At 36.4% G+C, this 72,089-nt stretch overlaps 5 protein-coding genes across 6 annotated transcripts; 2 read left to right on the top strand and 3 right to left on the bottom strand.

The window, feature by feature from the left end:
• The first annotated feature begins 461 nt into the window (after positions 1 to 461).
• On the top strand, positions 462 to 17,837 carry LOC757331. 2 transcript variants are annotated; one of them, XM_030997185.1, is made up of 17 exons: positions 462 to 998; positions 3,513 to 3,805; positions 4,494 to 4,750; positions 5,443 to 5,589; positions 5,873 to 5,935; positions 6,376 to 6,485; positions 6,818 to 6,925; positions 7,792 to 7,885; positions 8,630 to 8,760; positions 9,308 to 9,394; positions 9,630 to 9,745; positions 10,605 to 10,683; positions 11,237 to 11,326; positions 11,805 to 11,909; positions 12,822 to 12,980; positions 15,206 to 15,267; positions 15,789 to 17,837. In XM_030997185.1, the coding sequence occupies exons 1-17, from the start codon at positions 819 to 821 to the stop codon at positions 15,871 to 15,873; spliced, it is 2,166 nt and encodes a 721-aa protein (XP_030853045.1). In that variant the 5' UTR covers positions 462 to 818; the 3' UTR covers positions 15,874 to 17,837. The 2 variants fall into 2 exon arrangements, with proteins under 2 accessions (XP_030853045.1, XP_030853039.1); XM_030997179.1 differs by having other exon boundaries at positions 4,485 to 4,750.
• Positions 17,838 to 19,843: 2,006 nt separating this feature from the next.
• LOC100888059 (kelch-like protein 2) lies at positions 19,844 to 25,211 on the bottom strand. The gene is made up of 5 exons (XM_003731020.3): positions 23,041 to 25,211; positions 22,548 to 22,737; positions 21,311 to 21,601; positions 20,469 to 20,689; positions 19,844 to 20,110 (listed from the first exon to the last, which is right to left on the bottom strand). The coding sequence occupies exons 1-5, from the start codon at positions 25,163 to 25,165 to the stop codon at positions 19,926 to 19,928; spliced, it is 3,012 nt and encodes a 1,003-aa protein (XP_003731068.2). The 5' UTR covers positions 25,166 to 25,211; the 3' UTR covers positions 19,844 to 19,925.
• A 105-nt stretch (positions 25,212 to 25,316) lies between these two features.
• Positions 25,317 to 28,407, bottom strand: LOC115929322 (serine-rich adhesin for platelets-like). The gene is made up of 3 exons (XM_030998067.1): positions 28,355 to 28,407; positions 25,546 to 27,667; positions 25,317 to 25,321 (listed from the first exon to the last, which is right to left on the bottom strand). Exons 2-3 carry the CDS (start codon positions 27,263 to 27,265, stop codon positions 25,317 to 25,319), a joined length of 1,725 nt encoding a protein of 574 aa, XP_030853927.1. The 5' UTR covers positions 27,266 to 27,667; positions 28,355 to 28,407.
• A 3,051-nt stretch (positions 28,408 to 31,458) lies between these two features.
• Positions 31,459 to 51,476, bottom strand: LOC115919021. The gene is made up of 11 exons (XM_030997172.1): positions 51,185 to 51,476; positions 49,627 to 49,746; positions 43,254 to 43,532; positions 40,654 to 40,792; positions 38,572 to 38,714; positions 38,177 to 38,346; positions 36,280 to 36,433; positions 35,161 to 35,385; positions 34,541 to 34,723; positions 33,709 to 33,881; positions 31,459 to 33,104 (listed from the first exon to the last, which is right to left on the bottom strand). The coding sequence occupies exons 2-11, from the start codon at positions 49,703 to 49,705 to the stop codon at positions 31,473 to 31,475; spliced, it is 3,177 nt and encodes a 1,058-aa protein (XP_030853032.1). The 5' UTR covers positions 49,706 to 49,746; positions 51,185 to 51,476; the 3' UTR covers positions 31,459 to 31,472.
• Positions 51,477 to 57,934: 6,458 nt separating this feature from the next.
• Positions 57,935 to 71,735, top strand: LOC575908 (UDP-xylose and UDP-N-acetylglucosamine transporter). Its single transcript, XM_030997163.1, has 11 exons — positions 57,935 to 57,984; positions 61,505 to 61,657; positions 63,102 to 63,215; positions 63,740 to 63,842; positions 64,207 to 64,256; positions 64,695 to 64,776; positions 65,839 to 65,905; positions 66,678 to 66,787; positions 69,505 to 69,580; positions 70,290 to 70,362; positions 71,040 to 71,735. Exons 2-11 carry the CDS (start codon positions 61,569 to 61,571, stop codon positions 71,296 to 71,298), a joined length of 1,023 nt encoding a protein of 340 aa, XP_030853023.1. The 5' UTR covers positions 57,935 to 57,984; positions 61,505 to 61,568; the 3' UTR covers positions 71,299 to 71,735.
• Positions 71,736 to 72,089: the final 354 nt, after the last annotated feature.

The following is a 72,089-nucleotide window of genomic DNA, read 5'->3' as shown; positions in this document are numbered from 1 at the left end:
TAAATCGGGCCGAAAATTTCGCAACGACTCAGCCAGCCGCTGAATAAGCGCGGGGGGGGGGGGGGGGGTAAGAGGACACATTTTTTTTTGGGGGGGGGGGTCTCGAAATTTGAAAATTTGACATTTGACAAAAAAAAAAAAAAATCCAAAAGGGGGGGGGGGGTTTAGAGAAATTTAGGGGGGGTTTACACACAAAAAATTAACAAAGGGGGGGGGGGGTTTAACCCCCAACCCCCCCCCCCCCCCATGTACACGCGCATGATCACTTCTATCATCAGTTTAATGATGTTTTTTTTCCATATCATCATTATGATCTTTAATAAGTTTTTTTTTCTGGCTGTAAATATTACTATTTTAATTTATTTATTTTGTACATTTATGTCTGGTACCCCACTGGAAATAAGCTCTCGAGCTTTCGTGGATTATCCTGTTCAACTGATATGTTATTCTTGCATTTTGTTGTATGTTGGAAGCTTGGCGAATAAAAATCAATTAATCAATTAATCGGGGACATTTATTTGCGCCGATTCGACGTGGATAAGAGTTGGCGCTATTCACAAAAGTAGAAAGTTCGGAAAAGTTTTCCTAAACAGCTGATTGAGCGTTCCCAGCAACCGCGACGGTCATAGCTGCGCTGGCGACCACCACCAGGAATGCCGATCATGTATGCTGAGCTGTGAAGTTTGTCAAATTTAGAACAGTTTACCCTCAGTTCAGAGAGTTTGGAATACTTTCGAACGCTCAACAATGTTTAAGGGAAATCGGCCCATGATTTATGGTTAGATGGACGTGCTACCGCATTTCAAAACCAATCAATAATGTCCGATTCAAAACCAGCCAGACGTCACGCCTGTAGGCATAACCACGGAGAGTCCACCCGCTCTACCGGGGCGGTCGTGAGGCCTAGGTGGCTTACGGCTTCTGCCTCCACGACCACGGGCGTGGGCACCGCTGGTATACGACGAAGCAATAATGAATATGATATTATTAACAAAGTGGTAAGTTTTAAATCTTGGTACCAATATGATGACACCTTTGAATAACCCTGTATGTTGGAGGGTTGGGTGTCTGGACACTTACCATGCTTACAAACGTAAACTTAATTCTTCTCTTTTGGCTTTTCACTAAGTTTTAGTTGCCTTTGCTTTGGATTTCATGAAAAAAATATTCATCAAAATACTGAAATAGCACCAATTCACCAATCATTATCATGAATCGTTTGTAATTGATATTGCCCAATATAAATCTTAACAAATTTATGAAAATTGCTATTTAAGATAAATTGTTTGGATATACAAACTCTCCGGACATTGGGTTTATTCAGAGATTTTTTATTTTAAAAAGATAAATAATTAATGAACAAGTTTGTGCCCTAGCCCATGACAAGTGTTGACAGTTGATGATGGCATTTTTTCTGAGGAGGGGGGGGGGGGGGGGGTACTTTTAAAATGTCTTTAATACTTTCAACCAACAAAAGGTCAAAAATCACTTCTCTGAATTATATCAACTACAGGAAAGATGTATTGGTTATGATGACTTATGGATGGTCTTATTAAATGACTTTCCACATAATATGCATTTGCTCTACATTGTAACACCATTATTAATGTTACTGTCAGTCTGTACGTCGGCCCATATAAACATTATATGGCAGTTCTTTGACTTGAGGTCGAGACTACTCAATTTATACAATTCGTTCACAATTAATGGAACTTATAACATCATATGTAATGATATCCAACCTTTTCTTCAATTCTTGTAGTGTGTCTGTGATGTCTCGATATATCTACTGCAATTAAATTACATTTTGAAACATGCAAAGATATTTTAAATAGATCTGACTGCAGGATAACATTTTCAATAAATGTAGTCAATTCTTGAATATTTTGTTTGGGAGGAAATCCTTCTTTGAATGTTCAAAAAATATAATTGGTCATGTTCCCGACCCCCCACCAACAAAAAGAAAAAGAAAGAAAGAAAGAAATAATAAAATATGGTCACTCTTTGTATAACATGATGAGGTTTTTTTTAAAGTTGGGCCTCTGTACTGTCAATACAAACTATACAAAGCAACAGAGATTTAGTGTTTGCACTGTCCACACGCTATGCAAATATTGACTGGCCATTCAAAGTGCCCATCTTTTCTCTCAAGTGTTTAATGAGTGTACAGTTAAGAAAAGGGACTACTTTACCTCTCTTTACACGTCAGTGAAATCTGGGGATATGATACGTTTCTGTGTTGGTGGATACTATTACTAGGAGATTATTTGATATAGTAATTATGTATTTTTAAATGGTTGCTGCCTATAATTATAGCAGTATATTACTTGGGAACAGCATTCAACTACATGTAAAAATTATTAAGAAATTTAAGACAAAATACTTGGTTGATTATATGAATATGTTTGTAGTACTTAGTTACTGTTGGTATTGATATTTATATCTAAATCGGCCTAATCTAATAACAACAAAAAACAAAAAAAACTCCCGAAGTTCATCTGATTCATCATCTATAAGGGGAAACAAATATAATCATTTATATATACATTAATTACTGTATGTTTACTTGAAGACAAATCAACATTTCTTTTAAAATTTTTATGTGTGCTAATATTTTAGCCCATAATGTGACTTAGATTTATTTAAAAACATTACTCAATTTCTGTTGATATCCTTGTTATCGCTACACATGCAATTCAAACTGCTATTTTATACTTTTATCCCCAAACCAATTAAGGAATGTGAAGAATGCTGTTCATATAATAATGTTATGTAATACTTGTTTTACTCCATCTACCTTCAGTCATTCATTTCCATGATCTAAAACAGTACCCCATTAACCCGCCTAGACAGTACCCCATTATTCCTAGACACGTACTGGCCCCATTATCTTTTTATTATACACATTTGACCATAAATGACCACCCCAGAGTTAACTTCAAGGAACCACATTCCAAGAACTATGACTCATAGGCCCAACCCAAATCACTGACACTCTCCATTACCACTCCCCATAATACATGTACCATACCCTGACCATAGACCAATCAAAAGCATGTTAAAGTCACCCATCCAACATTGTTTAATTCCCCCAAACTTTCATGATTGTAAAGTTTTCCAATCACGAGGACTTGGATTTCAACCATCAACCGGCGAGCATATACTACTTGTAATCTCGATTCTACACAATGTAATTGTATTGAGAGTTGCTGAGCTCTGTCAAATAAATTTATCTTTATTTTGAACTGTAAATAGAAGTCTCAGTCTCTTCATTTCAAGACTACTCATCTTAATTCCGATCCCAACACGACAATAAATCATTACTCATTTATTTTAAAAAAGAAGAAGATATATTGGAGAGTGGATACATAAGTTAAACATAGAGTGAAAAACAAATGACAATGCATGTCACTTCTTACAAACTGTATAAAGAAAGGTTGTTTCAAAATGTGCTATTTGGAAATTCATTTAATTTAAAAACCCTTGTATGAATTTATATTTCCTACAATCAGAAAAGCAAAAAACACAAAAAGTCTACCACCAGTCGGAAACGTGGAGCATCCCCGGAGAGAAGTAGCCCTCATGGATTCCTTCAGCATCTCGTTACCACGGAAACAGCACCGGCGTCACGCAGCGATACTCTCTCTCCATCTCAGCTCAACATTGGAGGTATCAGTCTGGTAGATGAAAGGGGTGATCATGCTGCTGACGCTCTCTTTGTGAGGAGGAAGTCTCCCAGACACGATGTTACTCAGGCAACACTTCGTAGGTCAAGTGGGAGACCAAAGACTGCTTCCCCAAGCAGGTGCGTGTAGAGATAGATAGAATCATATTCAGTCAAAACAGAGCAGACTTTTGAAATAGTTATTAGTTCAGGGCCCCGTCTTATAAAGAGTTACGATCATTCCAAATCAATCGTAAGTCCTTCAATCAATCGCAAACTTGCAGTCTCATATCTCTTATGTACATCGTTGCGATTGATATCAACTCTTTATAAGACAGGGCCAAGTTCAGTTCAGTTCAACTCCAGTCTTGTAAACAAAAAAAGTGTTTTATTTTGTTTAATTTTATTTGTCATACAATATTATGTATATATTTGTCATGCAGAACAGTGTATGTTTTCTCTAGAATTCATTAATTTGTCTTATCCAGAGCTGTATGAATAGTTGCCCACCTCATCTAATGTATGTTAAATATGCATTCAATGTATTTGTTTAATTTTGTATATATTATCTTTATAAAATTATGTACACTTGAAATATTGTATCAAACCATATTACATTTATGAAAATGTATGATGAAAAAGAAAGAAAAAAAAGATGCAGAAACCAATAAATCAAATCAAATGAAATTTTTTATAAATATTCTTATATTTATCTACATATATCTTTGTTATATCAAATTTATGTTTTAATTAAAAGTTTATACTTGGAAAATGTCAAAACTACAGTTAAATCATAAACATATAATTTTCATCTTTAAAGGTCCTCAAGCAAAAGTCCAAGCAGACGTGGAAAGAGGTCACCCAGTCCGAAGAGGTCGTCATCCAGTTCAAAGAGCCGCTCCCCTCTGAGAGCATCGAGCGCTCCTGGCCATCACATATTACCACACAACAGGAGATCCAGCTTGGGTGATTCCATTCTAGATGAGAGGAGGCAGAGCACCCCATGGTCTATCACTGAACTGCAAGATGACGAAAGGAGTTTACCTGCTACCCCAGATACCAGGGATGAGGATTTGACGACTCCAGGTCAGAATGACAAAAATTGCATTAACCCATTGCCTGCTGGAACCAGGTGGTTCCTGTATTAAGACTGTAGAGAATGAGAGAATTCAGAAGTCAACGTGTTAAGGTTCAAAATGATAATAGATATACCTATTTGTTTCTATGATCTGCATTTAGCAAAAGGTGGTAATATATACATTGATGTAATTTTCTATCCTTGCATCAATTGCATTATGATAATACCAATTGATACATGGGTTATGTAGGCCTGTACGTTTGCTGATTTAATATTTCATAGACCATTGAATCATCTCATTCAAGTGATGTCTTTTTGCGAAATTCATCTAATTCATTTACATTCTTATAGTCCATATCTATATTTCAAACTTTTATAGCCGTACAAAAGGGCTACCGGTATTGTATTTGGCTTGATCATCCATTTCATGACCCACTATTCAAAACTTCTGTGTCAATGGAGCTTTCTATCCTGTAGTCTGCCACAGTTGTAAAAGTAAAACAAATTACATACTCTTTATGATGCATATATGACATTACCCTGTCTTACCCTCCTCTTGGTAAAGAATCTAAAGATTATTCTACAAAATAATCCATAGAACTAGTTTATGTCATACACATTTATGTTAATTAACACTTGATATCATATTCTATCAGATCATTAGTGGTAATGATTTTTTATTTCACTTATCTTATGCCAGAGGATGTAACCACAGCAACAACTGAAGATGAAGAAACAGCAGCCGAGATAGAGGAGCGTGTTTTAAAGGATCCTACTAAAGAGATGATGAGTGTTGATGACAATGAGGATGACTATGATACCGATCTGGAAGAATATTTCCCTCCGAGTAAGTCAACTTCATTATTCAATATTTGGGATAACTTCACAAATGTGTTTTTGTGGTAAGGTTTTAATGAATTGAAAGAGAAGAGGGCATCTATGTACTCAAAGATAGAAGGATGATTTAGATTCTATGTGAAGTGAACTTTGTATTTAAAAAAAAAATGTAAATGCAGAGATTAAATTACAAGCAATCATATCATCATTCTATTCATTGTTGTTACCATTCGTGTGTTTAATTCCAAAGTTTAACATCCTTGTATATTGTATGTTATGTTTACATATACCAGAACCTCGAGTTATACGTGATGCATCAGGCAGGCAAGTGTACATGCAGAAGTGCAAAGAAGAAGGTAATTAGCAATTATATTGTTTTATACAAGTATAAGAAATATAGCACTGCACGATTTATTATCTCATCAAGTTTACAGGTTTTGAATCATCTGCAACTTTGTGAATTTGTATATAGAAAACATCAAATATATTATATAGATCTTGATGATTATTTAATAGATTTTTAATTTTTTTCCTCACTATTTCATTGATGTAACAGCAAAATCACAAAGATGAATGTAGTGCTCACCTGATGAAAGAAAGATTAAAAAATACAAAAGTATAGGAATAAGCATGTTTCTATGAAAACATGTATTGCATACTGAACATATTAATTGGACCATGATTGGACTGAGCAATTATTCTTGTGACAAAACTGGTCAATATATATCTCGCCTTTCTCACCTCAGATCGACGATCTAAGATGACCATATTTACTTACTTGATGACTTTAATACAGGTGTTGACCCGGCATCGTATGTTCTGAGACATTTGACAGACCCAGCCTTCCAGCTGAGGCATAGATACCTCGATGCACAGAACATTGTCCCCCTCACCAAAGCTATGAAGGTATGATGGAATGGATTATAAACATTGAAATATGATGTTAAGGATATTTTGGTGTAAACTTGTAGTCTACTGCTCACTATACAATCCAGCAGTGATCCAATAATGTAGTTTATTTAGGCTTAAAATGTGAATATATATAGTTTTTATGTGTTGATATGATGTGTGTGCAAATAAAGTAAGAGGTTGTCATCATTTGTAATAAATTTCAAGATAAAAAATATCAAAGGGGTCCAAATTATGAATGATATCATTAAGGTTATATCCAATGTTTCTGTTCATGAATATTTCTATGAACTTCTTTCTTATTTTGTAAATGTTGGTTTCTTTCACAGAATAATTCCATGATAGAGACTCTAGATCTGTGTGATAACCATTTACTGGATGACAGTGGAATTGCTATTGCCACTATGCTGGAAAATAATGTCAATATCACCAAAGTTGTGAGTATATAGCTAATTCACTGGATATCACTTTGTTTTTATACATTATGAAAGACGTGATCGATGCATACAGTGCAAACAAATACCATTCAAAACAATATTTACAGTATACAATTTCATTTTGTCCTTGTTTCCATAATTTTACTATAATCCTTGATAAACATTATTCCAAAAGTTCAATTAAACTATTAGACAATTTCTAAATTCATTTCATATGTTACCTGTAGAAAGATATTGATGACAAAGTGGAGATGTGCTAGATAGGATAGAAAGAACAAACTCAAGCCAAATTTGGTCTCTTGAAAATAATATGTAACACTTTTAGGGTAATGTAATCTAAACAGTAAACCTGGATTGCATACCTTGCCAAGTGCACCCCAGAGAAGTTTTGTTGGATCATCTATATGAATGAGGATTCTAGCAATAGGTCATGTACTTCATCTCATTACCAGCTTTTGATAAAGCAGTGGTTATTGGCCCAAATTCACAAAGGAGGTTTAGATTTAACCCATGGTCTAACCCTCATTTACATTAAGAATTTTTTTTTTTTAAATTAACAATTTTTTTTTTTAGTGTGCTTAGGCTTGTTTTATCATGTGCTGTGCATGATCGAGCAGCGTATTTGTATTCGCCTTTTGATACAGATTTACCACGTATTGCCAGTTACACTGCCGCTGCAAGTGCGATTTCTTATTTTCGAAGGCATACAGTGTATACCGTGCTAAAAATTTCGAATTCTTAGTTTCAAATGTTGGCAGGTATGCGTGTGTCTAATATTGGGCCTCTGATTTGTGTCACGCTTATTTTGCGCTTATTTTAAACCATGGGTTATGTAAATGAGGGTGTTTATTATGTTTGATTTCTAGGACATTTCCCATAACCTGATACGAGGGAGAGGGATTACCGCCTTCTCTAACATGCTGGAATCCAACTACACATTGAAGACCCTTTGTTTGCGAGGTGAGCTCTTATCATTCAGCCTTCAATCATTTGGTGTTTACACATAAAAGCATGTCTACTCCGGCTTCACGGTGGACCATACACACTTTATTTGGTATTCCTTTAGCTCCTCTCTAGGCATCCATCTCCAAAGATCCTGCCCACACTTGGTGACAGCATTCACAACTGCTGCTCCCAAATTATGGAATTTATAACCTATCCAAATTTCTTGGCAACCAGCAATCTCTCAATACCTTCAAAAAAAGTTCTAAAAACTCTCATCTTCTGTTCATAACATAATTGTAAAGTGCTTTTGAACATGCATGCTTATGGAAAAAACGCTATATAAAAAATTATGATTATTATTTTTATTACTGTATGGTTTTCATATTACTCTTCCATGCATGCTTTCCGTTATTTTCTGATGATTAGAGCAAGGTTTTATTTACAGCTACCGGTATTCATTGACATCTCAGTAGTTAGAACACTATGTACACCATGGTCTTGGCCTAAATAAAAATTTAACCATCTTGGATTAGGCCGATACTCATTGATTTGTAGTTTTAAATCTAATAAACTTTCAAAATTTATTTTATACATGAGGTATTGCTAAAATAGTTTTGAGTATTGTATAGTATGTTTAGAATCATTTTTCAGGTCTGATACATATGATATTTACCTTGTTCCACCATTCCTGAGTCTGGATCAGGTTATTGTTTACAAGAATTTTCTTTTTCTATCTTACTGCTTCATCGATCCTATCAGCAAATCACCTGACTGATAAGGATGCCATCCCCTTAGCAGAGGCACTGAGGAACAACGCCACACTTACAGAGCTTGACTTGAGTTATAATGAACTAGGAGAGATGGCTGGGGTACATCTGGGATCAGGACTGGTAAGTTAGATCTACTGATGCTCACATTAATTTGATATCTTTTAGTATATATATATGGGGGTTACAGCCTGTAAATTTATCATTAAGCGATGTCAGTTAACCCATAGTGCATGATTAAAAATAACATTGCATATACCCAAATAATGAATTTGTGGGAGGTAATTTGATTGTTACTTCCTGCTTTTTAACATTAACCCAATAGGTGCATTGTTTTGTTTTCATTCATTATTTTCATTGTTGATCTACCCCACTGAATCATATTTGTTTTTACCATAATTTTCTGTGTAATTGATAGTCTTCGTCAAAAAGATATTTACTGCATTATGTAAGATGAAGCATATTTGGTTTTAGATAAGCGGCATTTACACTGCAACCAAAAATCATTGATTTTTCTCACATTCCTGTGTTTCGCTGGTAAACACGTTGACAAATCAAAATCAAAGTTTCACCGTCGAGTGGTAAATTGTAGTCCCCCAAATTGATGATTTTCAAACTGGTGTTTGGGCTGTTGTCATTGGCCTATATTCATATTTCATTTTCTTGGCAGGCAGTGAATGATGGATTAAATTACCTAGATCTGAGATGGAATGCTGTAAGGAACAAGGGCATTGCAGCACTGGCTAATGCACTCAAGGTAAATATGTTTATTTTGAATTATTGCTTTATGACAACCCCACTATCAGGACCATAAATGTCTCAGAACGAAGAGCAGCCTAACTTTCGATGTACCCATGTATATGTATATATGATACAGGCAGAAAAGTGCAATTTTATACTTTTTGTCTTAAATACCAATCAAAATAGATTTTTTTTTTCTTCTATTACATCTACTTTCTGTATTCATCCACCTGCTTTAATGCTTTTTGCAGGTCAACACTATTCTTGAGGTTCTCGACCTTTCAAACAATGGCATGTCAGTCCCAGGATGCATTGCGCTCATGAGAGCACTCAAGCTGAACACAGGTCTTCGAATCCTAAATCTAAGGTATATGCTCAATAACACAACTCTTTTATTAGATGTGCATTTGTTCAACTACTTTTTGGGGGATAGTAGCTTTAAAGAGATCACGGACACTGAAGAAACTAAAATATGGAGAGAAGCAAGGCTAAGAAGTGTGTGAATATTTAAAATAAAATTAGTATTTTGAGACATTGTAGAGATTTTCAGTGACATTTGATTTGCTTACACATGTCAGGCAGTAGATAAGCTACTTTAAGAAGGCAAGGGAGATATGTGCCTTCCCAATCAAATGGGAAAGAAAAAAATTTGGAAACTTAGGAGGTAAGGATTCTTGCTTATGATAGTTTGCCTCTGCATTTTTCTTGATTATTTTTGATTACCTCGATACTTTCAATTATGCATTTTTATTTGTGTGTATTTAAGTTGTCACTCTTTATGTAAATCAATTATATTATATACTATTATTGTCATTTGAATGTTTAATATTTAATTTATCAATAAATGCAGAAACATCTGCTAAAAAAAAAGAGAGATATAAGACATGGAACAAAGGCAGAAATAGAGGCTGTTCACACCAGCAGAGATAGTGCGCGCTAGACCGTGCTATCTCTGCGGTTTGGAAGGTACTACGTCGTTTCTGGCCGCCCAACAGCGAGCCACCGCGATCCAAAACGGCGTGCCACTGGAGCACCTCTTGGGGGTGGCCCACAAAAAAGGGGGTGCTACGATAGACCGCGCTATGTCATTGTGGTGTGAACAGCCTCCTTGACAGTGTGAGAAGACAATGGAAACACTTCTCCCACTTGGCCAATTAATTTTCTCCCTGGCATTTTATCCATTTAGTTTCAGCCCATTATTAGTCCAATATCTTTTTCTCTTTCAGTTATAATCATATCAATAGTATAGGAGCTCAGAAGCTATCCATCGGAATAAAAAAGAACACTCGCTTAGCAGCACTCCTGGTAAGCTAACTTTGTTGATTTGATTTGATTTGATTTATTTTCCACTCAAATATCCACAAATTAAATGACATATATAAACCATACAGCTTCGTTGTTGTTTTCATAATGAATGGCATATGCAATGTTGTTTGTTGCCATCACTTCTATTTTGCATAAAACTCTCTTCCAAAATATTTGCTGAATTATATTTTTTGTGTCTGAAAAATTGTTAAATAAATAGTGGATTAACTACCATAAAGACATTTTTTCAAAAGCACATTTTTTTATTCACCCTCCATTAATTCATTTTTTTTGCTCTTGAAATTCTTCAGGATTCTTATGAGTGTTAAGCTTTAAACTTGTCAACACAATTCACTGGTTCTCATGGATTATCAAAAACAAGAAGTAAAATTCTGGCAATATTATGGAATGTTTATAGTCTAGCTTCCCTTGTTAAATCCTAATCGATATGATAAAACTGAAAAATATGACTAATACGTGTTTCTGTCTTAGGTTTTTGTTATCAGAAGTCATAAATGAATTTGTTCAAAGTTAAACCATTTCTTCTTTACAGCTAACTTCGAACCCCATTGGAGATGAAGGAATGGTTGCACTGTGTAAAGCTTTCAAACTGAATCCCACCTTGAGATTAGTAGCAGTGCAGGTAAGCCAACATCTAGCTGTCCACCTGTATCTCGATCGTCCTTTCCTACTTCATCAACATCACCATCATGACCACAACTACTAAGTTTACGTCAAAATTGATTCTATGAAATGAAAAGTATATGTTTAGTGCTTTGAGAATTTTGTTAAGTGGAAACGGCAATTATCAACTGTATTGTCTAATTTAAAAGTGTCATTTTTCTTGTTGGTTGAACTGTTATAATTTTGGTTATGTCATGACATGTTATGTTGTCAATCATCCATAAAATTCTTTTCAATTTTGTAACAGACATCTTTTAAAAAAATTGTATTTGTTGCTTTTGATAGAGAAATTCACAAAACATTTTCTGAAAAATATGTATTTTGCAAATGCATGCCAAGTTTCACATTGGAATCCTTTAGCGATTCTCAACTTATTTCTTTTCCCTTGGTCATAAAAGTCAGATGAGAGCTGCTTTCTATTATTGTTTTTTCTGTAGAACATCCCGATGCCTTTGATTATTCATCAGAAGATTCGGGATGTAATGGAGTCTAAGGATATCCATGTTCTCAAGCTGGATGTAGATGGACATAAACGCAACGTAGTAAGTCTGCTGATGTGAATTTGACTAGGGGGGTGTTTCATAAAGAGTTTGTAAATTTACGCATGACTTTACGAACAACTTGTATATGAAGTGCCAGATAGGATGCCCAAAATTTTTGCTGATATTTCCAATAACCTCAATTAAATTATGGCAAAAAATATACTTTGCATTAAAACTGGTTGTTATAATAAGAATGTTTATCAACATCTGCACAGTTCAACTTAATAAATAATAATCAATAATGATTGAGCATCCCATTTGGCTTTTCATATACAAGTCGTTCGTAAAGTCACGCGTAACTTTACGAACAGCTTTATGAAACACCCCCCCCCCCCCCCTGGGCCCGTTGCATAAAACTTACCATTGAAGGTAACTTTGCCATCAATAGCAACTACCATGGAAACCTTGATTTTGATTGGCTGTTGAGCCAGTTACCATGGTAGTTGCCATTGATGGCAAAGTTATCATCAATGGTAAGTTTTATGCAACGGGCCATGACAAAATGTGTAATTAAATGAACTATGTGTATAAACTCAAAGTTGTACAAGTCTAATTTTCCCTAAGTCAAATTTGTTTTCTTTTTCCGGATCAAACTGGGCAGAACATGCCTTATTTACTCTTCCCAAAGCAAATTGCACACAAGTCAAACTATTTTTGCAGTCCCAACATATTAAACTTATGCAGATTTAACTGTATGCTTCACATTTCCTATTTTATGCCACAGAGCTCAGGACCTTTGTTGCGCACAGTTGCAATTTTTTTGCTGCAGTTTACCACATACTATATCTGAACAATTCTTTTATGTAACCCTGTCTACCAATTGTAGAGCTGCTGAGTGTGAATGATAGTTGGTGTAGACACGAAGTCGATGCATTAACTCTCATCAATCTCTTGATCTTGATCCCATTCTAGCCTCCAAGTCATGTAGCAGCCATGGTTGATAAGTTCATCTGCGACAACCAGTCCAGGATCTTGAGCCATTGTCTAGCCCAGGACATTGAAACGACTGGAAACCTGTCGGTTGTTCAGATCAAGAAGGCTCTGTGGGACTCGGGACTGGATGTCAGTGAAGTAAGTGAAGTAGCGACTCTGTACTGGTATGTTGTGTCTTTTGTTAGTTGGTGGAGAACAACGTGTTAATGCTTAGTATTGAACTGAGCGTGATTGGTATAGTAAAAATAGTCGGTGTTAGCCTCTTGACTTCTGAATTCTCTCACTCCATGTAGACCAAATATAAGAACGCCTGGCTGGTAGACAATGGATTACAAACCGAGTTAATTATGATATACGGTTGTGACATGGCATATCTTTTTATCATAATGACCTACGTTGTACAGATCAAATTCATGTTGACCGGTAACACGTGCTCACTGTACTTCACCCTTACCCTAAATCTAATGGGAAATGTAATCGCAACCCTATGAACCTGGGGCCATTTCCAATTTAGTATGTCGATTAAGTTAGCATTTTACTTAAAACTTTGCTTGGCTAATTTCTATCTCTAAACTTGCATTCAGATCATATCTGAGCATTTTACTTTTAAAGCAAGTCGACTATAAGGCAAAATCCTTACTGATAAGCATTGTGACGTCACATGGTCAATCCAAAATTATTTGTAATTAACGTGTTGCATTCAATGCGATAACTGCGTATGATGACCATATGCCTGCCAATCAAGACCTTTAAAAGCTTCAAATTAATACCACAGTCGGCCAAGTATTTTATCTAAGCCAAAAACTAAGTTTTAAAAAAATCAACTACAACAAAAAAAAAAAAAAAAAAAAAAAATCATATTTCTGACATAAGTTTTTAATTGAATACCAGCCCAGGAGGGTGTTTCACAAAGATCCTAAGTCAAACTTAACTCTAAGTTGGACTTCAATATTATGGACAACCGATTTTGATCAAACAAAGATGATTTTGTCATTTAAATTGTATATTTTTTCAAATTCCACACTCAGTTTTTCATTATCTGTGTAGCGCCCTCTGCAACAAAACTCAACTATCTTTTTAAGTGTATGGGTATTTTGTTCATATAAAGACTAAAGAGTGGTATGATGTAAGGGAATTCACTTTGATGTTATGATCTGTGGGTTGAATTAAGGGGCAACTCTCGAAAATATGATAACATGATATGACTAGTTAGAAGAAATGATGGTAGCTTTTATTTTTATATGGTGTTTTTTGTTGTTGTTTTTTGGTTGAAAAGAATTTGATACGTTATTTCGATTTCAATTTCACAAGTTACTGGTATAGGAGACCAGTTATCTAACATTGACTAATAAACAATATATTATGCAGGTATTTTTTTTGAAGTGTGTAAAGTGTGTAAAGGAAGGTTGAGCCAAAGTGAATAACCTAAAATGCAAGGTTGAATCATTTTTCTGCAGGTTGTACTTTAAATTTTTTTATTTTAAAGATATTATCGTTACAGATACATTCTTGAATTTAATATGCCTAGTAAATATACTAAATGTAAGCAAGTGCAGATATGCTTCAATTTTCCAAAACCTCATATTGACTGTATTTGTTTTTATAATGCAGTATGAAGTGTGGTTCTCTTTGCTCGGTACCTTATTTAAGTTTTTTGTCGTGTTTTAACCATGTTGGGTAGAAATTGAACTACATGTATAATGCAAATTAGTAGAAAACTGTAAATGAAACGTTTTCAAATTTACTTGAAAACTGTGCCACACATAATAGGCCAAGACTGAGTTTTTTTTGTGTTAATAACAAATAAGTATTATTTTCATTTCGACATCATGCTCCATTTGTCTAGAATAATCTACCTACTGATGAAATACAATCAATCATTTTGTTAAATACATTTAAAAGAAAATTGAAGAAATCTCTGTTAAAATACATTTTAATACATTTTAATACATTTTAATCATACTGCATACTGTGTATGGTTTGTGTAGGTATATTATTATTATTATTTTTTTATTTATTTATTTTTTTTTTTTTTGGGGGGGGGGGGGGTGTTGTCATTTGTTCATATTTATCAGAAATTATATTTTACACTGATTTATATTTATGAAATCAAAATGATGTCAAACATGTATTTTAATACACTTCATGTATGCTTTGCTTGTTTGGCCGTCAGAACACAATCCCCACTTGCTTTTTTTTATGTCCATCCTAATACTAATTTGTTCTCTATCATACCATATATTTTTTAACACTGATATACACACCCCTTTATCTATTTCATGTATTTGCTGGAATGGAAATAAACAAATTGGATTGAAGTTGTGATTTATGTTAGTTAATCATTCTTGTTTGTGTACCTTTAGGAGCAGCTAGATACAGCACTCAAACAAACCAAAGTGATTCAACACAGAGCTGTGCCATATAGGTAGGTATCTCAAATAGTTTGTCATATATCAGAGTGGGGTAGGTAGTTAACATGAATATGGCAGACGTGATAAACAATGAAAAAAAAAATCATATACACAAAGTTACGTTGTGTAAAAAATGAGAGTAGCTTGGGAAGGGAACAGTTCTTCTGTTTTTGTGCAAGAAAAAAAGAAAGCAATTACTAATTAGAGTGGACTCAGTGGAGATATTTCAATAGCAGACATAACAAAGGCAAAACAGAAATGGAAAAATATAACATATATAATGCTCTTCTTATTCATCTTTCTCTGTCTGTACCATAAGGAATGAATTCTCTGCTACATGTATGTAAAAAGCTTCATTAGATATCCATGGTAACGATTTCTTTAACTGAATGGAATCAACATGAATGGTATTTAAAAGTAGACTTTACAGATCATGCACTAATCCAGTGATTGCTTGCTTGGAATAATTATGTAGAGCGATGATGGTAATTGTCACCCGTTACTGTTCTTTTTTTAAACTCTAATTTAATTTCAGACCCATGTTGGATGGCCTATCTGCACTGCTCATGCTACCTAGCTGGAAGGCACCTACTAGCAGAGCAACAAGTAGGATCACTTAATTTTTAAAGACTCCCTCCCCCACTTGTTTTAAGAACGTGTATCTTCCCGTCTTTCTGCCTAGTGATTTATGGAGTGTGAGCGAACTTAATCATGCAAGCTACTGCTACACATATTTTCAGGTTTGGGGTCGCACATTGCTATTATTAATGGTGAGATCAGTTACATTTATGCTACGCAGTCAGGTTTTGTGCACCAACTCCGCTCTTTCAGAAGCCTTTATGCACCAAAGCATATTTAAGTATATCAATGACATTTTCAACCTTGAAACTGTGTTTACTGGTACTTGTACATTCCTGCCTATGTTTTAGCCTGTTTTCACACGCACCTGACTTATTTCTATAATACATCTTTATTTCCTTGCCTGGATTATGAAAACTAATATAATATTTTTTAATTACAGATATTGTACAAAATGATGCATGCGAATGAGTTCATTTAAAAATCTATCCGCACTCGAGTTGAGGCTTTATGCATCCATCACACAAAGCCATTAGGCTTTGATAGATAGGTGCACATACAGCCTCAACAAGAGCTAATATTAGAGCTGATAGATCCTGTAATGAACGAATGAAACATGCATCATTTGTTCTTTACAACAAAACTCCTAGATCCTTATTATTTGATGTAAAATAAATAAATTTCCAATTTTTTGGGGTAATTATCGTTCAAAAATAAAGCCCAATTTTATTATGCTTACTTTAACCCATAAACAATAATATTATAAGCCCATTAACCTCTACATGCACTGCTGCTCATTGCATAATTAAAAATTGTTAGTCTCAGTAAATGAATGACACATTTTTAATACTTCGTTTGACCAATCATTTGATTAGGATCTAGATGTGAGTTGTAAAGTTTTATTTATTTTCATATTGTTTTAAAACGAGTATACTTTGTTCCATTCATGACATTCAATTCTTGAATGTTGTTTCCTTTACTTGATCTCTCATGAAATATGTACTTTACCTTGAATAAATGTGCCAGAAGTATTTGAGAATGTGCCATAATGAAAAGCTAGAATTTTTATTTGGTACCTCACCTTGATTATATTCATTTCATTCAAGTTTGCTCTGTATGTATTTAACATATTTGTGTATGAGGCATACAGTAAAAGAGAAACTTCCAGTTTAAAGAAGAGAACGTAAATGCTTTTTGTTCATCATTTCCTTTTGGGTGTGGGGATACATTAATAAAGTTGAATTATAAGAAATGAAAGAGGAATTACATAACATGAACAAGCCAGGGGTTATATGTAGTAAGGTACATTTGTAGAAATGTGTACAGTCTTATAGAAATACTAAATCTGATGACAAAATATGGACACTTGTCTGTAATACCGATACTCAAATTGTAACTAAACTAGAGAAAAATGAAATGATAGGTTTTCATGTAAAAAGTGAAGGTAAACAGAATGTGCCATCAAAGGAAACCATATATGTCATTTCATTTTCTACTATAACACTGAGGTTTTCTTTTCGGATGTTTTTTAAATTTCATATCAAACTTGTACTCCTACTTAATGACAAACATTGTTGCCAATGAGAATTATGAGAGTATATGTCTTGCCATTTGTATGCTACCAAGCTGATTATACAGCTGTCAGAAATGTGAAATGTTGATTGATACTTAAAGAATATTTTGTTTGAGTTTTAGCTTTACTGATTGATCTGGTTGTAGTTTTGTACTGTACATTTGCATTCTTCGATTGAATATATTATCCTTTTTTTTATATAGAAAGAGATGTATACATGTATTTTTGATGATGGGTTGTGAAACAATAATATAAGATAAGATCAAAGTGTAATGAGGGGCAATTTTTAAGGAAGGAAGGGAAATCTGATTAATTGATTTTGCTTTTTAGTAGACAAGATTAATCTTAACCTTGATTTTCATTACATTAAAAACACAATTGCAAACACCTTCATGAAATTGATCAATTTTAACTTTGCACAGACCTTTCATTTAATCCAAATACGATTTTTCTATGTAAGATAAGAAGTGTTCAAAATGCTGTAGATTTGATTGCCAAACATTATTTTCGATTTTGACTTGAGCAATGTAAATGTCAGTTACCGGTAGTTTTTCATTTCAACTCTTGATGAGAGAATGGGATAAGAAAAAACTGTTGTGTCTTTCGTGACCCTTGCACAATATTCTTCCATTTTGAATGAAGGAGCTAAGCTTGATTATCTGTGTGTGAAAATGAATGGATACAATTCTGGGGGGTGTTTCACAATGATCCTTAGTTGGACATATCTCTAAGTTGGACTTAAAAATTATGGAAAGCCGTTAGCATCTATGAAAATATTTTGTAAAAGTTATTTTAAAAGGCATAAAATGTTGATTCAACTCATTCATATTTTCTAATATGAAGGAGATTTCATGTTCTTCATGTGGAATTCATAAAAAGTCTAAAATACTTGAATTTTCGCTTTTTAATATATTTTATTTTAAGGCTACAAATAGCTCTCCATAATTTTTAAGTCCAACTAAGAGTTAAGTCTGACTTATAATCTTTGTGAAACACCCCCTGATTGTTTAGTGGTATGTTTTCAATGTATTTGTAAATTGATAGTGTGTGTGAAGCTATTTTCAGGAAACATGGTTCCAGGGTATTACCAATGTACTAATTTTACCAAAAATCGAAAATTCAGTCGCTAGAGTTATAAAACCTAGTCATGTTTTCATTTGTGTGTATAGTATGACTTTTTTTAAAGCAAATTGTTGATATCTTACATCTTTAAAAGCAGATCTTATTATTTCTTAATCTTAAAAAGCAATATATATATCTCTTTTAAGTGGGCTGAATCATACAAATATGTTGTCACTTAAGATTTGAAATATATTGAGGTTGCCTTCAGTACTACCACATTTGTAACTATTTGTATATCCTTATTCCATTATATTATTAGCATATGTTTAATGTGTTCTCATTTTTTAAATCGATTCATGACTGCATTATTGCAAACGTTTTTTTGGCTTGAAAATGGAGCTGATAATCCTGTACATGTACCAGTAAATTTATATTTATGGTTACTTTTACTCAATGAAAACATGAAAGTTTTACTCTTAAACTTCCTACACACTAATTAAGATTCGACGCTTGATGATTTTTTTTTTGAAACAGTAAGAACATTCACATAAAATACAGGCATGAAATAGCAGCATATGTGTAGAAAATGAACTCTAAACCAAAATGCATTCCAGAAAAATAATACTAATTTATATGAACTCGCTTGCATTCTCCCTCCCTCCCTCTCTCTCTCTCTCTCTCACACACACACACAATTAAATGTAGAGAATTGACTCTAAATTCGTATTGTATTCCAAAGAAATAATTCTATCACTATTTTACATGAACTTGCTTGCTCTCTCTCTCACGCCTAAGTGTGATTAAAATGTCATATTTATGCTTTGAAATTTATGTTTAAGGTTTATGTTTAAGATCTATGATTGATGTGTGGGTTTATAATAGTTGCAGTTGTTATGAAGTGTCGGGAACAAATCTAAGATTATACATTATTATGTCACATATTGGTCAATAGGTATTTATTATTACAAAAGCAGAGTATATTTTGTATCGATGAGTGGAAGAAATAATAAATCACAATTTGAAATCATAAACAAGGTCAAAGTGATTATTTTGTTATTTATTCACATCAGAATGGAGCCTGCAAGTCATAAGTACTTCAGGGTGTGATACATTTCTTGGAATTTGACCAACTTAGAGCATTCCAGCCGTTTTTAATTCTTGATTTGTATTTTCTCTGTAAATTGTTTTCTTGCATGCTTTTGATTTTTTATACGAAAAAATAAAACCAAACCAATTGCATATTGCACAAGTACAGCGCATCATTTCATATTTTAGTTAAAGATCTTTTGTTGACTAATGGTGTTTGCTAGTACGGTTGTGTCTCTAAAACTCGATCGTATATTTCGCCATTGTTGTTGGCTTCGTGCCATGTGGAATATTACATCCTCGGGATAGGTCTAAGGATACTATCAGATATTTTAAGCTTTTTATTTTGCTGAACATCAAGCAATCGTATCTTCAAGCGCGACGCAATGGCGAATGCAACGATACAGGAATGGCACAGCACGCATGTCCAACTCTAGACTCTAGCAACAGACTCCGCCTCAATTCCCACTTATCAGTCGCCGTGTCGAAGATTGATATGACGTCACCATCAGATTCCAAGAAAGGACCAGGTTTTCCGAGAACGACTATTTTGGGTCCTGCAAACATCCAAATTGATTATCAGAAAAAAAATTGACATAAGTTTGTAGAAAAGTAAAGATGGACATCGGGAATTACTTCAGCCCAAGCAGTATGAAAACAAAGTTCTTTCATTATCACTAATCAAAACATCTTTGGGTGAAAGATACAAAAAGTTACGTCTTTTTCATAATATTTATAAACTGTTCGACATTGGAATGGAGACGCTCGAAATTGTGATCTACGACCGCGATCAAAATTATGTTTAACTTTCTTTCCACTCACTCCCAATCAAAAGGAAACAAGAAAAAGAAAACAAAATTATAAACATTTCACATCCTCGTAATATACACGATTATCAATCCATAGCGCACTTACCTACAGCCACGGCATTTGCGCCGTAGTTTCCTTCTACGACGTCAGTTACATAACGCCACGATTCTGTGACGTCATCATACACGTCTACCGAAGACGTGGAGCTATCGTCATCGGGAAAGTGGCGTATGCAAGTAAAACCACCGACGAGAAAGAGACGTTGATTGATCCGCAGAAGAGAGGCGTGACATCTTGGTGTTGGCAGTCCGTTAATTTTTGACCAGCTAAATAACAAAGATGAATTAATTATAAAGAAAATCAGAAGAACCGTCTTGATTTTTGCAGCCTCATAAAATATAAGTTTACGACAAGGCCTTAAACTTTTGCAAGTGTGTGTGTGTGAGTGTTTGGGGTGTATTCGAACCGCGGCGGACAACCTCAACAACAACATGTGTAATACCAAAGTGTTTTCATAATCCAAAATTGAAAAAACGAGTGTTTTGGGTAACAAATTAAAAATACAGATTTATTGTTATTGTGGATAACAAAGGAGCCTACTTGGCTTTCACTTGAAGGTAGCACCGTAGCACTAACTAATCGAAAATGTTGAATTCTCTTTTCATTTAAGTTGAAGAAAAATCAATAGAAATAAGACGTTAATATCACTTATATAAATATAAGAATGGAAGTTGGTTTCTCCATAACCCTTATCTATGAGGGTAGAAATACTTGTATACTGTTGTCTATCATGCAACAAGTTCGCTTTGATTATGATGTATCTTGACTTTGGCGTAAAGTTCGAAGATAATTATCACATCCCGACAAAGACATTATATATTAAGCTCACTATCTATGGCCTTCGTTTATTTAAAGATTTTATTGTTCATATATTCTATAATGTATACCTGTTGTCATGGGGTGAATAACACTCGACGATCCCAGTCAGCTGTGTGTTGGAACTCTTGTAGAATCCATCAAAGACGCTTGCGCCTTTTTCATCGCCGGACTCTTTACTTTCATCCGCACTTTGAGATGATTGGCCACGACGATTGGTCACGTGATTGGTAGCACCACCGGCGACCCACAGGTGGAAATTGTACGGTGCCGCAGCCGTGGCATAGCGCGGGGAACTCAAGGGAGCTACCTGGCGCCAACTGTCCGTGTATGGCGAATACCGATCAACTGCCGCCAAAGCTCTGTTATTAAAAAGCGATTATTGAGCTTATTCAGGGAGAGGACTACTTTCAAGGCCTATAATGGCACTACGATCAAGAATGCATTTTTAAATGCACAACGTTTCTGTTCCAAAACTATAATAATACTGTAATATCCCCAGAAATTTCAAACTGATCAAAAAGCCTATCATGTGCTGGATGAAATCAGATAAACATAGGTGTTAGTATACGGTGATATATAATGATAATAATGTACACAAATGAATATAAAAGGATCACAAACAAGTGTTGGGAATTATGATTTTACGTCAGCGTACATGACTAACTTTCAAACTTTCCTCTAAGAAAATCACCTCTTTTCACCTTCACCTCTTTGTTACAGCACGTGACCCATTAGGAAATAAAACCAACGTTAATGAAACTCCTGCCATATATAGCAGGCATAATAATTAGCCTACATTCATTATCCTGATTTCATGGTGCGATTCTATAAAACGTGTAGTTTAGTAAACCCGTATCTTTAGAACCATGTGTAAATACAAAATGGAAAATAGTGATACATGCAAGGCCTATATAGTTTATTATTCAAGTGACGTATATCACGTAGCATGATTCATAAATATTTTCATTTGTCGGTCTATTCGCTTGAGAAAGATCACAGGAGTGCATGAAAGCTTTTGTAGACCTACTAAATCATAAAAATGGGCAGCTGCTTAAAATAATGTAACAATAATAGTAAAAACAACAATAATAATATTAATAACACTGGTAATAATAATTATAGTAACTACATGCCTTCATTGTATTTTTTAATGTTGAAAAAAAATAAAAGATGGCCTAACAACGCGATTTTAACATCAGAATATGATTTCAGGAGACAATACAATAGGCTACTAAAATCACGCTGGTTGATTACTCGACAGTTTTTGAGATTGTGTTCCATGCAGGACGATGAAAGATTTCTTACCCTCCGTCTTGCCCCTGCCCACCGATCACATAAATCTGCCCGAAAAGCGCCACCATCTGATGAAAAACCCGGGCCTGATCCAGGTCCGCGAGCCGATACCACTTCGCTTTCATCAGATCATACACATGGAAGAGGCGACTGGGTTGGAAATTGTTGCAGCTTGCATCACAGGGCAACTGTACATGACCACCTGTGTGATAAGATTATTTTGCGATAAAACATGTAAAATGTGACATAAGTAATTAGAAGATAATGGACTGACCTAAACTATTCCATGTCAAGATCAATTGTGTGTGATTCATGATCTTCCTTGGTTGTTATCAGATCTAAGACCTCACTGAACATAATGATCATAAAGTTTAAGGTATATTTATTGCTACTAGTATGAATTGTTTTAAATCAAGGAATATTGTACTTTTATTGATCATGACTTCATCGTTGTTTTAGGGGCCACACTTTAGAGAAGCGAACGGGGAAGAAGAAAAAAACTTGCCTGAAATGTAAATTGAGTTGTGGATATAACAGGCTGCTTGATGGTGCATGGCAACAGGTAGGTCTGCAAACGATATCCATTCTTCCCATCTTTTGCCACGTCCGCGGTCCAGCTTCTCGATATCACTGTGCACACTGTCCTCGTCCCATGTTCTGGATATACCACCTATACGCACTACCTGTATGGTTGTCTCATCCTCTGTAGATTCCTGGCTGCTACTTTCTCCAAGATCGTCATTCGATGCAACGGGAGATGCTGATACATCTTGCGATACGCTTACGCGAATAGGGGTTGTATCGATGTCATGGTATGATGGAAATGTCCCTGCTTTTGTATTCAGAGATTTGGACGATTTAGTTGAAGAGGGCGATTTCTCGATCGAAGACAATGACAAACCACCTTGAGAATAAGAGGGAGTCTGCTCTTCTTTCGATGAACTGATGCGTTCCTCTTCGTCAGACGTCTTATAGAAACGATCGCTGTTCTTAGCAGTGATGCTCTCGGAATCAATTATTCTTGAGGCGCGGCATCCAACCACTTCTGCTATGCGTTGCCTAATGATTGGAGGATCGAAATGGAGCTGATCTATTTCCAAACAAGATGCCCGCTTTCTTGCATCTTGAATGTAGCGCCTCACTGATTCATTGGAAATAGAATTGAGATGGCTCTTCTCGATGCGTTCGATTGTTTTAAGGGGTATGTATTCAAATCTCACGTGTCTCAGCAGCCTTAAATTCGAGCTGGTGTCCCTAGTGTGGTGCTCTAGCCACAGCAAGACAGCATGGAGGATATCTGTCTCTTCGTTTATCCGTAGGTTGTCGTCTTTCAAGATACACGATGCGTGTTCAACGGGACAGAGAGCGAAGTTTCTCGACGTGGACACCTCAACGAAATGTGTCCGAATGTAATTCAGAATCTCCCTGAGAAGGTCATGTAGACCTGTAGTTTGTGCCAGGCAGAACGCACCAATGCATTCACCTTTCCAGGTGTTCAAGAGAAACGTCTGAAGTGCATTCGTAAGACTTTTGATCGAAAGAAAGAGTGATCCTCTTAGAAGCTGAGAAACGTGAACGAACTGAATGTCAACATCACCTGTGTACATGTAACGAAGAATGTCACGGAAAACGTCTGCAGAAATATCTGATATGTATACAGTCAGTATATCGGTCTTAGCAGGAGTGTTGAGAAAGAATTTTTCGAAGTATTCACTGTTTGCCGCCAGTACCACACGGTGGGCCAAAAAAGCGTGATCCTCTACGACTATATTGACGTCGCAAAACTTGCCTTTCATCCACATGTCGTAGAAATACTTCTTTTGTGGCCCTGCAGACAGTACCATATTACCACGAATGGAGAATGAAGCTTCGGTCGCAAGAGTAGTGTCCATTTTGGCGTTGTTCGTGCCTGTCTTTGCGTCTTCTTGACTAGAAGATCTTATTGATGTCGCCAGATCAGTCTCGTTCTTTGGTTGACTTTCTTCACAAGAATCATCCGTGTCATGTGGCATACCATTACAATTTCGATTAGTCCGAATCATTGGTAGAGTGTTATCTTCATCATTTCTCGAAGTTGTTGGTAGATCAGTCTGTGGAGCACGGCCTTTTGGACGTGTAATACCTGCTTTCTTTATACGTTTTGGATATGTTAGAAAGACACGAGTTTCATTATCGAATTTGTCTTCAATGTTTTGGTTAGACCGAATTAAAGGTGGGGTGCTCGATTCGTCACCCTCTTTCAAACCGGTCCGTCGGTCATTTAACGGAACTTCTTTTCTTGGACGACCTTTCCCACCACTTGGATCATGAGAGGATGTATGTGGATATTCCAAGTATTGTGGACCTTGTTTCTCATCTTCAACGACAACACGACCCTTGGGCTTCATGGTAGCATTCGTATCGGTTTTTCCCACATCAGACATCGGATAAGACAGCTCTTGGGTCCGAGTTTGTTTAGATGGAAATTCGTCAATAGTTGTTCTCTGAAGTTGTTTACATGGTGTATCCGAGTCATCTAAATTATCTCTGGAGATTCGAGATCCCTGAAAACTACTGCCACTATTTTCATTAGAGGAGGACTCGTTTAGATATTCAAAGGGACGAACATAATCTTGCGTTCTTTTCCCCATGAATTCGTCATTGCCCTTTATACCTGCATTCTCCGTATGTGTTTGATGAGACAGTACGTGTCTTTCGCCATCTTGTCTTCCTTCATTTGTCCCTTTTATGAATCGATGGTTTTGTTTTTCGTCATTGTTTTTCGAATTGTTGATATGTAGATTATTCTCTGAAATATCAGACATCGGAAAAGACAGCTCTTGGGTCCGAGTTTGTTTGGATGGAAATTCGTCAACACTTTTTCTCTGAAGTTGTTTACATGGTGTATCCGAGTCATCCAACTTATCCCTGGAGATTCGTTTCGTTTGAATCGAAAGGTCGCTTCGATTTTCTTCATCATATCTCAGAAAGTTCGTTTGCAAGTCATTCTTTTCAATCTCTCCTTGAAAACTAGTGCCACCACTTTCATCAGAGGACTCGTTTAGATTTTCAGAGGGATGAACATAGTCCTGCGTTCTATTGCCAATTAATTCGTCCTTTCCCTTAATATCTGCATTCTCCGTATGTGATTGATGAGACAGTGCGTGTCTTTCGCCATCTTGCCTTCCGTCATTTGTCCCTTTTATGAAACGGTGGTTTTGTTTTTCGTCATTGTTTTTCGAATTGTTGATATGTAGATCATTCTCTGAAATATCTTCTCTTTGGAAACTACTGCCAGTATTTCCTCCACATGCAGGTACCTGTGGGTGTTTCGAGGAATGAACATCATCATGTTTCACATTATCTCGTGATTTTTCCTTTTCATCGGTGTCAGGATTTTTTTCCTTATCATGTTTATTAACTCGAATAGAAAAGGAAACATTGGTGGTGTAAGTAGCATCAACTTCAGACATTTCTCTACCCGCTATCAAATGAGAAGGCGCGGGGAGTGAAAATTGTATTGAAGTCATTTTATCATCATGATCATTTCCCTGAAATTGTTTACATGATTTTCCTAAGTCTTGTTTTGCGGGCTCGAACAATTGTCCCCTTATTGTGTAGCCATTTTTCGAATGGTCGGATGATATGTAATTCTGCGGAAGTTCTTCTTTTAGAAAATCATCACAGGATGATTCATGTAGACGTTTCGAACAGTGATTACAAAGAAGTTCCTCTTTTCCATCTCCATCTGTATTCTGTCCACCTTTTTGGCCGTGTTGGGAGAGCGATTCTTTGTCAACTGTTTCTTCGGAATATAGATTTGCATTCTTCAGATTTTTTCTTTTTTCTTTTCCTTTTCTGTCTGCTTTATAAGTTTCATTATTGTTATGCCCTTGAATAGAAAATGAAACCTTGTTGTCCTTGTTCTCCATCGATTCAGACACTTCCGGATCTTCAGTTTCATCTTTCAAACGGCAGGGATTATAGTCATTTTCATTTTCTTGAACACTTTGGCTCTTCGAAGCCACAGAATGGCTTTTATTTTCGCCATCAATATCTCTCAAAAGTGATTTTTCTTGACCTTTAATGGAGGTTTTCTTTGAAGTTTTTTGGTGCTTGTGAGAGAGATGTTTGGCGTTCGTTTCGTCTCCAAGAAGATATTCACTCTGTTCGGAGGCACGATGGGTATGAACTTGATTAACTCCAAGTATCTTTTTCGCCCTTTTACCATGATCCCTTTGCTGATACTTTGATTCCACGGAGCTCCTCTCTTTATGCTGGTCAGGGAATACAGACTGATCAGCATGATCAGTCATACTTGAGGGAGACGAACCTACAATTGAATCAGTCATACTTGAGGGAGACGAACGTACAACTGCATCAGTCATACTTGAGAGAGACGAACCTCCAACTGCAACAGTCATAAGTACAATCGGATCAGCCACACTTGCGGAAGACGAATCTGTATCTGCATCAGTCATACTTGAGTGAGACGAACCTACAACTGCATCAGACATACAAGAGGGAGACGAACCTACAACTGCATCAGTCATGCCTGAGGGAGACGAACCTAAAACTGCAACAGTCGTAAGTACAACCGCATCAGACATACTTGAGGAAGACGAACCTACAACTGCATCAGTCATACTTGAGGGAGACGAACCAACTACTGCATCAGTCATACCTGAGGGAGAAGAACCTACTACCGCATCAGTCATACTTGAGGAAGACGAACCTACTGCATCAGTCATACTTGAGGGAGACGAACCTACTGCATCAGTCGTACTTGAGGGAGCCGAAAGTACAACTGACGCTAATTGTTGATTACCTAACACTAGTCCTACACGTTTGGTGTTTACTCCATCTTTTCTCCTTCCTGTCCTGTTCTTTGACGACTTTCTCCTGTGTGTGCTCCCTAAAGAGGTAGATTTTCTACCTTCCTTACTTGTACCTTCTTCTCCACACTTTGACCCAACTGACTTGCTACTATCTTTAGTGAAATGACTTCCGGTAGATTGTGTATCACATTCCGATTTCGTGATCGAGACATGACTTTGAGATGTTGTCTGTCTTACTGGCCCTTTATCCTGTTCTGCACACCGGACATTCGTTGAACCACTTTTGTCATCACCGTAACCTGCTCCAGTCGAGTGCTGTAAAATTAAATTGGAAGTAGATTAGATATTTTAGAATGAATTAATCACACCAAATTTCGAAATGAGAAACCATTAAAATTAGAATACCCTTTTCCTCTTTTTGTTTTTGTTGATTCTAGAATAACTACGACCATTCGATAACACTTTTCGCCAAATCTTGAATGTGCCTACAGCTTGAAAAGTTATCTTTGGAACATAAAGTTGGATGAGGTCAATATATATTTTTAGCTCCGTTAATAGCATGTCCTACTGGATAAAAATAAATCTTTCAGCTTGCCGACATAGTTATGAATAGCAGTACTTAAAAGCATTTGGTGCTACTGAATGACTAGACTATGGCTTTAGTATTTAGATCTAGATTAACGTATATCTTAGTAAGATCCAAGAGAAAATGCGACAGGATTACTTTTGTTAATTTTCAAGACACACAACTCCCTTACTTAATTTCTTAATTTCTTTCATTTCTACAACACGGTGACTTAATTCTACAAAATAGGCCGACTAAATACAAATATCATATAGACTCTCTCAAAGGTGACTGCTTTATGACAGTCTGGAATGCTTGCGAAAAAGAGCTCATTGATCTGCCTTGGTTGTTCCCAACTTTTTCTTTAGCTTGCCCCACACATACCCCACCTCCCTCTTCTTTTTGATCACCATCACTCGTCTCTTAATAATACTTACTTGAATATCATGCTGAGTTTCTGCGATTTTTATGGGGCCTCCGGACTCGGCACCTTTCTTTAGATGTAGTGTGCTACCGACACAGATGTATTCGTAGTCACTGCACGTGCAGAACTTAGTGTTACCGCCATGATCCTCATCACTATGGCATGAGCAGAATTCTTCAGCTGCGCTCCAAAATTCTTCTCCATACTTTCGATCGCCCAAAGCAGTTTCAGGTAGGTGATTACTCATTTCCAACGATATCTCTCCAACTTATAATTCTGTTATGCTTTCATGATTGTTTATTTTTGAAAAACCTCTGCATCGAGAATAATTGCTTGATAATGGTAGAGATAGAGCATGGATGTGCAAGAGATGTTTACTTTGTTGTTGTTTGGGCCTATTGAAAATCTCCACGCATATGACGTGACCTACTTGTACGGGATCGATGTTGTAGAAATCTAAGGTAGCAATAACGCGCACGCGCATTTGAGATAGCGCATTGCGCGAATACTTTTCAACATAAATACATGTAATATCATTGTTACGTCAGAGAATTGTGGAAATGTCCATTGTGACGTGTGTCACGTGATAGCTGTATTTTTGCCCTTATGATGTCGCGCATTTGAGAGAGCGCATTACGCTTATCATTGTTACGTCAGAGAATTGTGGAAATGTCCATTGTGACGATGGTTGTTTTTTGCCCTTACGATGACAAGTTGAACTTGTCAGGTTTCTTTGCAACTAGATTACTAATATAACATGGTAAAAGCGCCGAAAAGATTTAAACGCCGTTTCATTTTCATGACCGGGAAATTCACAAAATGTAATCACCCAATTTACCATACCGTGACTAGATTATTTTTTCCCCGACGAAAAAAATAATTATGGGGAGGGGGCTATTTTCCAAAAAGATGACCTCTCTTGCTAATGGTGCTTCCCATATTTTTATGAAAATTTATTTTCATGCAATAATTGCAATGTAATTACCCCCACTGAAAAATATATGTCTAGTACCCCTCCATGCTCTTACGGCAATCTCTTCATACAGCTACCCATATCCTTCTCTTTCTCCTCGCCCACTTTATTTTGATCATATCTTCCGTTCATTTCATTCACTTTCCCGTCTTCTCATAGCCGACAATTGACAAACGTGAGAGAATCTTATCTCGTATTCAAATGATTTTTATTTCTCATGCAAAACACAATACAATGAAATTGTAATGTTATTTGCAATTTAATATAAGTACATATATATTATACAGTAGGCTTGCACCATGTGAGAAAGGGGGAGGATTGGGAAGTCCTGCAAAGGACTGCCTGTAATATTTCTTGTATATAATACAAAAAATTTCTTTTATGTTTATTACAAAAGATATACAATGAAACTAGACAAATATAATACATAATGGCAGGAGAAAAAAGGAACTAAAAAGAATCAGAGCTTGTTGAGGCATTTCTACAGTACGTCTTGAAAAACAAAGTATACATTGAAAATCAATAAGTTAACAAATATATACCGTTAACAATGAAGAAATTATGAATTTGGGGAAGGAGATTAAAAATACTAGGCAAAAATGGGGAAGAATAGAAGAAGGCAAAAAGGAAGAAAGATAGAAAAAGAAAAGAATTGATTGCAGAATCTCTAGAAATTGGAGATTAGATCAGCAGAAAGAGGGAGAAAGGGAAACGGATATTACAACATTACGTATTCCCTTAATATTACATGTACATCAGTTACTTCTAGATTTGTTTAACAAAATTAATGTACAATGTATCGGTCTAAGAACTTTCAGTTCAATCAAGGCATTAAACAACATCGTTACCAAGGCATGATTTACTCAATCCCTAAACTGCCCGCACGTTATACGAGTATTTACAATCACAAACTTATCAATGCTCTCTTCGTTTGATTACTTGTAAACAGTCAATGTTTTTTTTATAAATATTTATGTTTTGTGGCAGTTCCTAATCGCCATACTAGAAATATGCATAATAATTATGTTTAATATCTCAATATAGTTACACAGTTTTGAGTAGTCATTTACATAATTGATAATATTGCAACTTACACAAGCAAAATAATATATCTTTCACATAATATTGCAGAAAAAAAAATTACTTGAATGAATGATGTTGAATTTTTCAATACAAAAATACATCTAATCGCCGTTTTTCACGACAAAAATATTTCATAATTATTTGACTAAATGCATAATGATGACTAGTGCAGACTATATAGTTGACATTTTTATCGACATGATTCATACATCTAAACATATAGGTCCATAAATATTATTCACATACTTATTGCAGCAATAAAATGCAATTCGTAAAGCATTAGCTTTTGAAGAATCGTATTGCAGCAGTTTTATATGTTGCATCCATATTATACGCCCAATTTTACGTAATAAATTATCGAAATTAACAGGCAGTGCATAATCACAACCATCAAACTCTTGAAAAATATTAATTCATATATATATATATATATATATACACATAGTATAACGATTCCAAACCTCACAAACGATAACGTCAATATAATATGCCTATTTACAATTTTACAGGACGCCAGATCAAGATTAATGAATATATGAATTTCACGAATATTTTGAATCGTCTGTAATGGTATATTTTATAAACACTGATTAGCAGCACGTGACATATGAATTGTTGCACGTGTAAGGAAAAATCGTTAGCAAACATTAAATCTATTACAACACAAGCATTGTGCTCTTAACATTGCACGAAGTATTGCACTTCATAGAAACATTGTTCAGTACTGACTGCAGTACAAGCAGAAAGAGTCCAGGAGGAAGAAAAAGGGAGAAAGAGAAAACATAAAGAGGGAGATTTCGGGGAGAGGGAAGGATAAAGAGGGTGATATATATTTTGTTTAAAACAGAGAGAGAGAGAGAGAGAGAGAAAGATAGAGAGAGAAATAGAGAGAGAGAGATAAGGGGGCAGAAAGAAGAGGCAAGAGGAAGGAGGATCTCACTAAAATATGATATAGAGATACTTCTTTAGTAACCAAAATAAATTGTTTTCTTTTGTAAAAAACATTTTGGATAATTTTGAATGAAAAAAGCGGTATGGGCAAACATAAATTAGGTTTTTACCAGGTAAAGTTGTTTCATGTAAAAACTGCATTGCTTACGTAACCTGATACAGGATCAGTGAACAATATATCGCGCAGTGATGCTTTCTTTGGATGGTTGTCTACTGTATGTAACCGGCTTGACGATCCTGGTGGAGTCTCCTTTGATTTGATCGTTTCAGGAAGTCTGCGAGATTGGATGACTGACATCTTGGTTGCTGACATCTTGGTTGCTTCCACGTGTGAGACATATCCATCCTTTTTACCACCACACTCACCCTCCCCTGGATGATCGTCAGATGAGTCAGGATGAAGAGCAGGGCCTGCACGTATCAGATCTGAAGGAATCCCTTCTTCTTCAAAATCTCTTGCCATTAGAATCTGTCTGTCTGCAAGTACCGATGGCATTTCAGAGACAATGGAGTTAGGAGAGGAAGCTACAGAGGGGCAAGGTGACGACCCGGAAGAGGAAGGACTAGATGTTTTTGGTATCGTAATGCAGATGGGACTTTGGCGGTTTTCTCCTCTGATGATATCTCCTGACGATGAATTGGAGAAGGGTTCAGTTCTCATGGTTTTATTTACAGGTGGATGTGCTTCTGAACCGAACTCACTCATATCATAAGTGGATATGGCATTGACCTTTTCTTGATTGGACACATATGCCGTTTCGTCACCTTCTCGTGCACCACTTTCACGATCCTTTGAAACATATCCGTAGTCATTGTCGCTTTCTTCTTTGGTCGCCATAGACATGTAACCTGAAAAGATGTCACTTTCACTTCCCGAGCTCTTGTTGGACGACTTGGATTTCCTACGATACTGCGTAACTGACGGTAACCTATAAGGGAAATCTTCGCCATTGGACGACCTATACCTTGAGGACGCCATGGAACTGCATATGCTTTCGATTTCATCCAGACCAAAGTAGTCTGCATTGTCGTTCGTGTCAACATTTGAATCCATTATGTCTTGTTTCGAAGGTAGGAGCTCTGGAAACAAGGGAGAAGTTGTTTCCGTGGGGCTGACCTGTCGAGAATCTGGATCACTGTCTGCACTTCCAAACCCCTGATCACTCAGAGAAGTCAAGACAGTCGAAGTGTCACTTTGACTCGATTGGTATCTATGCCTCGTGCTGGGTTTATTGTACACATTTCCCTTCAGAATTATCCGTGAGACACCTACTGTACCAGGTTCAACATCGTTGGGATTGACGTAACCTTCGCTGTCTTCATCTTCCTCCTCCTCCTCTTCGGCTATGCCATAATTCCCGTTCATGATTAATAAAGGTTGCGTGTTATCATTTTCTGAAGGTACGTCACATTTGTCTGTTACCGATGTTGCTATTGAATAGCCCGTTTCAGGGTCTTTCATCAATACAATTTGTTTGTTGCCTGTCAGGTTTACACTACAGCTCAAGGTGGAAATACTGTGGTAATGGGACGAATTGTATTGAGACGATGAACATGATGATGATCCACTTCCACTGTTGCTGCTACTACTCTGCATGTCATAGAAACCATGATCAACGCTGGAACCTCCGCTGTTGCTAACCATGGTTGGAGCGAGCTGTGACTGGTCTTCGAGTAACGACTTGTCTTCCTTATACTCACAAAGTTCATTGAAGAACTCACCAGTGCAGGGTGGTCTAGGAGTCAATGCCTCTTGCTGCAGATAGGAAAGGAAACAAATGATAAGAAACTCAAACAGAAGACAGACAAAAGTAGATATTTCCTATTTGTCTTCACAAGAATCAGCAGCTCTTATGGCTGTGGTATATCAACACTTGATGATGACACAGTGGATTTTCGTTCAACCAGTCTCCCGTACAACTGATCTTTACAGAGGTTAGCAGCCCCACGAACGAACCATGACATTATTACAGAGCTTCTCTTACATTGATGAAATAAAGTAATATGAGAATTAAATTACTTAATTGTAACATTCACATGATATTCATTTGGTAGATTATGAGCAGGTTACGTTTATAAATAATGACTCTTGAATCCATCGGCGTAGCTACAGGAGGCACGGAGGGCACGTACCTTCACCATCGAATGTCATAAAAGAGAAGAGAGAGAGAGGGAGCGAAAGAGAATGGCAGGGGTGAAGGCCTTGTCCTTACTACTTAACGGCATAAGGTTCACGCGTTTTATTCACCTGGTAGGACCAGTAGCGCACCCCCCCCCCCCAACCCATGACGGTAGTGGCCCCAAATTAGTTGGACCCATGCTATGGTACTTTTCTAACGTATTGCAATCGGGAAGCTTACCTTCATGGCTAGGACATCAGGCGGGATATAGGGCTGAGGTAGACGTCGATTTCTTTTGAATGGATCCATCCCAGCTTGCCAGCAGCACAAACATAGACCAATGATGAAAATCACCTGACAGATGGTAATAGCTGACGCGATAATGGCACCTGTTCTTCCTCTTCTTTTACTTCCTAGAAGATATTGGAGATTTGAGAAATGAGAAATTTCCCAGCATGCATCAGAGACAGCAAGCTTTTTACTTTCCACTCTTCCCTCATTACTAGGGACCATTTCCACCTCGTCATTACAATTCTGCAAATAATAGTTGAATTTATCAGAGAAACCATACTTTAACCCTACCATAACTACAAGAGGGGCTAACAATGTACAGAATAAATTGCAGTTTGGGCATAATGACGAAAAAGGTGTTGAAGCCTTGAAAATCGTTTTTGGTAATTTACTGACCAAAACAAATCGATGACCACATTTTATGTAAATAAAAGGAATCTATTGTACTTTCTTTTCATTTCTTGTAATGCCTAGCACGATTATGGTTGCGTTCGAAAGGAACCTTTTTGAATATATCTATATATAGCAAAGAGGAGCATTCGCCTCTCCAATCACGAACAATCTAGCCCTGTCATCATCGAAACGCACTCATTATTCAGTTATATATATTTTTGTTTGTGTTTAGTGCAGAACTCAGTAGTCATGTCGTCCGTTGTCATTTCAAACACTGGGTAAAAACAAACTTAATCGATTGAAATGTTAGATACACATCATAATATCATTTCAGATCTACAAAAAGTAGTCATGTCGTCCGTTGACTGGTCTTCATTCAGTTGCTTACTTTCTGGGATGCTTGGGAGAGCAATCATGCCAGGTTCAGTCAAGGGTCCCTCCCCTACGAAGTTGACAGCGCTCACCCATACCAGATAACTCTGCCCTGCTTCGGAGTCGATCAGGGTGTATTCAATCAGGTCATACTGGTCTTCCTCTTGTGTTATGTTCATGTTTTCGACTCGTGTTTCATCTATCAAGGGGAATGACACATAAAATAACTGAAGTATAATTTACAAATTGATGATAAAAATAATGTTGATGATGGCTTCTTGTAAAGCGCCGGCACAAACGTTCTTGGTAAGTGTGTGGAATTGAGTGTGTTAGTCTTCATAAGCACTTTTGTTCTTGAAATGTCTTAACAGTCTTAAATGGTAAATATTAGACTTGTCAATAATCTATTCACCCAATGAAATGATGTTTCTATTAAATCTTGTAATTGTTATAGTTCCTTATAAGAAATCTCCTACAATGCCTTTATGGGTCTTCGTTGCCGTTACATAAAATATGTCACGGCGGTATCTAGTAAAGTCATGTTAGTTGTTGTTTTTGCACTGAAATTAACATTATAAGGAAGCATGCACAGTTCTAAACGAAGGAATGTAGTTCGAAATTGATGAGATGATTTACCCAAGCAGAAGAGACTCGTCCACTCTACATAGTCGTTGCTGCTTCTGACAGACTCTTCTACAAAAGTCTGTGGATAAGAAGCATTCAATGTGCAGGAGTATATCAAATATTCCAAGACGACGCCATTTTCTTCCAGTGCATCCATTGGAGACCACGTGACTGAGATCCAAGTGGGGGTTTCCAATGATGAGTTCAGGGTGAGGTTTCGGGGCGCCGCGGACGGAGCTGCGAAATATAAAGAAACAAAATTCAAACATGAATAAAACATATCAATTCAAACCTTTTTAACGGTTGTGAAACTGGGCGAACTGTGATAACATCACAATGTCTAGCATTTTGTTTCGAAACTTACAATATTGCTTTATATGAAAAAGACTGCGTCATGATGTTACTATCATACTTGTTTTATCAGTAATTAATGCTCAAGGCTAAAGTGCCTGAAGGAATCGACCGAACTGCGTACCCAATACGTACCTAACATAAACCTCAGGTCTCCCCAAAAAGTTCCTCCTTATTATCCTTCAAATAAATACATAAATCTATGGGTCGTGTACTTTTGTATCAGCAGAGCTTTGGACTAAATGAATTGCCGAATATGTTTAAACAATTTTAATACTGTTGACAACTTAAAAGCAAGTCTTAAAACGATTTTTTTTTTGGTAACAATTTAGAATATCAATTGACAACATACGGATGTAAGCCGAGCGTACTCTCACTCTTCTCTTTTATTTCCTTTCTTTCCTTTTATGACATTATTTGGACATATACCGCTGTAAAAGTATGGTACATGTACATAAATATATATTTTTCAAATAGGATTGCTATTACTTGAAAAACACCCTATGCTTTCTACATAAACAGGTGTGAAAATCCTCTGTTAGCTGAGTCATATCAGGGAAAATCCAATTAGAATAGAGGAATCCACTCTCATAAGTGTTATTCAACCACTACTTTGGAGCGGAATTCACTATAATTTGGAGTGGAATCAACCCCAAAAGAAGTGACTTCCTAATATGACTCCTAAAAAGTGGGTCTTTACCCCATGCCATTATAAGACAGTATAAGACAGCCATCTTTGGCAAAAACTTTACATTTCCGTTGATTAATTAATATTAATACCTGTCATTTGAGTTCTAGCTGTAACAGGCTTAGACCACGATTTCAATTTGAAACGTTCGTTGAGTATACTCCATATTGAAATCACTACTTCGTATGTGGCGTAGGACCTTAATTGGCAAAGTGAGTAGTTTTTACCCTTCGATGTAAGGTTCACCTGAAACATAAACATATATAGATATATTATAACAACACCACTTGTTGTGTGTGTAGGTCTAAAGAGATGGGCAAAGAGTGAATTAAGAATACATTAACTAAAATTAACAAGCATCGGCTGCATTAAACTGGGTGTTTTCTAACACTGCATTAGGGGTTAAAATAGGGGATGGGGGGGGGGGCAAATTTCTTCTACGCAGCCAGAAAACAAAAAAGTAATTAAGTGGGCGAAAATGTCTTTTTGCCCGAATATCCAGTATTTTTTAAAGCATATTTTAAGACACAGTATTGGAGTAATACACAGAAGAACTATAGTCCGAAGTAACTTTAAAGGTACTATGTCCCTTTTGCAGCCAACCTCAAATTCTGTAAAACTTTGCAGGAATTATGAATTTGTCATGTATGTCCTATCTGTGAAATTTAAACTTTAGCAGTGTCCTCATATTCAAAATATGCAAGGAAACCCGTTTACTTGCTAGACTTCACTGTCAGACACTATCGAGTGACTGACTGGCTTTTTTTCTTCTTTGGTAATAACATACATGAAAAGAGTTGTAAAGGGTACATGAGCATTTGTCTACATCAATAACCCACTTCTTGTGATGGCCAAGATTAAACTAATTGAATCTTTGCGCAGCATAAAACGTATGACCATTCGGTACAATTATTGTCTGAAAATCAAGACTATTACTTTTGGGCTCTATAGCCCTAAAGTCGATTTGACAACTAATAGTCATTATTTTCCCACTTGAAGACATTTTCAAGCCCCACCTTTTTTTAGGGAAGTTCTAAATTAGTAATATCTTTCAAATGCAGTTGGAATTTAACTTTTTCATTTTTTTGGCCTGCAAATGGGACATAGTACCTTTAACAAAAGAAAAAAACCCGAAGATACCAAAAGCGTAAAGGGGAAAATTTGTGAATAGTGACAGAGTCTCTGCGAGCTATAGTGCTGGTAGAAGGAGGGAAGGTAGAATTTCTATTCGAATTTATTTTCGAAGGATAATAGTACCAGCAATGTCGATAATCACCCTCTTCTCTCAATAATAAGAACATCGCCCACGTTCTTAAATGAAAATCCGAACCAAATAAACAGCTATACTCTAAAAGAAAGCAGAAAAATCAGAGTAGCAAACTGATGAAAGTTTCCATTAAATCTGACGAAATAGAAAGTTATGATTTGTGTAAGTTGTAATCACTAGACGTATGGGCACTTCAAATTGGCTGAAGCGGTAATGTCAATGTAATGTAGTACCAGACTACTTTCCCATCTGTTCCAACATATAAAATGACTAAAATTTGATTTGTTCAAAATTCATTGCTCAGGAGGGTCTATTCCTTTTAGAGGACCTATACTAATATGCTATACATTTTTTAAGTAGTGCCCCAAGGGAGAAGGAACTTACGCGAAAAACAGAAATTAATGATATTTTTGTACACGGCAAAATTAATGGGAGAGTTATCGACATCCTATGACCGAACTACCAATTTGAGATTCGCATATAGACTTAGTGATCTCATATTTCAAACATTCATACATTCTTACTACTGGTCCGACTCATTTCAAACTTTTGCTATTCTGTTTCTATTATTTTTCTGCTTTCATACAAATCAATAAGGGTTAGATTACCCTTTAGTCGGTTTCCCACGCACGCAAATTTTGCTCGATCTGTGATGAATCATAATGTACGCCTACTATAAACAGGACAAAGGTTTTAACAATATAATGAACGAAGTCACCTACCTCGGTCCACTGTGAGTGCAATGTTGGGTGATGCAAATCTCGATACCTAATGGAGTTCGTCAAGAAAAACAAAAGCCCTCCATCCCATCCTTCAGGTAGCTGCCAGGTCACCGTTAAGCATCCTGGCTCGAGCGCAGTCATGCTGACATCTCGAACAGGATCTGGACGAACTGAACAGGGCAAAAACAAGGAATATGGCAATCATTATTGTAATTATACAGTCAACCTGTATCAAAACTCACTTTTCACAAACACCGGGCAAAAACATACCGAATTGATTGAGATGTTAGATACACAACATGATCTCATTTCAGATCTACAAAAAGTTAGATTAGATTAAAATAGCACTGTATTGCATTAAATGTAGCTTTAAGATTTGTGTTTGTGTAACTTACGGATTTCGTTCAAGATAAACTGCTCGTGTAGAGACGCATTTCCAAGTACATTGGTAGAAATAACACGGGTTTCAAACATTTCGTAGCAGTCGCCGCAGATACCTTCACATCTATTCTGCTCTGTCTGCCTGCATGTTCGCCATCTAAAGATTCGCCGAAAGGAACAGGATTGCAAGATGAATTATAATATTTTCTACGGGAAGCGTTCTAGAGAAACATTTTGGTCATACCGATTGTAAGAAAATATTATAACCTCTAGATTATTAAAGGGATTCCAACGAGGATTTTCCAGCTAAAAATGTACATTGCTTTTGCCGTTATATAGAGTTTTACTCCCACAGTTATTATCGATTCGAACATTAAAGGTCATGTATTTATTAAATGAAAAAAATAAGAATAAGTTCCTCTGAATGTTGTTTATGTGGGAAATAAGAAAGATTATGCATCGCATGATTTTAGAAACCCACAAATTATCATAAATTTATTCGATTTTGCTGAATAAAACCTTTAAAAGCATCTTTGGCTAGCCGTATTAATGCAAACATGGGACCATGACTAAAATAACTTTTGTTCCGAGGAAAAGTATTATTTTTAAAGTACTATAAACAAATTTAAAAAGCGTTTTTAGTATAATATCATATTAAGAGAAGTGCGGTATGAATGGTCAATATCTATAATTATTTTCACTTTTAAGCATCATAACAAAGTCAAAATATGTGGCGAGAATTCAAAAGAAGAAAGATACATGCAAAGCAAATAGAAGTTAGATGAAAACAGCGAATCGGGGACTTGTGTCATCAAACACGACTCAAAATGTTCCCATTAAATTAAAAAGTATATTTCCACAAAACATGTAGGTTTCCATGATTTGTAATCACGCATTCGCTCGATAAAATGGAAAATTTCTTCCAAACCTATCCGCGATTTGATTTTGAGATATATGAACAGATATCTCTTGCAAGGTTCCGTGTGTTAAACCGTGATATCATGATAAGAAAACGGGGATACTGTATACTTTCACGATCAGGGGCGGATCCAACCGGTAAAATTTCGTGGTTTTACACGTTTTTTTTTCCCCCAGAGGTGGGGGCCCGGGCCCCCGGCCCCCTGGATCCGCCACTGTTCACGATATACCCACGCAATAAATTCAGAGAGCAACTATATTGATTACAGGATAATTATAATAGTAATAATAACAATAATAACAACACGTAATGGTGATGATACTAAAAATGATAAAAATAGTAATAATACTAATGATAACAATGATAACAATATAATGATAATTCCGTGATGCACAGTCATGATACATTGCCTAAATAAGCTTACAGGTGGGAATTATAACCCCGGGTTTTGCTTAGATACTTTTGAAGCCAAAAACAGCACAAACAAATATATTTTATGATAACGGAGCTGTCAACAATTTTTTTTTGCGGGCTAATAGACACCTCCCGTGTGAAAAGGTCTATTCTTCTTGATAATCCATAACACTTTCTTGCAAGTACGGAATATAATGTTTCAAAATGGTTGTAATTAAATATTTTGTTGTCATTCTAGATATCTCTTTCAGAAGGTCCTGCTTGCTTCACAACGATATGATACCTCACGGGTATCAATATCTTTGACCTCATTATCATCGCGGCATTTTGGACGAAATACCAACATATTTATTTCTGCTTCGTGCAGCTTGACTATACCACAACAGTTACTATCAGTGTATCCAAAATCCTATACTTATTTCAGTCAACATATCGCAAAATGAACACTTTTAGCAGTTTTCTTCTCTCAATCTTACCTAATTTCCCAAACTTTAATATTTGTTAGTAACTGAATAGCTAAGTAACCAAGTTGGTAACTAGTAAAATTAAGTAATTAAATAAGTAAAATAAGTAGGTACATAAATAAGTAAGTAGTAAGTAAGTAGTACGCAAATGAGTGAGTGATTAATTACTTTAACATATAAGTGAGTAAGTAAGTAAGTGAGTGATAATGAGTTAATTGATTAAGTAAGTAAGTGAGTATTACTTAATCGACTAATTACTTAAGTACATGTAAGTATAGTAAAACATTAATCTCACTTACTGGCCAAAATATGGTCTAAACTGAAGTGTGTCTCTGACAGCGAGATTGGTGTTAGGATGATGATGGTTGTCCCATTTACACCAAAAAGTAGTCAAGGTTTGAGCTTCACACGTTACATTCTTCACTGGTTCAGGCGGTGCTGATATAGACAAATCAAAGAAATGTACGTGTAGTTATAAGTAGTGCAATTAGAATGATGATTGTAAGGACTCTCGAAAATTCAACCGAATTAGGCATTTCCAACCGTAGCATTGTCCATGACCATTTGAAATGTGTGAACATTACAATGATGTATATTTCCAACATGATCATGTTAATTACTTGGGTCTTTACATGACAGCCTGGTCAGGCATTTGAAATATTATGCAATCTGTTTGCCATTCTCGTTCGGGGTGGGGGGGGGGGTCGATTTGTACAAGGTTCACTATCAGGAAAATGATAGCTTGTAATTTAACTATAGGGAACACAATCATGAAATCTTGGGATTTGACTCGATATAAAAACAAATAACCCATAATTCGAATGTAATTGTTACTTGACTATAGACTTGATAAAGTGTTTTGTTTTTGGCTTACTCTGGTAAGAAATAACAAATCGACCGAAAGATAACATGCGATTCATTGATTTTGAAACCTTTATATTCGTTTTTCTTTGGGGGAACGTTTATGAAAAATCCAACAAAACAATGAAACAACTACTACTAGACAATGAATATGACACGAGGTTATATCAATCATAACGAAGTATATAACCTTACTATATGACCTAGCATTGTATAAACACTGCATAAATGTTATGATGTAAAACAAGGCCAACAAAAAATTAATTTTAAAACACTTTAGCAAAAAGAAAAAGAAGTAAGTGGACACTACTTATACTTAAGATGTTTAAATAAAGATTTAATTATCCTCTTTAAGATGATCATGCAATTAGAATCATACCGTTCACACATTAATGAGCATAGCCAGCAACAACAGAAAACAGAAAGAAAAATCGACAATCGATATCATTAATCTTCAAATATAAATCGTAGGAAATAGTGATCTCACAAAGCAAGCTGACTTTTTAAAGGTTCATTATAGGTTAATTCCATAAATCATCTTAGTATCTTACCATAAAATACATAAAGGCTTTAAAAAGCTATACTTTAACTTGAAAACGTGCCAAACAACGTTTACTTGACATCACTTTTTTTAAAGAGAGCTTCGCCTCTGTATGTATTTTGCTCGCATTTTCATGAACGAATTTCTGCATGGGGGAAATACATAATTACTCAGGTTCATAAAAATAAAAAATCATTATCCGTACCTAAAGTCTCAGCTCCCTGTCAATACTCTACGTTTTAATTGTAATATTAATTTTAAAACACTTTAGCAAAAAGAAAAAAGAAGTAAGTGGACACTACTTATACTTAATATGTTTAAATAAAGATTTAATCATCCTCTTTAAGATGATCATGCCATTAGAATCATACCGTTCACACATTAATAAGCATAGCCATTGAACAGAAAATGAGTCTCTGAAAGAAAATTACGAAATGGGGCATCTGGTCATTCAAAATGTCAATGAGCATTGAAGGTATGTTATAGGGACCGTCCACAAAATGTTGTGGAAAGGAGAGGCATCTTGACTGTGCTTGTTAAAACCATGCAGTCCTGAGATTACATTTGAAATCCAGAGCTCAATCCTTCTCATTGTTTCTCATTATTTGTTTTCATTGTCGAACAAGAATGTCTTACAGATGGCTACTTGCTCTATGTTTGCAATTTTCTTAATCAGACCTTCTGACGGTTAAATGAATGTCCCCATCGAAGAGTGTGAAAGTTCAAAACTCGATCTTAATTGATGTTGGTAAAGTAATAATTTTACTTTAATTAGATATATATGTTATTATATTCTAATGATGGTTTATTTGAGAGAAAAAATGAACAATAAGGAGAGCCCATTTTATTTCTTTGCTGAGTGTAGTTAGCGTCATTCCCTGCATAATGGTTTAAGGGACAAGGCTCCAACATAATTATACAGTCTCTGGACAAATCTACTCTTTTATTATACCAGTAAAACGATGAACATATCCATAAAAATTTTAATAACGTTTTTAAAAGATATTATATAATACTCATCATATTGTGCGGGTCGAAAGCTCCATGAAAGCTCAATAAAAATTATCTCCAAAGCCCTCCCAAATATCATAGGTTGTTTTGGCGCCTTGGGGAAAATATAGGAATCGAATTTTTATTGCTTTGTTATCTGAGATCGTAAAACACCTCCCCAAAACAAAACAATTTGCATGCAACGCTCAACTCGTACGTCATTCGCGCAAATAATTAGGTACAAGTCTATTATATACATCATGGGCAACGCGAAACATAAAAACATGTGATTTTTTTCAAGATAAAGGGGAAAAACCCATTCCAATTATTGAATTCTTCATCTTGAATAATCCAGAAAAGAGAAAACTGAGAGAAAGAAGTCCATCTCAAAAGACACAACAGCTTGATTACTATCGAGACATTATTCTAAACATTATATTGTGTTCGCTTACGAAAAAAGGAAAATAACGTAACAAAAATCCCATAAAATGCAGAAAATTGACTTACTTCCGATAAAAACTTGAACGCCCGCTTTTCCCGTCCACTCGTCATCATCCTCAAATTGGCAGTAATATTTTCCTGCATCTGCAATGGTGACGTTATGCAAATGTAGTAGTGACGTAGATACATTGGGCGTGGCGTACTGAGATGCTGGGATACGAGAGGAGTGTTTAGTCCATTGAATGGATTGTGACGTCCTATTGTTGTTGTCTCCATGGTTGAGGGTGCAGGAGAGGGTCAGTGAACCTCCGACCCGAATCACAGGGTCTAAAGGCTGAAGTGATGCTGTTTGTATAAAGAAGAAAATGAAAACAAATCTAAAATCTAAGAGCACGCGATCTTTATTTACAGCATGCATGTGGTAAGCCAAAAATGTGTTTAAAACAGTTGAAATCTAATGTTATTTTGATGTGTGAAGGAGAAATGAGAGAGAGAGAGAGAGAGAGAGAGTCAGAGAGTCAGTCTCATTTTCCCTATGGAGTTAAAATGTGAGTATTGGCAACTACGTATGTAAACAAAACATATATGTTATATCCGGGAGCGAGATTCTTTGTCGTTACCTTTTTACGTCTTGCCTAAAATGTTTGATAGCAAATCTCGACATTCTAAACCTATTAAAGTATTATAAAATGCATTTTTTCCTTCGTCATCAGCAAAGGACAGCCTCTACTTTTATAGCTAGCATGCTTCGCTTGGTTGATAAGAAATAGAAAATGGAGAGCAGTGGCGGTTCTTCAACCCCCCCCCCAAAAAAAAATATATATATATATTTAAACATTTTTTTAAAAAAATTATTAAAAAATAAATCAATCAATCAATTAATAAATTAATAAATTAAAAAAATAAAATAAAAATAATAATAATAATCAGGAGGCATAACAACTTATGTAGAAAATGAATGAAGAATCCACACATACTCCCAACTTATTATTCTCGAAGGCGAAGCGCTCCTAATGGAGTATTCTGGCGAATTTCCCTGTATATTAAATATGCGCCCATTAACCCGGATATTCATTTGTTAGCACTTTTATACCCAATGCTTTGTTTCCTTTTCCTGGCCACCCATCTAGTAGACCATTGTTGAATGTGTTTGACACATTTCATAGCTCAACTTAATGACATCATTCACGCACATGGATATTCTGCTTGTTTTTTCAAAGGGTGTATGTGTGTGTGGAGGAGGGGTGGGGGCACTGGCATCTCTAAAGGTTCGGGGAACCCCTAAAAAAGTGCATTCACTAATTCAAAAAACACAAAGCCTTATAATACAAGGAATGTAGTATTTCGAAAATGAAATAAGGTTAATAATATCGATCATTAAGCGGGTGTATTACTCAGAAGATATATTATTCCGAAGGTTCGTTACTATGAATCATCGAGATAAAGGTTAATTTGTACATTCCTGATTTTCCCTGATAGACAGAAATCATAAAATATCAACATCACGTATACACACTGCAATACTCGTACACTGAAGTTGTGGTAATGTGGGTATTTAATGCTAAGAACATGGTCATAAAATTTATTGATATTTCTAATTAATTCGTCAGAAGAAAAGGACTTGCACTTTGAAAGTATTCGTGACTCTTAACAGTGTGGTATGATGTGGGTTCAACTGAAAGCATCCGCTTCATAAGTGCATTTTATAAGTTGTGATTCTACTAGAAAGTTTTAAGATTTAATAGAAATAGTAAAACTAAAACATATCAAACAATGTTGAGAGTAATACCCTTTCTAAAGGTCTGTCGGCAATAAATCGTAACGCTGTCGGTAAATATTTGGTAAAGCTGTCGTGATATAAAGATTTTTTTTTTTGTGTGTGTATGTGTGAGGGGAAGGGCGGGGCTTTGTGTTCTTGCATTTAATTTCGACTTATGTGTCGCAGACAAAAAAAAAGATACAGACAGAGGAGAAAACATTAAAGACAGGACAGTAAAGCTGAGAAACGAATGAAAAAGAGCAATTAACCCACTCCCACAAAGCGTTCGGGGAGGGGGGGGGGGGTATTTTCGGCAATTGATGAAAACACCCAATAAATAGCAAGAAGTCTACACGTAGTCAAAATTGTCATGTAGTGGTGCTCTTGTTTGTTCAATACTGCTCTCTTCGTAGCTCAACATCCTACACATTCAGATGAAAAACAAAAACGACAATTTTGTTTTTCTCTCTCGGTTTTGACTTTGGTCAAGCCGGTGACAATGCATTTAGGATTCTAAATAACTTAAAGGAAATCATTGATTGGCGATGGTGTCTTTGTTTGGAATATTCCAAGCCCGAAGTTGATAGGGTTTAGTGAGAAGCTGTCCATCACTTTGGTCATTCGGTATCATTTTGATGTCTGCGCTCTATACGTTTACACTATCATAAGTATTATTATTATTATACAATCGTTATTCATTACCAGGCAACTTTTCTCCGAATTTCGTTTAAATCGTCAAGTGCGGGGTGGGTTTAAATCTGATATCACCTCTATCAAAAACAATTTTTAACCGCTGAATAACGCCCCTAATCAATGTGATTAGTTCACGCCGTAGCCGGCAGGTTAAAGATCTGTTTTGACACTTCACTCGTGGACATTGCTCCTGTTAAGGACTGAAAATGATATGACCATCATAATTAGCATCGGTTCCTTGAACCGGCCCTCCTTTCAGCCAAAGCAGGACAGAACTGAAGGACATTTGGAACTATGGTCGTTCCAAAGTGAAACATACTCCACGGGAATCGTTTCACGAAAACACCATAAAAGCAAATATCCTACTGAAATACAGGATTAGTTGAGTATTTGTTTCAGACCGCAAATGCCTTCAAAGTGCAAGGTTATTGCTCTTATTCTTATTTATGACATTTTTAGTGCTCTTTTAGAACCTACAATTGCTATGTAGGTAATTTTGGACCCAAAATGTGTGAAATTTAGCCTATATACGATCATACCAATTCAGCTCCACTTAGAAAAAAATACGGCGACCGTTAATGAATTAATTAACTAATAATAACAATATACGGGCCGGCCGGTTGTGCGTGTTATGACAAACACGAAAAAGCCAACAACAAAAAAAAAATCCAACATCGGCATTGGCTGGAATAAAACATACAAGGCGCTATCTCAATTTTTCAACGGCTGGTTCAAATTATCGAATATTATTTTGTGGGGTACCACAAATATTAGAAATTGTTATATTTATGGATATTCCAGCCGTCTCTGAACAAAGATGATTTTGTCAATTAAATTGTATGTTCTTTCAAATTTGACACTCGTTTTTTTATTATCTCACACAAAAAAAAAAACATTTTGTGTAGCGCCCCCTGCAACAAAACTCAACTATCCCTATCAACGAGCGTTTCAATCCCTTTGGCAAGTCATTAATCTACATTTGCCACTCAATATACCCAAGAGAGAAATGGGGACCCGGTAGGATGACGAAAGCATTTGTGTTAGTAATTGCCATATGCCCTCACGGTGACCAAAATGGTAGGAAAATTCGGCATGGAGTGGAGATGGTGCACATTGTACATGAATGAATCCGATGACCGGGGTAATAATTCATCGGGATTATTATTACTATTATATCGACAAACGTGTACTTTTGACGGTTTCATGAAACCGTCTATGGCAATATAAGAATATTGGCAACATAATATTTTCGGGGGGAAAGTATACGATTAAAAAAATTCTTTTTGACTTCGAACAATATTAAATAGGCCTAACGATGAGGAACAGAACGTTAATGAATAAAACAATATAGATTACCATGTCTAAAACGTTTTTTGTTTTTTTGTGCATGAAATCAGTCTGAAAACGTTTCAGATTTCTTGACAGCGAATTAATACTTCTAGTTTTTTTTTGAAAACGACATTAATTTGGTTCTATGGAGAGACAAGCATTTGAATAGTAAGCGTAGTTCATATTTGGGTAAAAATCGCAAAACAAGTAAACCCCCTTTCAAAAAAGCAAGGCTTGAATTTAATAGACAAGAGTTGTTGTTTTTTATATAGAAGAAACAAGTTCCAATGGCAAAAAAAACCTCTTGAAAATGACTTTAGATGATTTTTTCTGTGTTTTATAACTTTTAATCATTAAAGAACTTCCCTATTCTATTAAGCAATAAAATAGCTTATTTTATTGATTATGATGTCGTTTTTTCTAAGGAGGCGTACATACTGCATGAGGGCATGGGGACACTCATCAGCTCAGAACAGAAGAAGGTAACAGTGAGAGTGAGAGAGAGAGAGAGAGAGAGAGAGTGATAGAGAGAGAGAGAGAGAGGGAGAGAGAGAGAGAGAGTGATAGAGAGAGAGAGAGAGAGAAAGAGAGAGAGAGAGAGGAGGGAGAGAGAGAGGGAGAGAGTGTGAGAGAGAGAGAGAGAGATGGATTAACGGGGAAAACAAGATAAGAGCAAGAGGAATGTAACACGGCATCTTCATCCTTTTGTAAAGTTTACTCTTCACATTTAATTCAATTTGTAAAATCGATGCCCAGCACCAGCTCCCAATGCCAATGCCCCTTCGTGTCTTTTCTTAATTAAAAACAAATTTATCTTATTCATTCATTCATTTATATCTTATAGCTTTTTTAAGGGGGGTACAAGATGGATAACAATGTAAATGATGTATTCGAAACATGGTGCTAGAGGTTCGGAGGGGGTCTTATCATCTTTTTCTCACGGCTCCTCTTTCCTTTTCTCCGCTTTCTTTTTCTTTCATCTCTACCCTCTCATTTTTAGTTCGATGGGGAAGGGGGCACATCCCAGGAGCACCAACACTGTAACGGCAAATAGATTATGTTATCGTTTTATGGTTAAATAAATGCCGTAAATTTCACGGGATTTTACAAACAACATGCACACTTACTGCATCAGCACGGCCATTACAGAAAAAAAACGTACCCAAAATCAACCGGTTATAATCATCTATGAGATGTATAAATGTGATTCAGTGTTTTTAGTAAAGTAGAAGTAATATGCTTTCATAATGATACATCGATAACATTAATCCATGCATGCTCCATTGATCAAAACATTCAAAGTGGCATGTTGAAATTCATTTGTGCTAGATATTGGTAAAATAGTGAAAACGGTGAAAATTACCGAACATGACTTTAAAGAAACACGATTCAACTGAAACCCTCAATGACAATAATGAGAATATTGTTTTTATATGCCCTTTTAAGTAATGAGATCAAACATAGTGCCACCATCATAATGTAAAGGCTAACTGAGATATTTTCGGTGGTAAGTGTATTAAAAATGCATGCGCATATTTTGTACTCAATAAATTATTATGACTAATGGGGCATGTAAGAGTGCAAGAGGGGGATGGAGGGGGAATAAAAGCTAGATCTAGATAACTTATTTTAATTGTTAAAAACTTTAATCCTAACAAAATCCTAGGATATTTAGGAGACTAGAGGGGCGTTGCAAGAAAGTTGAGTTGCAATCGAGTGCAAATATCAGTTGCAAATTTTGCAACTTGCAACCAATCGCAACTTTCTTGCAACTAATTAGTCTGCTATATTGTTGTGAACAATTTGATTTTGATTTTTCAGAACTGCAACTTTGCAAAAGCACACAGCGGACAGTTATAGGTGGTATTTCTACAAGAATCGTAGTAAGGGGCATGCACAATTGTGGTAAAGAGGGGAAAGGTAGGGTATAATGGGCACATAAGGCAGAAATATTATCCAACAGACTGCAATTTTCCTCTCAGGATGGGCACCTTTTTCAATCACAAGAGGTGTACTTTTTCAACTGCTCGGAGATTATTTAGTGGTTTGGGGATAAATTATGAGGGTGTATTCCAAGACACCCAGGAAATGGATATTCAGCCCTACTGGGTAACTTTTTATTGAATGCACATTATCACACAGTGGAAATTTCGTATAATAATCCTTTAAAGCCTAAATTTTCCTTAGGTCATGATGGCATGTGATACTAACGTTTTCATTGTTTTTACCGGAATCAGGAATAAATAGATTTTGACATGCCTTTTTCAAAATAATTTTGCTCGGTGAAGCAGATTAATGCTATCAAAGTATCATTTAAAAGCACATTACTTTTGCTTTATATTGTCATAAAGCTCATAGTTCCCTCACAATAATCGTTTGTTTGGGGTTTCGGTTGTTTCTTGGCCGCACAGTATATAGGCTACTTCCTTATTTAGACTATAGTTCGAGATAGGCTTTGTTTATAATTATGAATTCATGAAAAATGTACAGGTCTCAGAAGAGACAATGTAATTTTTGCGTCAACATTTTTTATTGGAATAATATTTTATTTGATTCTCTCCATTCTGAAGAAGAACGATTAGACCCTCAAAACCCTCACAAGAAACAAACAAACAAACAACAACAACAGCAGAAGGAAACAAAATGTGTGGAACCTACCATCTATACTCCCTCCACGTTGTACACGAAGCACGCAGAGTATGGCCAGGAGTAAATTACTGGTCCGACAAAATGCCATCGTTTTTGCTTCAATCTAGTCACGTCACGTGGAAGATTGCTCTGTTTTTAAGAGAAATTGCACATGAAGGAAATGATTATATACCTTCTTTTTAAATGATTTCAAGAGGTCAGTAAGTGACAATTAATCATAACATTGTGCATCACATCGCTACCGATCCTTACATATTTATGCACTCTTAGAAGTTAGGCCTACATTATGACATCAAAACGTTTAGCAATACACAATGAGGAATGGTGTTCGAGTGGCGAGTTACTACTTCTGTATAATACTGATAACTCGCAAAACTAGTCAAATAGAGACCATTTTCTCTCCCTAGCTGTTTATCTTTCTCCTTCTCCCCATCTCCGTTGCCCTTTCTTTTCTTTCTTTTTTTTCTCTTTCTCTCTCTTTCTTTATCATCTTTTCTATTTCTTTCTTTACAGTGTTTCTTCCTTTATTTTATTCCTTCTATTTCTCTTTCTCTCGCCCCCTCTCCTGTTCTTTATTCCCACCCCTTCGTTTTCCTTGTTCTCCTTTAGGAAACAAACCTCATTTTTCAGATAGGAATTAAAATGGATGACCCGTATAATAGTTGAACCTGGTATGATTACATGCCCGCATATTCATACACGAGACGACCTTCTTCGACATCATTTACCTTCAATGTATTTCTATGCCACCGTATTCGAATACATGTAGAAAATACGCAATACACTGCTATCAGCAGCTCACAAAATAATGTGAGTGTCACTTATATTTTGTATAAAAGACTAATATAATCATAATTCTTTGATTCTAAGGGGCCCGGATTGGAATTGAATTTTCACTTGGCTTCGAGAACTGCATTCATATTTTTCACTTTCATTTTATAAACTTATGGTAGGCAAATATATTTTACGTATGGTCAAGAGACATGATGTAAGATTTTATATTTTATTTGATGCTTATCTATTCCGTATACATCAACATATTTACACTATAAAATCTTATAAGTTTAGATGTATGATAATGACATGTTATATACAGATGTGGGGTCGTTTTAAGCATAGCTTAAATTATGGCAGACGGACGTGACTATTCCTGGGAAGGTCTTAATTATATTTAACTTTCAACGAATTTCACGGGAACATCATTTTCGTGAACATGATAGTGATATAGAATTCAGCACAACTGAACAGATATAATAATATATGCGTATATCGCAACTATGTATATAACTAAGATATAATTATGAAACTGCAAACTTGATTTGGACCAATCGCAACTCTTTGAAATACGGGGCCCAGGTGATGATTTATGGATAACACACATTGTCATGTCAACATATTGTACACTTATAAAAGTAATAAACTCTATTAATTAACTTATAGAACGCAATATCATCTGAAGTTTTAAAAGACGTGAGAGAAATCACCAAAATCAGTTATCAAAATACGTCCTCATCATAATCACACCAATCGCTGTATCACAATTTTTTTAATCATTACTAGTACTTACCACCGTTCAATTCTTTGCCGAGCCATTTACAGGTTTATAGGGCGAGTTCAGGCGATCGTATGCAAAAATTCACATTTCGTCCCTTTTCCACACTTTGTCTATGTCTTGACGAATCAAATGAGGAATGGACAAGTATTTTCAACCTTTGGTAGGAGTCGACTGATCTCAAATCATCTCGTCAGGATAATCAAATCACTTAAGTGTAGATATACGAGAGACACGTACTCTTCATGCACCGCTCAGAAAAAAAGAAGCAACGCTTTCTGTCCCATCATGAACCAAAATGGAAAGAAAGTAAAACATAGCTACTGTTATAGGTAAAGAGGCACGGGCTTTGTTGATTTGTGTAAATTATTTTCTCCGTGCGTATTTATCTTGCCATTGTACTGGTACTAGTGGTGTATAGTATCAACGACCAGTCACATACTCGAATCCGGACTTCACGTTTGCTGGTAGGCTGTTTTTACTATCCAATTAATTACTGCACCTCTCGAAATCAGGATATCAGATATCTTTAGTTAGCTAGCTCAAAGCCACAACCTTTCTTGAAGAGGTTCCTGACTTAAGTTATTATCTCGTCAAGGTGAGATTTATTCAACGTTTAGGAAAGTGTGTCAAGATTATAACGCGGTACTGAAATATTAATGCATATCCAGGTAATTATCTTATCTTCAGAAAAGTTAAATGAGTCTTGAAACATCTATTAAGTTGTTTGTTTCCTACTGAGAATCGAATTGGCCAAACCAGGAACGGATTCTGTTTTTTGTTGTGAGGAGGGAGGGGAAGGGCGGGGCTTTGGATTCTTGCATTCAATTATCGACTTTTGTCGAGGACTTTTTTTTTGGGGGGGGGTTGAAGAAATTTTCCTTTTATGCTTTTCCTTTTATGCTTTTCCTTCTCTCTCTCTCCCCTTTTTTTTTTTTTTTTTTTTTTTGCGGGGGGGGGGGGCGTGTGTGGTGTGTGTGTATTGGGTTTTTACAGACGTGTATCAATCAGATATGATTATTTACGTCTGGGGACCGACCTTTAAACGTCACCATCCGAAAGACGTGACTCAGTTTCGAACCTGCGTCCTCGGCTGAATCAGTTTGTAACTTCCACTTGCTTATAGCTGGATTACAGGCGCACGCCACAACGCCTAGGGGGGGGGGGCCTTTTATGCTTTTCCTTTTATGCTTTTCCTTCTCTCTCTCTCCCTTTTTTTTTTTTTTTTTTTTTTTTGCGGGGGGGGGGGGGGCCCAAGGCACGCTCGGCCCCCCCCCCCCTGGATCCGCGCCTGATCCAAAGAATAGTTAATCGACGACGAAGTGAATGACGAAGTATTATAACGAAACACCTTCAAGAAGATTTGTAAGTTACTCGAAGCACCTAATTTTTTTTCAAAGCATTATCAAAAGCATATTTAATTTATCCCATCGATGTTTCATTTTTCGAGATAACCTGCCGTCATTTTCTTACTCCAATGAATTCGCCATTAACGTTAGATACATTCGTTGAACTTTCGTTGTCCCTATACATTGAACTTCAATGTTCATCATAAAAAAACATACTGGTATCAATTATATTTATTTTATTTTATTACCGTTGATTATTATAAAAGATCAGAGTTTATGATTTGAACATACAGAAAGAAGTCTTTATAAACACAGTTCAAGCACCCGCTCACATTTCCTGACGTCCCCGACCCCCCCCCCCCCCCTAAGAAAAAAAAATCAAAACACATCGCGTGGCAAAATTATGTAGAAAATTACTGCAAGATTAAGCCTCCAAGTCCCCGAAGCTAGCACCCACCCAAATAGTTATTGGGGAAAAGAAAATTCTCTTTAGAACCGCTTTTGAACATCGATACCAGTATATCTTCTGCGGCGTCTCATTGACTATACTGTACTTCCATTATGAATGAAATATTTTGCAATACGGGTTAAAAGTTCAATATTTTGATATATTATTATAAAATAATTCCCCTCATTAAAAGGTCACAGGAAGTGATGGAGCATTGATGTCTCTGAAGACTATTTCAGGAAAGAGAGGGAAAACAAAGAATTTTAAAATGAAAAAAATTAGTAAAGTTCATGCATTCATTTTTCTTTTTTTTTCCTTCCTTTCTTCTTCTGTTTTTCACTCTTTTGTTCTTCTTCTTCTTTTTACTCTTCTTTGATTTGTTTTATTCTATGAAGAGACTACGTGTCACTCGGGGGCCTTTATGCAAAGTACTGTAATATACTTTAAACCCGCCACTACATTAATCAAAAGTACGGATACGATTATTATAGTAGCCTATACTGGTATTCTTGTATTTTGGCCTTATCATATACAGGACTGTTTTAATTTTGTTAGTAATGTCATCTCATATATTATACACACGCACAAACTTACGATAATGCTGAAAAGTGTGTGCCCGGTCAAAATAATGTAAGAGATACAAAATATATACCAGACGAATTTAAGGAAAACAAAATAAGGTAAGCTAGGGTAGAAAAGGCAGCGGTTTGTGCCTTCATAAAAACAACATTGATTAATGTACTGAAAATAGTGGAATTATTATTATTTATTTTTTATATAAGATATTTACATAAACATATATTCGTCAAGGATTATCATCCCCCGGCCGCGCATATTTTTTTTACACAACTGTTTAGCCATTTTCGCGAAAAAATTCAAAGAAGTGCTCTGGTGATAGAGTCTAAGTCGTCAGCGTACTATTATGTGCAAGCACGTACACCAAGCGAAGGGAATAGATGATAGAAAGGGGAAAACAAGGATAGTTGAGAGGATGGAGAAGGAAAAACAGGGAAATACATAAGGAAAGAGAAGAGGATAAGTCAAAGGAAGAACATAGAAATACATAATTGAAGAGCTAAGAGGATCATAGATCTAGACTAAGGAAAAACAGGGAAATACATAAAGAAGGAGAAAAGGAATCTATCATGCAGATTAAAACAAAGAAATAGATGACGAAGGAAAAAGGATAGATTGAAGGAGAAACAAAGAAATACATAAAACAAAAGAGAAGAGGATAGATTGAAGGAGAACTCAGAAATACATAATGAAAGAGAAGAGAGGATAGGTTTAACCCGCATAACGAGTATGTACACATGCATGTACAGCTCCAGCAATCCAACAAAACACTTCTTCTTCTTGTTGATTTGTTTTTGTTTGGCAATCAGTCACAATTGACTATTTTTGCCACACACTATTTTATGAATTATTTATATATATATATATACGTATGTACAATTTCATGTCATAAATGACTATTTTTAGGATTCTTTCTCTTTCTAAGGGTAATGCTAGACTCTGTCTTTAGTCGTTTGCACAAAAGCTCACGTTAGAGCTAGAACGTGCTCATCACAGAATATGTTCTTTTAAGAGCTATAAGTTGTATTTTCTGTCGTTAGCGCGTGCTACAGTTTCACTTATTGTCATACCTTTTGTTTATTTGGCCAAGCCTTGATAATGCTGAAATATTGTTCAAGTGTTTTCTCTTTTGTTAACTTACTGCACAGTATGTTAACTGCAGAATACAAAAAGTTATTTTAAGAGCTATCATGTTGTTTTTTGCCATGAACGTGGTTACAGTTTCACTTATTGTCATACTTTTTTTATATTGCCTTTGATAATGCTGAAATATTGTTTAAGTATTTTTTTCTTTTGTAAACTTACTGCACAGTTTTTAAAACTATTTACATATTTATTGTGATTTCTAAATTTTCTTCAGTGCTTTTATTTTTGTATATACAATGGCAAACAAGAACATTTTAATTACTTTGAAGGATTAGAATAATAGATATTTTGAACATGAGCTGTAAAAAAACCCTCCACTAAGTGTGCATTGAATAGAATCCAGCAGTGATTGTAGAATATGAATACAAAAGCTCATTTTAAGAGTTAGAACAGGTTCAACGCAGAATACAAAAAGTTCTTTTAAGAGCTACCATGTTGTACTTTCTGTCATGAACGTGTGCTACAGTTAAATAAGTTCCAATTTTGATATGCAAACATGATTGATAATGGTTTATCGATTTTGAATGATTTTACATGTAATTGTAAAATGAAACGTACAAAAAAAAACGATTCCAGTTATATTGCAAACAAAATAAATTCAGTCATAACCATGGCGAAAGTGTCCATCTTTAAATTTGATTACTTTGTGCTATTCAACGTTTATTCTTATTTAGTTAGATTTGTTTATGGAAGAAATGTGTCTGAGAGAGTAATGTGTTAGAATGATAATGACAAGAAGATAGACACGCGACAGCAAAAGAGAGGTAACAAACGATTATGAAATGTGTTTAATGGAGAAAGAAAAAGAGAAATAGAGAGAGAGAGAGAGAAATAGAGAGAGAGAGAGAGAGAGAGAGAGAGAGAGAAAGAAAGAAAGAGAGAGAGAGAGAGAGAGAGAGCTAGTGAGAGAGAGACTGCATTCTGTGAAGGATTAAAGAAGAATTTCTGGATGGGGCAGAGTGATGTCAGTCGAATATTGAATATGGTGCTGTGAATAAGCTACGTAATACTATGACGAATACAGCTTTATGGAGGGGGGGGGGGGTGTTCATATTTGACGGAATAGTGTATACACAAGCGTAGTATTTCCGGACTCCCCTAAACAAGCAATGTCTATGAGCACAATTTGTTGATAATGATATCAATAGGAATGATTGCAATAATAATAATCATAAGATCATTATATATTTATTCTTGATATTATTATCATTATCTTATCATTCCCTTATCATGTTCTATGAGATTTTATATAGTGAGTAGAAACATTTGCAGTAAAGCAAGGGGAAAAAGACGTTTTCAGTGTCCCTCGAATAGGATGTAAAGCTAAGTTCACTTTATTAGAAGTTAGGTTTTCAAAATGGATTTACATCACATTCTCCTCCACAGGAGTTCAAAGACACCTTTTGTCTATTTTTCAATTTTTGGACTCAAGAGGGCGACAAACATAACTAAAAAACTTAAGATTATGATAGTTAACTCATTAAAGGCCGTCTGTACTGGTTTGGTTAAGAGGAATTAGACCACCCAGGAAGGTCACTGACAGGTGGCTATCTCATTAACTCAGCTCTCCATTAACATACGAAAAAGAGGATCGGGGGGGGGGGGGGCAATGGTCACCGATTATGCATTGTTTTCTATATAGAGGGAGCAAGTAGCTACAAGTAGTACAGTGGGCCTTTAATGTGCAAGAATTGAGCTTGTGAACAAAATATGTGTAGTTAAGAAGGTCATACTACTTCATCATAATTTTCCTCCATTGCACGACTACGCGCCGAGCGCGTTCGCGCCCTTCTGCTGGGAACAAATCTACGCTTTAGTGTAAATTTGTTCCCAGCAGAAGGGCATGAACGGAAAAAGTGCTTATATTTTTAAAAGTTTTGCACCATTTCTTATAATATTTAAGTTGATGATTCTTGAATAGGTATTTTATCATTGAGTGAAATTTAGAGACATTTAAAAAGTAATTACTTCAAGAATGTGCATTTCCTGCAATGAGGAGCATAATCTTCAAACGCGATTTTCTCGAAACGCGGTTTTTCGTGCGCACAAGCGTATACGCCCTTCTGCCGGGCACACGACGATATTGTACTTAGTTTGTATATATATTTCTACTACGTTAAAAAATGCAGAAATAACATCAATGAACAAACAAATTCAAATTATCATTCCTACAACGTCACTTTCTTACTAAACGCCAAGTTGTCAATGTATGACATGAATAATAATGTGTCAACGCTTCGGCGAATCGCGGCCAGCTATTTTAGTATTGAGGGGTCACTTGTATCTTGGAAAAGGGGAGGGTGGGGGGGGGGTGAATGCAATGCGGATGGGGAGGCGATAGCTCAGTCGATAGAGCAGTGGTCTCGTGACCCGGGTTCGAAACAAAGGCGATGTGCTAGTGCCCTTTGGTAAGGTATTAATCCTCATTACCAGGTCCCTCGGAGAGGACCTAAAGCCGTCGGCCGTCTGGTTGCTTACTTACAAGCATTTATGCTTTCTTAATTAATTAGCAGTCAGGTAAAAATAACCACAACGTACCATTCATTCATTCACTCATTAATCATAGATTCATCTCTGCATGTAGAGTCACCATGACCTCCGATTGGGGAGGAGGGTACGGCCGTACGGGGGTAAGTGTTTCATGATTTTCATCGTCTTTTCTCATCCTAGCTTCTCTCTCATCCTTTTCTTTCTCTCTCTTTCCCCTTCTATTTCTTCCCTCTTGTTCATGTTTTTTCGCCATTCGATTGGGGGAAAACATGTCCCCAAGTCACCCGTAGGCGTAGCGATGAATCTGTGTCAACGGAATAGAGTTCAACTTGTTAAGTATTAACATATTACATAATACATTAACGCCTAGTAGGCCTACATGTATAATGTAACAGGGCACTTTTACTGTCAAGTTAATACAAGGTAATTTTTGTTCTCTCATGTTTTTGCTAGTGCTAGTGCAAAAGTATGATTGAATTTTTACATATCAAAAGGAGAAAAGTTATAGTTTTGTTTAACACAGTCGAATTACACGCACAGAATAGACTGTCATTAACACGTGTGTCTGTCACTTGCATCAATTAACAAGGGCCTTCTTTTCTGGCAAAATTTCAACGATGGGAATTATTTTTGAACTATATATTTTGGAGTTTCATATAAAGTTCTGCTTCTGTTTGTTTACATGTACATGAGCCCACCACAAGAGGGCTGTCGATATCATTTTTGACAGACGTACGGTACGTACTAGGTACGTCGGTCGTCGTGTTACGTTACTGCCTTTTTTTTTTTATACCATAGGCCTACCGGTAAGCATTATCACACTTTTAATTGCTGTATAATCTAATTCATATCATAAATTAACATTGGCTTAACATTATAATGAGATATAGAACATGATTTGTGTGGGCTTCTCGTAAAATAAAACACTTCATTGAATAACTTGCGTGTAAATTCTAAGTCTACTCTAGAATCTAGGCCTAACCCCATCCCAGGGAGCTTCGCCGCCACGCCTTCGGCGGCAGAGCTCACTGGGTAGTGGAGGTATGGGAGGTGGAGTCCGGATCCCCCATAGACATTACACGCGATGAAATCGTACGAAGTGATCGGGCAGTGGCTTATTTCACGAGAATAGTAGATGTATAGTATTACTTGATACTTGATACTTGATGAGGTAATCCCTGAAGCAGCTTTTCCAAGCTATACTGGGATGGGATGTGTTGTGACAGCAGGTGAAGGTGTAGACCGAAAGCTTCAGTCTCTATACCGTCGGTTGTTCCACTGAGACTACGTCTGGCTCCACTAGACCTCCGGTTATAGAGACTGAACGATCGCCTATGCCAGCTTATGTTGAAGATATCACGGCTAGATTTTAGCCGTTAGGCCCCTCCCACAAACATGAACAAACTTGCCACGGCCGTATTGTTATGCCCCCAAAATCCCCCAAAATGTCATTTTACCTCGTGCATATCCAATTTTACATTAGGCCTAGGCTATAATACATTGATTCCACTTACTAACTTGATTGAAATAATCCGTTTAATGGTCCCTTTTAAGGAAATTATGGGTCAAAATCGACATCCATGTTGAAAATCTTGCAAGCCGTGTTAAACTCTCGCTGCCGTCAATCTCATCCCTTCTAGTCTACGCCGAAGGCAAAAATGATCATGAAGGAAAAACTGTGATAACGCCATTACGAACGTGTAGATGGCGCACAGTTTTTCCTTCATAATCATTTTGCCTTCGGCGTAGACTAGAAAGGATGAGATTGACGGCAGCGAGAGTTTAACACGGCTTGCAAGATTTTCAACATGGATGTCGATTTTGACCCATAATTTCCTTAAAAGGGACCATTAAACGGATTATTTCAATCAAGTTAGTAAGTGGAACCGATGTATTATAGCCTAGGCCTAATGTAAAATTGGATATGCACGAGGTAAAATGACATTTTGGGGGATTTTGGGGGCATAACAATACGGCCGTGGCAAGTTTGTTCATGTTTGTGGGAGGGGCCTAACGGCTAGAATCTAGCCGTGATATCTTCAACATAGGCTGGCATAGGCGATCATTCTGTCTCTAAAACCGGAGGTCTAGTGGAGCCAGACGTAGTCTCAGTGGAACAACCGACGGTATAGAGACTGAAGCTTTCGGTCTAGTGAAGGTGCAGACAACAAAAGGGTGTAGACTACAATTGCTTTATACAGTAAAATAGTGACGTGCAAGTAAAAATAATCATGCTGCTAGGCCTATATGGTTTACAGCATTCTGGAACCTACAGGAGGTTCCAACCCTCTGATGACAGGGAGGGCGGTCATCTGGAAAGCAGCAACTGTTGGGGCAGTAACTGCAGTGAATGGTAGTTGATTCCAGATGCGAATGGTGCGGGGGTAAAATGAGTACTTGTAGGAGTCGATTGTTGCCTCAGGGACAGAGAGCTTGAGTGTGTGGTCTCTTCTGCTGATGTATGTAGCTTTGGTTATGAGGTGAGGAAGACAAATGTTGACTAGCTGGTGGTGTATTTTAAAGAGCATGGTGCTTTGTGCTAGAAGACGACGTGTGTGCAGTTTATCCCATCCCAGCTGGGAAACAAACCCTGTAGCTGACGTGGATCTTCGGTAGTCGCGGAAGACAAAACGAGCAGCTGTTTTCTGTACCCTTTCCAGACCTTCGGCAGCACCAGAAGTGTGGGGGTTCCAGGCTTCAGCGCCATACTCTAGCTGCGGGCTGTGTATGCTGTTGACTTCACATCCTTGGTGCATGGTGACAGGGTTCTCCGCAGCAACCCAAGGGTTTTGTTGGCCTTGTTCAGTAGGAGTTGGCAGTGTGTATTCCAGCGAAGGTCCTTGGTTACTGTTACCCCGAGATACTTGTACTTGTCTATCCTGGGTATTATCTCGTTGGAAATCCGGTAGTCATGCTGTATTGGTGTTCTTTTCCTCGTGATCATGGAGGCGCACTTCTTGGCATTGTATTAGTATTATTATATAGATCTAGTATAGTAGATGTCACAGAATCTGTAATGTAAGGTTTCATCAGACATGCTGACAGAAGCTTGGAAGGAGACCATTGAAATGAGAGAATTAACAGAACTCGGCCCAAGACCTGGCATGAACATGATAATCGATATAAAGTCTATAAAGAGGCCTTTTTTATACGACTCAATCCACAACAAAGTTTCGCCAAAAAATCCAGTCTTTCAGGAGCCCCGATCGTCCCTATGGCCTGCCATGGTTATGACATGTAAACATGATGTAGGCCTAGGGTCTACAGCTACCCTAACTCCAGGAAGCTCCAACGCCGGAGTCTAAAACAAAAAACGTTGTGGCGACATTTTTCCCTAAGTGTGTAACGGTAGTAATTACAGATTCTGACTTACAGTGTTTTTGACTCCTCTGGGCATGTCGCACCACACAGAATATGCACGAGGTTGTGAAGGACCGAGGGACCTTTGAGTCGTGCATATTCAGCATTTTCGAGCGAACGGCGCTCTATTGCATGAATATCCATATTTGCTGCACCGCTACCGCGCATGTGTACTTTCTCTTCGCCATGTTGACGATACAATATGGATAGCTCGGTTAAGGACGAGGAATCACCCCTTTTCCCATCAAAGACTTCTTCAAATTATAATTTCAAGTGTGGTGCGACCAGAGGAGTCGAAAACACTGTAAGTCAGAATTTGTAATTACTACCGTTGCACACTTCAGGAAAAATGTCGCCACAACCGCTTTTTGATTTTTGTTTCAGAATTCGCACTGGAGCTCCGACGCCAGAGCTCCCTGGAGTTAGATGTTCCCAGACTAAGTTGTGTGTCTGGACAGTTGATTTAAAACTGTAATTTGAATAAGATTACCACTACCCGGTAATATTTTATTACTCTTTGTTAGAAAATACCTGTAAAACTAAAAGATAAATATATGATGGTTGGACGTAGTGCTATTTGATGCTTTTTATTAAATACAAAGGCAAAAGTGAATTCTTTATTGTGTGAAGCGTCCGTACACAACCCCGCAGGGTGAAGAGAGAAGTAAACAGATCTTGCATGTGTACCGTAATCACCAATTCCCGCACTTTACGTCGTTGCACACTAACTTTAACCCTTTTAAGTTTTATTTAATATAAACCTTTGCCTACAGGAACTGGGTGGCTACTGTATTAAGCCTATGGGGATGGATGAATTCAGTAGTCAAAGGGTTAAGATCGATCTATTGGAATGTCATCTAAAAGCCATTAGCACCAAAAGGTGGACCTGTGCGCTATACAAGTAGCCACTATTATTATTATACAGTTTCTATTTTGTAATAATCTCTCCTCTTTAATTATTTGCAGAGCTGTGTATCTGGACTGGATTCTTGTATTTCATGATTTGGGATTGAAACCTGTTGCAGCAGACATGGCATACAGTATGTATGTCTATATGGCCATGGCCATGGTGTTCATAGGATGTGCTGCTAATGTCTTCTTCTTAGAGCTTATAGTGAGGTGAGTAAAAGTCATCTTCAACTCTTTGTTTTCCTTGGGAGAGTTTATAAGTGATTTATTTTAAGAGAATGATTATGTATTTTTTACTCTAATCGAAAGTCAGGAAGAAGTAAAGTGTCACATCAGGAATGATACCTTAATTAAAAGGTGTGATGGGCATATATAGGACAAGAATTGAATTTCAATAGCTGGTATTTCATTTCACAAGCATTTACATAATGGTTGTATTTCTGTTAGTTTATTTTGGATTCTTGATTTTTTTTTTCTAACATTTTTGTAATGAGGAAGGAGTCAAGAATACAATTACATGTTTTTATATTTAATTCAAAATGGTTTGACCCATGTTATTGCTGCTTTAAGATACTGTCTAACTTTAATATAAAAACTATATATTGAAAATCTGTCCAAAAGGTTTGAGAAGGAAGATTTTTTATCAACATAACATTTTTTTTTCTACATTGTTCATTTTTATGGATATTTTCAAAGATACTTTTTCTTTCATTCTTTGACAAGTGATACACTTCAGCTATTTTCACACCCATTTCAAAATATTTTTAGTACCATTAATCAAAATGCCATTGAATTATATGAGCACAGTATTCAGATGATGACAGTACATTCAAGATACCTTTGAATTAAATATCCTGCTTATAGGAAACAAATTTAAGATTATGTCAGAACAAGTATATATATTATTGAAAATAATATCGCTAGTGATATCCGTTTGTCTCGCAATGTATGGTACACAAGGGATCAAAAGATCACAACTTTTCGTGCTCCGCTGCCAGGCGAGCCGAGTCAACGGCCCCGTTGACTGGTTGAGCACCTGTGTGCTTCGGCCAATAGGCCTCGTCCGTTATTGTTCTAATTATTGATTGAATTATTTACCGCCGGTCTACCCGTAGAATATAAAACACGCTTGCTTACAATATATTTTATCACCTGACGAAGTGTTGCAGCGGTGCATGAAACGTCATGATCTTTTGATCCCTTTTTGACCATACATGTACATTGCAAGACAAACGAATATCACTAGCGATATTATTTTTGATACTATAGCCGCAATGAGTAATATATTTAGCGCGCGTAACAGCTGCACTGCTTAAGCCAGGGTAATTATGCTGCATTATTGTAGAGCGCTTAGAGACTTCTGATAAAGTAAGTGTTAGGCGCTATATAAGCAAATATAATTATTATTATTATTAAGGATACATTTTCCTTCTAAATTTCTGTAAATTTAGATTGTATTTGTCATTGTTTACCATTACCATTACTGGGAAATCCAACAATTCTCGTAAGGTCTATTGCACTACTTGTATCACAATGGGATGCAGAATAAAACACAGGTACGGGACTTCTAATTTCACATTTCCTATTTCATTCTGCCCTAGCTGCCCTCTTCTCCTTTTCTAATTTGTTGTATCACTCTTTGATCTTTTAACAGTGAATTCCCAGGGAGCGGCAACATCATTACTTTTGCTCAGTTTCTTCTGATTGCTGTGGAAGGATTTGTGTTCACCACAAAATTTGGCACAAAGAGACCCATTATACCTATCAGGTAAGTACACTGACCTATGCTTAATGGGATTTTCCATTGATCAATATTGGTACAATTTGGATGCAATAATTATATGATATTGGATGGCTTTGGGTGTGATACAAGAATATATTGCTTGAGCTATGACAATATTAAACGAGTCAAAGATGAGTCCAATATTGTCATAGCAAGAGCATTATATTCTTGTATCACATGAAAACAAAGCCATATAATATAATTGATATTATCTATATCAAGCTGACTGCCGAAATAACAAAATTTGACTTACCCCGGATAATATGGCTTTGTTTTTGTGCAATATCGATATTTTAAGTTCCAGGATGACTGAGCAATATGAAAACAATATTGATCAGTCATCCGGGTACTGCGCTAAAGATATTGAATACACTGATTTATTGTACCATTGTAGCCTAAATACAGATAATAATTAATTTTATTGAGATTATTTAAGGATGACTCCATCCAATCAACATCTTTGTAACATTTCTCAAAGATATTTTGGTTAATTTGTATTTTCAATGCAGGAACTACTTCATAATGGTGGCATTTTTTTTTACACTAAGCGTAATCAACAACTACGCACTCAACTTTAAAATATCTGTTCCTCTACATACTATCTTCAGAAGTGTAAGTATGTGGAGATTCCACTTGAACTTCATAAAAAATCTTTTTATTTATATAAAAGCGCTACCATAATTATTGTTGCTAACTAAATCAGGTGAAAAGTTTTCCTTTTGATGGATCTGTAATTTTAGTAGCAGGAACATGTTCAGATTTTTGGTAGAAAACAAAGTAGTAATGTTTACAAAATAGATTCCCCTCAAATTTTTTTATTTGCATGTATGCATAGTCTTAAAAAAGCAATATGAGACCAAGTGTATGAGATACAAGCTTAGTTCAAGTTTACTTTTATTTTCATGAAATGAAATTTATTGCCCTTTGATATGTCCACTGGAAACCTCTCTTTTTCCATTGCTTTGTCATTTTACAGGGATCTCTTATAGCAAACATGATTCTTGGCATTTATATCTTACACAAACGGTGAGTAGCTGATTTCTTCAACTCTGGTGTCTTTTTTAAACAATTGTGACCACAATATCTATTTGATAAAAGAATCAATAACTGCAACCAGTATGAATATATATGACATTATTTGTACAGTAAATGGCAAGAAGTGAACAACTGCTGAAGAAAATGAAACCAAACTGCTGTACCCTGTTTTAGCACTTGGATAAGATGACTTTGTGTATGTTGACAGTTAGTATTTCTTTTTTCCGACTTGATTTCAGAATGAGATATTTTGATATCAAATCTTGTAAATATGTTTCATGTGTTGTCAGCCCCAAAAAGTAAATGCCTTTATCAATCTGAATTGATTCCATAACTATGTTATATTCTTTTCACTAATGAAGTAATGATTTTTGTGTAAGGTGATTTTATCCTTTTTTTCCCCTTTAATTTCTTCATGAATTCGTTAAGGTATGCTCCTTCCAAGTATGCAGCTATATGCATGATATCATCAGGAATCTTTCTGTGTACCCTAATGTCAGCCAAAAACGTGGTATGTAGAAATATTATTTATCTAATATTCAAGCAACTCATGTTCAAGTAATTTATCATTTATTGTTAAATGGAATGTTCAATTTGGATGCACATGTATGTAGTAAAGAGATGGTAATTCAAATTTTCAAGTCACCAAAGTTCTTGAACTGGATCAAAGGAGGACGATTTCAGCTGTATTAACATCACTATCACCCTCCTGGGCCCTGTTTCATAAAACTTGTCATCAGTAACAAGTTACAGTATACAAATATTGACTGCTCATGAGGATGATGGTGGGAACTATCACTCCCAAGGTGGTGTTCTCACCGGCCCTTCTATCAACCCCGAGGCGAAGCCGAGGGGGTGATAGAAGGGCCGGTGTGAACACCACCGAGGGAGTGGTAGTTCCCACCATCATCCGATTACAGAGCAGTCCATATTTGTTTTATATACCTCATCCTTTTTATTGATTCATGATTAGGTCTAGCTGTAGGTCTAGATCTAGCTCTAAAAAACAGGAAACGAGATCAAGAGGAATTTACTCACCAGAATAAGAAAAATCCAACATCAAGTCCACCAAGGCAAGAGTATAAAATTCCTATGCGCTGCGCGTAACCGCGCGATTGCGGTAGCCTAGCAACTCCAAAAATTTGTGTGCGCAACTAAGTCGCGAGAGGGGTTAGGGGTCCTATCCCAGGGTTTGATAGTAGCTATCAAACCCTCTGACGTAATGATACTTGATAGATCGAAATGCTCCTTGACATGTGATATAGTTTTGACCAATCAGTGAATGACAATCTGTGTATGAGGTATATAATAACTGTTATAAGCTACTGAAATCATGCCATTTGATTAGCTGAGAGCAAATTTGTCATAGAAATTTAGCATTTGTTATTGATGACAAGTTTTATGAAACGGGGCCCTGGCCTCCCCTTGTATTAAAAAAGGTGAAGGAGCAAAATAATAGTGGATTGTAATAGCAGAAATACCAGGTCAAAATCTCACATGGAGTTAAGGAAGAATACTGCTATTTCATTGATCATGTGATATTGATATGATTTTAATATTTTGAAAAATGCAGGGTGGCGAAGATCAACCAAAGACAGAAGGATTTGAATCTACATCAGATTTCATGTTATGGGTTATAGGTAAGATGACTAATCTCCTCTCTGCTTCTCTCTCTCTCTACCTCCACCTCCCTCTCGCTTTCTTGTCTCTCTCTCTCTCTCTCTCTCTGTCTCTCTCTTTTTGTCTGTCCATTGTTTTTAATTGTTGGTACATTCCCAAGAAAAGCTGTTCATATTTGGAGTTTGGAGTAAAAAGGAAAATGATTAAGTGACAGTATTATTGCTTTGATCAAGATATCACTAAGTATCTCTCAACATGTATATGCATTGTGATCAAAATAAATCTCAAGTACTGATAGTTGTGAGGCATTTATGTTGAGAAAGCTCTGTGTATGAGTTAGATCAGTGTGATATTGCATATTGTCATTGATTCAGAGTGCATTGTCATTCTTTTTTCACATATATTCTCACGACAGAGCAAACATCTAATATTTGAGCATGAAGATGTAAAGTAAACTGATTAGGCTGGGGAGAGGTTAGATGACGCAGCAAAAAGCCCAGACAGGGTCCTTTGTGTGTGACTGTAGATGCGAAGGTCGAGGGTTCGAATCCCGGCACGGCACTAATATCCTTTGGAAAGATATTTACCTGCACTTGCTACTCTCCAACCAGGTGTTAAATGGGTACCCGGTAGGATGCGAACGTTCATGTGGTTGGACGAGCAAGTCTGCGCTTGTAAAATGGCGACTGGCTGGAATGCTCCCCAGGGAGTGGAAAATGTGCACACATTGTGTGCGGGTAAGCCTGAGATTTTAGAGAGTTAATAATGTATTTATCTAATTTTCCTCATCAGGTCTAAGTATGTTGACCTTTGCTCTCGTACTGTCTGCTCGAATGGGAATCTTTCAAGAGATTCTTTACAAGGAACACGGCAAACATCCCAGAGAAGCTCTCTTCTATTCTGTAAGTAATCACGTATATCGAGGGGTCACCGACACAAAGATGTAACTCCATTTTGGCCATTTTGAGAAAAAGTGGTTTATGTGTCACTGAGCATTTGGGCCTTAAGGATTTAAGTCTGTGTTTCACTAGCCATTGACTTCAATGGGGTGTTGGGTGGAGTTATGTCTTTGTGTTTTCTGGAAAGCCCACATTTTTCTGAACATTTTGATAGCAAATACTCATTTTGGCAAAATATGGAGTTACGTCTTTGTGTCACTGAACCCTCAATATGGCACTTGAAAGTTTGTACTTTGAATTCATAGCTTAAAATACACACAACGAAAGTAAACAAATGTTGAGTGTTGCAGGTATATATAGGTTAGGAAGAGATAGGATGATAACAAGAACATTTTATTTGAGAGTCAAGATTCATGTATTTTACAAAAGTTGGTCCCTGCTTGAGAGTGTTATTCAAATGCAAACATAATATGTTGAAGAGAATATTTTGCTTCAACATATTTCCAGCCAGTGTTTATTGGGCTTGTTATTCATCATGTTAAAAATTCAGTATCATTTCGCATGTTGTGCAATGTAATATTGTTTGGTTGAACACTATCAAGCACCATTTAAAGATGAAGTTGAGTTCTGGTCATGCGATTGCATTGTGAAAGAAACGGTGTGGAACCGACCAGAAAAGGTTGATCATCTAGCATATAAGAATTTGTGTGTATTGCAAGGTTCTGGAATCATCAAAATGATTAGAAATTTGGCCAAGTCTTGGTAAAGTTACAAACACTTGCACAGAAAGATGTATATGGGACTACACGAACACGTGGCGTAAAAAGCCGGCCCCCCGATTTTTACGATGTTACATGCATATTTAGAATATGAAGGCATTTGAAGAGCCATGCTTTTCAGGAAACATGTCTTAACTGATGTTCTTCCACACTTGCATAATAAGAATGAGTAATGCTCACAAATTATTTTTCACCTCTTCCCAGAACTCAACCTTCTCTTTAACTTCAAGCATCATTTAACTTCAAGTACCATTCTACATCAAGAGCTCAAGAATTGTTTTATTTTCCATATATATTTTTACAAATCCTTCTCTAAAATGAATATAACACTTAATCTTTCTTTATATCGTACATGATCACAATAAATTGTTGAAACTTTCAGATATTAAGCCCCTCAGTTTGCTTTCATAATGTCCTTACTATATATATATATATATATATGGGGCCTGTCACCACGAAATGAGTCCAGTTGGTCAAAAATTGTATTCCTGTTTTTAAGTATTATATGAATCTACATTAAGTATAAGGGGTCACACATTAAAATTGATAAATTATATCCAGAAATATGAACAAAAACCTAATTGGACTTTATAACAATGGGGTTACCCAGTTTTGAGATAATTAGGTGTAAAGTTAATGATGTGTAACATATTATAGTCTGGTCAACAACAACATAGCAACAACACACTTCCCATCATTCGATTTCAATGAAACTTTCAACAAACAAAGAAATAATAAGTCAATTTTTGGAAAAATCTTAAATGTGGTAGGTGGGTCAATTTTCAGTACATACACACTATACATCGCTATTACTACGATTGAGCCTAATGCTACACTGGACTCATTTCGTGGTGACTGGCCCCATATATATATAAAAAGGTGATGTAAATGGGTACCTGGCAGGAATTAATTCCTTGAAATGCTAGAGCGCCATAAATGCAGCCATGCTAAGGTCGGGGTAATGACCGCTGAGCGCCAGGAGTGTCAAGTCTGACAGATATAAGCGTTATACAAGAACCCATTATTATTATTATATAGCCCCTTGTGGTTTAGTGTATAGTGACTGGTATCTAGCTAATAATTCCTGTCATGTCAGGTTAATTGTTTGTTACATGGTATTCTTGCTTCCCATAACATTAGACTTAACTAAGAGTATTGACTCTAATTTTGGGGAAATGGTCAACCATTGTTTGGACTTAGAGGAATTGATGTTATATAGCTGTACTAGGAAATAATAAGCTGTCAAATGAGGTCATCGTCACATCTTGACCAAGTTTAGTACATTGGTATCTTTAGGACTAAAAAGAACATTATTTTTTCCTTCATGAAGTACAAGAAAAGTGCAGACTTGAAGAGGATTAACCTTTGAAATCTTTGAGGAAAAAAAAAAGTTAGGAATGCCTAAATGTTCTGCAACACATGAAATCATGGTGCCAGTTTTGAACTTTGATTGTTGTGTATTTGTAAATGTAAATTTGTGGTGCATAACATGTCGCATTAGGATTCAATGTCCTTTTGCACTTCTAACTGTTGTGAGCAAGGAGTATGTATCATTGATGTTACAGTTGTATAAAAAGACCACTCAAGGGACACATGTATAGAGAAGTCTTTACAGACAGTAGGTCTTCTTGTAAAGGTTCCTTTAAAGCCCCACTGCACTACTTGTAGCTACTAGCTCCCTCTATATAGAAAACAATGCCTAAGCAGTATTCGCTGGTCCCCCATGATCCTCTTTTTTGTTAATTGAGAGCTGAGTTGATGAGATAACCAGCAGGATGGTCTAATCCCTCCTGGCCAAACTAGTGCAGACGGGCTTTAACACACAATTTTTTGTAATGATGCCTTTATTGACAAATGGTCTTTCTATACAGGTGGTTGCTAAAGCAGGTTTGACTATACATGATTTATAACTCTTGTTTGTATTGTTCTTTGATTCACCAGCATGCTCTGCCTCTGCCTGGGTTTCTTCTCATGGGTAGGGATATCTATCACCATGCTGTAATGTTCAGTGCTTCAGGTGAGTTCAACCTCCATACCATGACCACCCCAATACCAATAGAGAGGCCATAATAAACTCCCAGAATTAGTATTCTGTTATATCCTGTTTAAAATAAGAATTAATATTAGTATGTTTCATCATTCTATTTGTACTCAAACTAATTCAAATAATTCTTTAGGCATTTGATCATCAATCAATAATTTTTTTTTTGTGGGTTTACATTAGTATTCGCACAGGGAAAGAAGTTTTCAAGCCAAAATACTATTGTTTATAATGATTATGTAAAAATAATAGAAAAATCTAAACATTTTTGCATCACTAAATGAGTTTATAAAACAGTGCCTGTTTTATAAGGTAATGGTTAAGAAGATAATGTGCTGTAACTGATCGGTTTCATTCATGAAATTTTCAATTTAACGACATCCCTATTAAATAAGTTTGGTTGTGGTACACATAAACACTTCACAAGAATTTCTGGGACAGAAAAGTACAGTGGCATTTATCAGGTGATTGCACTTGTTATATTTACCCATATTCATAAGAGGTGTAAAAGCTTGCACATTTGCAGGTAATGCATGTCTTTATATGAGCATCATTTTAAGACTACCCCTACCAGCAGATGTTTAATTACCAATGTCCATTTAACATTGCATTTATAGATTTCCGGTAACCATATTTTGTAATTGTATTTATTTTTGTTCTTATTTCTCTGTGTTTTCATTCCTAGAACCTATTATGATTGGTCTTGGAATTTCTTTACCAAAGATGTGGCTTTATCTATTAGGGAATATGCTGACACAATATCCTTTTTGCTTCAATTAAGGTCACATTGTAATTCGAGAAAAGAGATCATCCTTGGGTTACTAAAGAACAAACCCAGAATGAAACAGTATTACGTCATATACGTAATTATAAAAATATATGTTATAATTTAAGACAGAATGACTGAGAGAGAGAGAGAGAGAGACAGACAGACAGACAGACATACATAAAGAAAGAGTAAGGGCAATGAAATGACATAGAGAGGAGAAAGAGAAGAGAGAGAGAGAGAGAGAGAGGGAGGAAAATTTGAAGGAGGTAGAGAAAGAGAAATTTAGGATTATGATGAAAGAAAGAGAGAGAGAGAGAGAGAGCAAGAGAGAGAAAGGAAATCAGAACAATAATGAGGGAGTGACCCAACAAAAGTGTAAAATTTTAAAATGACACAGAAACAATCTCCATCAAGGGAGAGCATGCGAAAGAATATCAGCTAGGTTTGTTTCTCACTGTTGAGGATACAGTAAAATTTATTACTGACACAGATCACATGACCCCAAGTGTACTACCTCAAATTAGACAGAATTTAAAACTAACATGTTTGAAACTGAAATGAAAATGTATTAGCGACTTTTGCTTCTGGATGGATGGAGTTGCAAAGAAAGTAAGGGGAGTGACCAAGTGTAAACTGCATATTTGCTTCCTTAACCTTTGACCTTACGTATATATGCATTCGTGGTGTGTTCATCCTGACCTCCGAGTGTCCATCCCTCATCACCACGCTGGTCGTCACCCTCCGCAAGTTTGTGAGCCTGGTCGCTTCCATCATCTACTTCCAGAACCCTTTCACCTTGTGGCATTGGTTTGGAACCGGCCTGGTCTTTGGGGGGACGCTTCTCTTCACCGGCGTCCTCCATCAGTTGAAGGATGCCATCTTCGTAGGACCTCCACCTAAGTCACAAGACAAGAAGGCAGAGTGATGGATGAAAGCGAAAGAGAGTGATGGTCGAGCTTCGTGGTTGAGAGTCGGCAGGTCCTGTGGTAAACTTTGTCCATTCCACATACGTTACGTTTGTACTGGTAATTCGAAAGATGAAGTACCACTGTTACTGGCATATGTTCTTGGCAATCACTGTCCAGTCCAAATTTATGTAGTTTTAACTTGCTTCATTCTCATGTATGAACCTACATGATAAAGGGTATTTGATTAAAACATTTTTTTTACACTGGGATTGAGAGTAATCAAGCAATCCGTCTGGTTATTGTGAAGAATTTGCTGAAAATTTTGCTAATTAGATAGTTTGGTAGATAGATAGATAGATTTATATTTTGTAATTTCATAATGCTTTAAGGGGAAGTCCACCCTGAAATTTTAGTTAGTTTTATTTAAAGGCCCACTGCACTACTTGTAGCTACTTGTGCCCTCTATATAACAAACAATGGCTTATCGGTGACCATTGGTCCCCCATGATCCTCTTTTTCTTATGTTAACTGAGAGCCGAGTTGATGAGATAACCACCTGTCCAGTGACCTTGCAGGGCGCTCTAATCCCTCCTGTAAACTATGGCAGATAAGCTTTAAAGCAAGAAAATGAGAGAAACATTTTGTTGAAAGTTTGAGTAAGATATAGTAAAATAAAGTTCTGAATTAGTGAAGTTGGCATCAGTGAAACAAAAACTCTATTAAAACTAACTTAATATCAGGGTGGACTTGCCCATTAATATGTGTGTGGGTTGTGCAGGTTTTGCATGCAATCGAGTCACAACTGAAT

Source organism: Strongylocentrotus purpuratus, unplaced genomic scaffold (assembly GCF_000002235.5).
Source record: "Strongylocentrotus purpuratus isolate Spur 01 unplaced genomic scaffold, Spur_5.0 spur5_contig_858, whole genome shotgun sequence".
In the NCBI taxonomy this organism is placed as follows: domain Eukaryota; kingdom Metazoa; phylum Echinodermata; class Echinoidea; order Camarodonta; family Strongylocentrotidae; genus Strongylocentrotus; species Strongylocentrotus purpuratus.
The sequence above is the reverse complement of the archived record's forward strand: the minus strand, read 5'-3'. Positions and strand labels throughout refer to the sequence as shown.

Bases quoted from the DNA above. Each gene is read 5' to 3' on its own strand.
- LOC757331 (XM_030997179.1), top strand. From the start codon at position 819: ATGTCCGATTCAAAACCAGCCAGACGTCACGCCTGTAGGCATAACCAC. The intron at 5,590-5,872 runs GTAAGTCAACTT...TACATATACCAG, and splicing joins GGAAGAATATTTCCCTCCGA to AACCTCGAGTTATACGTGAT. The intron at 10,684-11,236 runs GTAAGCTAACTT...TCTTCTTTACAG, and splicing joins CTCGCTTAGCAGCACTCCTG to CTAACTTCGAACCCCATTGG.
- LOC100888059 (XM_003731020.3), bottom strand. From the start codon at position 25,165: ATGGGGAAAAGAACGCAAGATTATGTTCGTCCCTTTGAATATCTAAAC. The intron at 20,690-21,310 runs GTATACATTATA...TTTGTTATTTAG, and splicing joins TATTCACCCCATGACAACAG to CTGGTCAAAAATTAACGGAC. The intron at 20,111-20,468 runs GTAAGTGCGCTA...GGATGTTTGCAG, and splicing joins CGCAAATGCCGTGGCTGTAG to GACCCAAAATAGTCGTTCTC.
- LOC115929322 (XM_030998067.1), bottom strand. From the start codon at position 27,265: ATGACTGATGCAGTAGGTTCGTCTTCCTCAAGTATGACTGATGCGGTA.
- LOC115919021 (XM_030997172.1), bottom strand. From the start codon at position 49,705: ATGGCATTTTGTCGGACCAGTAATTTACTCCTGGCCATACTCTGCGTG. The intron at 35,386-36,279 runs GTATTAATATTA...TATATTTCGCAG, and splicing joins AGCTAGAACTCAAATGACAG to CTCCGTCCGCGGCGCCCCGA. The intron at 33,105-33,708 runs GTAAGCTTCCCG...TCCTATCTGCAG, and splicing joins CTGATGTCCTAGCCATGAAG to CAAGAGGCATTGACTCCTAG.
- LOC575908 (XM_030997163.1), top strand. From the start codon at position 61,569: ATGGCATACAGTATGTATGTCTATATGGCCATGGCCATGGTGTTCATA. The intron at 63,216-63,739 runs GTAAGTACACTG...TTTTCAATGCAG, and splicing joins AGACCCATTATACCTATCAG to GAACTACTTCATAATGGTGG. The intron at 70,363-71,039 runs ATATCCTTTTTG...CTTTGACCTTAC, and splicing joins TTAGGGAATATGCTGACACA to GTATATATGCATTCGTGGTG.